The sequence below is a fragment of the Bubalus kerabau genome, chromosome 1 (genome assembly GCF_029407905.1).
Source record: "Bubalus kerabau isolate K-KA32 ecotype Philippines breed swamp buffalo chromosome 1, PCC_UOA_SB_1v2, whole genome shotgun sequence".
Lineage (NCBI taxonomy): Eukaryota > Metazoa > Chordata > Mammalia > Artiodactyla > Bovidae > Bubalus > Bubalus kerabau.
This window is the reverse complement of record NC_073624.1, coordinates 96,978,344-97,050,432: the sequence shown is the minus strand read 5'-3', so window position 1 is coordinate 97,050,432 and position 72,089 is coordinate 96,978,344. Positions and strand designations below refer to the sequence as shown.

General features: G+C 45.6%; 1 protein-coding gene across 1 annotated transcript; it reads left to right on the top strand.

The window, feature by feature from the left end:
- The first annotated feature begins 53,180 nt into the window (after positions 1-53,180).
- LOC129652583 (glycosylation-dependent cell adhesion molecule 1) lies at positions 53,181-55,855 on the top strand. Its single transcript, XM_055581369.1, has 4 exons — positions 53,181-53,244; positions 54,205-54,249; positions 55,015-55,236; positions 55,725-55,855. The coding sequence occupies exons 1-4, from the start codon at positions 53,181-53,183 to the stop codon at positions 55,853-55,855; spliced, it is 462 nt and encodes a 153-aa protein (XP_055437344.1).
- Positions 55,856-72,089: the final 16,234 nt, after the last annotated feature.

The window sequence follows — 72,089 nt, the reverse complement described above, 5'->3', positions numbered from 1 at the left end:
CTGCAGCAAAGCTGCGAGAAGAATTCAAGTCTTCCCAGCTGTTCAGCAGAGATGTTCCCTGGGAATGACATTCACAGACCAAAGGTGAACCAGACACACGGCAGGAGGCTTCCTGTAGACGTGATGTTGTATAACCAGGGGCCAGAATTGCACAGCCTACAAGCATCCACAGTGGCGAAAGTAAAAAACATTCTAAGGCTAAGGGAAGGGAGGTAGGACCAGGTGACTGCTTAATGAATATGGGAACCCAGGCTGGGGCCCTAGCAAAGCACCCCCCCATCCCCTCCCCCAACCCTCATGCCTGCGTGCTAAGTCACTTCAGTTGTGTCCGACTCTTTGTGACCCTATGAACTGTAGCCTACCAGGCTCCTCTGTCCATGGAATTCTCCAGGCAAGAGTACTAGAGTGAGTTGCCATTTCCATCTCCAGGGGATCTTTCCAACCCAGGAATCAAACCCACGTCTCTTTTGTCTCCTGCATTGGCAGACGGGTTCTTTACCACTAGCACCACTTGGGGAGCCCTAGAGGAGCCCCCATCCACACACAAAGCACGTCCCCAGTTCTCACAGAAACCATTCTGCCATGTGGGTCTCTTTCACCACTATTTCTAACCTTGATGCTCTACTTGATTGGGGCTAGTTTTCTTGGCATTCCCCATACCCCCAACTCTCCTTGATAACTCAGTCCTTAAAGGAGCCCTGGATATAAAAACTGTCCTCTTTTCCTAACTGTAAACTCAGAAATGCTAAGTAAGAGTTTTGTGCTGGAAGAAAGAGGGGAGAGAGCCAGGCCGGGCAGCCAGGATGTCCCTGTGAGATGCTCTGGAGAATGTCCCTGCCGCGCCATCACATTCTGGCCCCTGACATCCCCCAGGCACGTGTGTGTAAAAACACCTTTTGTGTAATTGGTTTAGCACAGCAGAACTAGTCTAGAATGTTCAGCATGATTTTACTTAAGGAAAATAAACAGAGAATTTAAAAATGAAACACCAGGATTCAAACAACCCAACTAACAGAATCCTGACTCTCCCAGGGAGCGCTCACTGCCAGGGTTCACAGCCATCCGCATCTATCCCCTGCCTCACAAGACCGCTGCTGGGGCTTCAGAAACAAGTGGCGGGAATCTGAGTTATGACCCTCCCTGGTCCCTGGCCTGTGTTCATTCTAGAAAACTTTCTTCCATGCCACTGCCCACGAATATATCAGTGATAGAGCCAAGAGCTGCCTCCGATAAAGTCTTGTGGCAAGAAAGCCAAAAATCTGGGGTGGGTGGTGGGAGGGGGTGAGATGGAGGAGAGGCAGAGAGTGTGCCAGGCAAGGACCTGAGGGTCGAGCATTGCCCAAAGAATTACCTCAGCCTTCAGGGGGACCTCCTCCTTCTCCCCAGACCGTCCTTACACAAATCAAATTACATTGTTCTTATAGAATAATTTATATCAAAAATAACTGGCTACAGGGAACTTCTCTAGTAGCCCAAGAGCTAAGACTCTGTGCTCGCAGTGTAGGGGCCTGCGTTTCATACCTGGTCAGGGAACTAGAGCCCACACACCACAGCTGAGAGTTGGGCCTGCTGCGGGCACAGCCAAATAAATAAAAGTGAAAGCGAAAGTTGCTCAGTCGGATCTGACTCTTTAGGACCCCATGGACCAGTCCTTGGAATTCTCCAGTCCAGAATACCGGAGTGTGTAGCCTTTCCCTTCTCCAGGGGATCTTCCCAAAACAGGGATCGAACCCAGGTCTCCCACATTGCAGGTGGATTCTTTACAAGCTGAGCCACAAGGGAAAATATTAAAAATAAAAAAAAAGAATAATTGACTACTGACCTCCCGCCCACCAAAATAATGGCCTTATTTATCCAGATGTACATCTTTTTGTGGATTAGAGAATATTGCAGCAAGCTTTGGGTAATATTAAAAGAAAGGAACTTTGGCTAGTATCAAAAGAAAACTAGAAGAGTCAGAGGCAAATCTGACCATTTAAAATAATATATTTTTATTTTGCCTGGTTTACAAAGAATTCCTCTAAAAGAGCTGGGTTCTCTGAGTAAGACATACAGTCAGTAGAGGAAAATGCAAAGTAACTGTTGGTCTGTTCCTTATTTCACTGGTAGGAAAACAGCAGTTAGTTCCCCACCTGAGTGTCATTGCGACAAGGATTAGTATATGGTCTGCAGTCATTGGTATTATAAAGCTAGAGATAAATTTCTTCTCACTAGTGAGTCAGCAATTCATAGAATAAAGGGTCAGGAGAGAGGGACGGTGCTTGACAGTGCTGTGGTTGTCGTGGTTTATCACAGGATACAAAGGTCGTTCTCTGACCGAGGTATGTGATGTGCACGTTTGGTCAAAGATGGCTCCCTTGACTGGTGCTAGTTTTGCATTCTCAGTGCAGAAAGGTGGGGTTCCCTTGGGTGTAAGAGAGAGAACTAAACCACTTACACTAGTCAGTGAGCAGAACAGTGCACGTGGCAGCTGTTCAGTAAACATTTATCAAGTGCGCAGGTGAAGAATAAAGTTCAGTAGATGGATAGAGGGTGCCAGGGAAAGAGCACGGTTGGGAGAAGTGAAGGTCCAAGGAAGGATCCGGAGATGGTGTAAAGCTTTCTTGGCACAGGGGTGATTAACATTCACTGTTAGTGTTTTTGTGCTAGAATTTAACCCCAAATTTTCAGCCAAGACAAAAACCTTATGTTGTTGGTGCTCAGAGAAATGTAGAGAAAGGGGTTGTGTTCCATATCTGGGGAGGATTCAGGTCTCAAAGAGGGCTTCTTCCCTACTGACTCAGACAGTCAAGAATCTGCCTGCAATGCAGGAGACCTCCTGGATTGGGACGATTCCCCCAGAGGAAGGCATGGCAACCCACTCCAGTATTCTTGCCTAGAGAACCCCATGCACAGAGGAGCCTGGCAGGCTACAGTCTATAACAGCACAGGATCGGATATGACTGAAGTGACTTAGCACACACGCAGGTCTCAAAGAAGAGCTTAAGGGGCTAAGACAAATGACACTGACCGTGCAGCAGGAAGAGGAAATCATAGGGATCAAAGGGCAGAAGCTCCTGGGAATCCTCACAGACATTAGTTGAATTTCTCCCGATGGAAAGGTGGGTCAAGTCTGTTTATTGTGTATTAAAAATAAGTATTAGAGAAAAGTAGAGCTGGAGTCTTCCTCCCCTGCCCCCATATTGAGAAAGCTGGACTATAAATGCATGAAACAGAGAACATAGCAAACAGCAGAAATCACACATCTGCAGTATACATCAAAGTCTGACCCCATGAACTGTAGCCCATGAAGGCTCCTCTGTCCGTGGGGTTATCCAGGCAAAAATACTGGAGTGGGTCGCCATTCCCTTCTCTCTGCTGGTCTGATGAATATGGATGGAATGAATTCTCCCTAAGACTCTTCTCAGCTAAGTGTCCGAGGAGGTTAAATGTTTCTCCTAACCCAACCGGCCTCTTCCTTGTCATTAACTCAGAACAGGAATAGGAAAGAGGTCAGAATTCTACCCAGGAGAGCACCAGGGGACCAGAGGGAGCCAGGACTTGTGGCCAACTGAGGACATTTCGGGACAGCAGCCCCCCAGAGTTCCTAGAATCTCCACAGGGAACAAGAACCTCCTATAAACCTCAGGCAACCCTTTACCCCAGCCTGCAGCCCACAACATCCCAGGCATTCACATGAGCTATAAGAACATAAAAATCCTGTTCATCCAAGTCATCTCCATGAGGAAATTGGCTCTCCATGCAGCCAGGCACCTCTGGGGATTAAGGAGGTGAGTCAGAATTACTAGAGCCTGGAGAAGACCCCCCCCCCCCGACCCTACTCAGCTGGCACTGGGTACTTTAAAACTGGTTCCAGTTGTCCAAAGGCAGAGAATGGCATGCAACCCAAATGACCCTCCTTTCCTCCTGTTTAAAACTCCACTCTGATGATTTACCTTGGATTTCTACCAACTGCCCCCCTCAGTTCATATGCCCCAGTTCTGCATCCAAGCCTTACACTAACAAGTCCTCAACACTGAGGCCCACCCTTCTATCTCCCCTCTTTGGCCTTCTTGTCCAGGAAATCTCCCCACATTAATTGCCTCCCTGTGAGTTCTGATGACTCCTCGGCTCTCCATCCTGTCAGGATAAAGGAATTTAGAATGTACTAAGTGTTCCAAAGACCTGGTTAAGCCAAGTCCCAATTTGATGGGAATAAAAAGAGGAGAACTTGTCTCAAGTAAATCAGAATTTCATCATCTTCAGACTTGTCAACTTGGGAAGCCATACTCATCCCAAGCAAACTTCCATTGTTCTAGAATTATCTCCCCTTTTGAACTGACTTTCAGAGTGAGTTCAGGAGCCAGACAAAAAGGGAGCTTTGTGATGAATTAACCAGACTTTCAACCCAAAGCTCCCTCCACCTTGTTCCTCACCATTGGCTCTTGATGATTAGTTGATCATTTCCAAATACTAACTCTCCTTTCAGAGGCACATGACATGCCACTCTGAAATTGTTCACAGCCTGGAACACTGACTCTGAGGACATTTTTCTGGCAAGCTTATGTAAATTTCAGCCAGTTTACCTTGGGTCCTCCTTGGTGCACTTGACAGAGGTGACGGGCCACCTTCTTCCAGCTCAGAGAAACTACTCAAGGCTAGAGTGCCGAGGGGTGCTTGAAGAAAGACCAGCCAAGTCAAGGTCGTCAGGGTGAGATGACCAGGGGAAGGCACCTTCAGTCTATGTCTTAGATGCAGGAAGCTCCCAACCTGTTTTTATTTATTTATTTGACTGCACTGGGTCTCAGTCGAGGCACATGGGGTCTTCGACCTTTGTTGTGGCGTGAAAGATGTAGGTCCCTGACCAGGTATCGAACACAGGCCTCCTGTATTGGGAGCGAGGAGTCTTAGCCACTGGACCACCAGGGAAGTCTCTCCCATCCTCTTAGAAGAAGGGACATATCCTCCCTCTGGATTCCGCATTCCCACCTCCTTATACTGAGGATAGCGGAGGAGATGACAGGACAGGAGGGGATCAGGTCAGCACTCTGACAATCACAAGGACGCTCAGCCAAGCATCCAGCAGTCACCCCCTCAAATAAGGAGAGAGCAAAGGCTGTCTTCAGCGCCATCCAGCCCCCGGCTCCACCCCCTGCCTCCACGCCTGCCCCATTTTGGGTAACAGCCTAGGCTTGGTCATGGGTCATCAAGGACCTATTTTAAATGTATGAAAAGCATCTTGTTTTAAGTTAAGGAAAAAGTCTTTACCATACAGACGTCTGGCCCCTCACCACCACTCCCGGGAGTCCCCACTCTTTAATTCCTAAGGCCCAGAAAGTGGAGGAGGCAGAGGGGCAGGACGGTGCAGAGGCTGTCGGCAGTGCTGACTCCAGACCCCGGGGGCTGGCTTCCTCCTGGAAGAGCCCTGTGCGAACAGCAAGAATTCTTCCTGTTGGTTGTGTGATGATCTGCCCAAGATGACTTTTGGATTAAGAAGGGAGTATCTTTTCCACATACCTCCCACTCAGACACACACACACTCACGTACCACATGCATACCTCACACTCCACATACTCCCACCACACACATCACAGACACACACACCACATACATACACATAGACAAACACAGCACACACGCACAGATGTACCACCCACACAGTACATATACACACAGACATACCATACACACCACACACATAGCACACACCACACACATACACCATATACATACCCACAGATACATACTCCACACACACATTATACACAGACACACAACACACACACATGACATATACACACAAACACACCACACACACCACACACATATGACACACCACATACACATACCATACACGTATTATACAAACACACACATCACACCACATACACACACCACATACACCACAGACACACACACCACATACATACACACAGACAAACACAGCACACGCACAGACGTACCACACACACAGTACATATACATACAGACATACTGCACACACCATGTACATAGCACACACCACACACATACACCATATACATACCCACAGATACATACACCACACACACATTATACACAGACACACAACACACACACATGACATATACACACAAACACACCACACACATACCACACACCACATACACATATCATACATGTATTATACATACACACACATCACACCACATACACACACCACATACATACACACAGGTAAACACAGCACACATACATTGCATACATGCAAGGATGTACCACATATACAAACACACCATACACACACACCATACACATACATACACACACACCACACCACATATACCACATACATATCCACAGATACACACATTATATACAGACACACAACACACACACATGACACATATACACACAGAAATACCACACACACCACGTACATAGCACACACCGCACACATACACCATATACATACCCACAGATACATACACCACACACACATTATACACAGACACACAACACACACACATGACATATACACACAAACATACCACACACATACCACACACCACATACACATACCATACACGTATTATACATACACATACATCACACCACATACATACACACAGGTAAACACAGCACACATACATTGCATACATGCAAGGACATACCACACACAGAAACACACCATACACACGCACCATACACATACACACACACACACCACACCACATATACCACATACATATCCACAGATACACATTATACACAGACACACAACACACACACACGACATATATACACAGACACACCAAACACACACACCACACATATTACATACATACCACACACCATACACATACACACACACCACACCTCATACACGCACACCACATACATACCCACAGCTAAACACAACACACACACATTATACACACAGGCACACAACACATACACACATTGCATGTATACACAGACACACCACATACACACACACAAACACAGGCCCCCTGCCCTCCTGCAGCTGGAACCTTCAGCCCAACCCAGGCCCTCCCCATCCCTGACCCCCTCCACACTGGGCTGCAGACCTCGGGAGCAAGTACTTCCTCTCCTCACTCTCGTGACCAAACTGCCTCTGAGCATTTCATCTAACGTTTCAGCTCTTCTCCGCGCAGCATCCCTGAACCACTGCAGATCTTCTCTCTTCCCTCTTCTTGGCACTCCCCACCTCAGGCAATACTACTAATAATAGCAAATTCCTCAGTGAAGTTTATTGCCAAGCCTGGGCTGTACCCTCAGTGAGGGAAGACACCCTGTCACACTGACCCTGTGCTTCCAGTGCCTGGTACCTGCAGAAGGACCAGAGCCCCAGGCACCTTCCTCTGAATCCTCCCTGCTCCCCGTCAGAGGCCTCCTCACCCACCTCCAACGTGAGAACTGACTCACCTTCTGACTCCCAACTTTATTCCCACCTCAAATACAAGAACTCCCCAACCCTTCCTACTGGAGATCCTGCTGGAGGCCCAGTTAGACACAGCACCCCATTCTCTCCCAAGCCAAGCACCCCCATATCTTCCCCTGTCCCGGGGAGTCCCACCACAGACTCCTGAGGAATTTGAAGCCCAGAGCCAGCTCTCTTCATCACAGAACCCCACAGAGCCTCCCCACACCTTTGAGAACATGCAGGCTCTCTTCCCAGACTTAAGAAAGCTTCTATGGCCTGAATCACCAGGTTTCTGCCAGCACCAGAGCACCTCTCAAGACAGAGAAAGGGGCTATCAGGCTAGGTTCCCTATAGAAACTCCACAGATAGTCCAGCGAAGCATACATCAAAACAAGCTGCTGAGTGTATTAGAGAAATTCCCAGTTTCCAACAGATTAATGTTGCTAAGTAATCTAAGCTTAGTCCACCAGTTCCGTATCTCTTCAGCCCACATTCTGAAGACATGTAGTTCCACTTGTTTATTCTTACCCCATCGAAATATGCAGCTTTCTTACTGTGGGTCAGGCGTCTTGGTTTGGACCAGGGATGCATGGACAGACTAAACACAGTCTTGAGCTACAGGGTTCGAAGTCTCATGTGGGAGACCCAGCTCTGCCCAGAAAGCCTTAGGTCAGCCTGATTGATGCAAAGATAGAAGGACAAGGAGCTCACGAGACAGCCCACACAGGACTCTGACCTAACTCAGTGGGGAGGGGAAGGAATACTGGAAGGCCAAGTAAGTATCTAAGATCTAAATCTTGGAGGATGGATAAAATGAAGCCATGCCATCCAAGTGTAGGAGGACATTAAAGACAGTACATGGAGGAAAATACATGAAGAGGCAGAGACAAGAATAACAAAACTTCTGGGAGAAATTGAAAGAAACTTGATGTTTGAGGGAGGGTTTGGTTGAGGGAGTGAGAGGGGGTTAAAACTGAAGCAACAGACCAGAGGCTGTTGATGAAAGGACATGTGTATCCTGCCAGAGTTTGTGTATGGAAAATAACCTTAACAGCAGGGAGATGGGGTTGAGCTGAGACTACCAGAGGGAAGATCGGTTATGAGGCTGCTTCTTTCGTGTTGACAGGAAATGTTGAGGCCCTACAAATGACAAAAAAGAAGCACATAACGAGGAAGACTTGATAGCCCTCCAGGTCCTTGTAACATAGGTGTTTAGGAGGGAAGGGAAAATGCGAAATTACTCTCAGATCTCGATTTAGATTACTGGTGAATGCTGATACTGTCAGAACAGAAAACAGTGGCGGAGGAGGCAGAGATAATGGGGGAAAGGAGAGGGAGGCCCATTGAGACCAGTTCTCAACTGGTAGGGTTCAGTAGACTTCAGTCCATGCTGGGATAGGCCATCGGTTGGTGGATGTTCATGAGCAGGAGAGGGGTCAGGGCCGGAATGAACATGTGGGAGTCCCAAGCATGACTCCAAGGATGAGTCACAGGAGAGAGTATGTAAGAGGGAAGAGAAAGGGGCTAAGAACAGAACAGTGGAGAACATTGAAGGGGCAGGGATAGGTGAGTCAAAGAGGGTGAAGGGTGGCCAAAAGTGAGAGGGAGCAGGGAAAGAAAAAGAGGGGGAAGACCTCCCAGCGTTTCCCAAGATGAGTGTGTAGCAGGGTCACAAACCCACAGGCTGGAAAGCAGAGTGTACTTGAGTGTATTTGTACACTCAAGAAAGAGAGAAAGAAAAGAAAGTGAATGTACTTAAAAGAGAGAGTGCACTTATACTCAGCAAGGACTGTTTCTATTCCAGGGATGGTGGTGGGAACATTGCAGTGCGGTAACAATGTAAAGTTAAATGAGGATGTCAAGGCAAAAAAAAAAGAAAATACAGCTTTTTCCAAAACCTTGATTGTTCAAGTGTTGGAAAGAAGCTAAAAAGGATTCATGTAAAGGAAACATTTTGCTTATTTTTAAGATGTCTTTGTGTTGAGGGGAGAAAGCCAAGACATGCTCACAACTAACCAAGCAGGAGAGAGGAGTGGAAGCTGGACAGAACAGGCGGCCAGGAGAGCACATCCAGAGCTCAGAGAGGAGCCTCCCCTGGTTTACACCCCTGAGCTTTTCCTATCTGAGCTTCTCAAGTGCCCTGGAGACAGAGCCAGAGAGCTTGTATGACTCGTGACACAACCCCAAATCACCCAGCTACTAAATGGCTGGGCAGAACTTCGCCCCTAAACCTGTGGACTAGGAGGGGCATGCTTTTTCTTCCTGGTCATGCGGTCTCCTGCTAATAGTACTGTCCCTTAGTAGCATTAAAACATATACACTACCACATGTAAAATAGATAGCCAGTGGGAGTTTGCTGTATGACACAGGGAGCTCGGCCCAGGGCTCTGTGACAACCTAGAGGAGTGGGATGGGGAGAGGTGGGAGGGAGATTAAAGAGGGAGAGGGCATATGTATACCTATGGCTGATTCGTGTTGATTTATGGCAGAAACCATTGCAATATTGTAAAGTGATTATCCTCCAATTAAAAATACAATAAAAAAATTTAAAAATAGTACTATCTCATCATCTGTCAGGGGCCCTTGCCACTGCACATCCCTCAAGACAAGGCCACAACCTACTACCCATCTTTGTCTGCCTGAACCCATCATAGTGCCCAGCACGGAGAAAGCAGCTCAAGAGATGAATCTCAGTCCGTTTTCATCACAGCCCCAGGGAATGAGTAAGAGCAGGAGCCACTCCAAGCAAAGACACCTTAGGGAAGTCAATGGCTTTGTCAGGACCAGAAACCAAAGTTTTCAGTTATCCTCTGCTCCCCAGCTTGGGCCTAGTACAGATGGAGGAAGGAGATGGCCAATCCTGACATACATATTCCACAATAAACCCATCAGGAAAGGACTATAATTCCCAATGGTCAAATGAAAAACAATTGAAGCGGGGCAAGTAAGTTGTCTCTCCCAAGACCAAGCAGCCAGTAAATTACAAAGCTGAGTCACAAACCCATCGCTCCAGGGCTGATTCTGTCATCCCAGCGCAGATCCAAATCCCCAAGCAGCAATGCTGAGGGAGACCGAGCACCTTTGGATTCTCCACCCTGAATTATCCCATCACTGGTCACCTCCTCATCTGAAGGGCAAGCCGAGACCTGACTACATCCTCTGGCTGATTTACTAGGAGAATTTTCTGGAGCTCAGAATCATTATCTGGGCCTAAAAACCTCTTAGTCAGAGTCTACAGAGGCTGGGAAACTCTGGTTACTGTGTGGAGATCCCCAGAAATGATCCTGGCATCTCTAGGCCTTACTGAGGAGGGTTCTCCAAATACCTTGATGGCAGCCGCCTGAGGTGGGCTTGGCCCACTGTGGGGAAGCCTCAGACACTCCACTCTCTCCTGCACATTGAGTCTGACCTCCTGACTCACACACTATATACCTATTAGCTTAAATGATGCCATCTTAGGCCCCTACCGTTACTCCAGTCCTTTCCCTGTCCTGACCTGGGACTGTGCTGTGTAGTGAATTGTTTCTGTCATCAAGGGCTTTGTAGTTAATAGGTAGTTTAATAGTCATTAGGACCAGGTGGCCTCTATGCTCTGTGGATGCCCAAACAGTTATGAAAACTTCCCTGACATAGGATTTCCCTGGTGGTTCAGCTGGTAAAGAATCCACCTGCATTGTGGGAGACCTGGGTTCAATCCCTGGATTGGGAAGATCCCCTGGCGAAGGGAAAGCTACCCACTACAGTATTCTGGCCTGGAGAATTCCATGGACTATACAGTCCATGGGGTCACAAAGAGTCGGACATGACTGAATGACTTTCACTTTCACTTTCACTTTCCCTGACATATGCCCAGCACCCATGAGACTGTCCACCCATTCATCAAAGTTGACTTGGGAATGCATGTCCTATTTCAAGCTCCTACCTCCAAATGCTAGGTTAACTATGAAATTGTCCCAATGGCCCCTCACTGGTGTGGAGAGCAGTCAAGAATGCTCCTGGACCATTGTCTATGCCACCCCACCTGGTGAGTTACTACATAATAAACAGATTCATTGATTGTATGGAACCATCTGCCTCATTTTTTTTTTTTGTCTCAGGATGCCTTCTTAGTTCAGTGGGCACCTTTCGTTCCCTCCATCTGCCAACACATGCCCACTTCCACATGGAGGAAGAGATTTCTGGGCATAGCCCTCCTGCCACAGCCCTTCCCAGAAACCTCTCACAGTCTCCCAAAGGACCCAGATGTCGCTGGAGATGGCAGCCCAAGTGTAGGTGGGACAGCGCGGGGAGGGGCAGGCAGAAGATACCTGGATGCCATTCAGAACAATGCCAGCTCAAGCTGCTGCCCCGGACCGGCCTATAGGGAAGGTGGGCACCAGCCAGCCCAGCCAGCCCTCTTTGACTTAACAGGTGACTCCGAGGTGGGAGAAAAGGAGGAGAGAACCACCACCAGAGGACTGGATCCCATGGGTCCCCATCATTAAAAGGGGCCCAGAGAGACAGTACAGACACTAGAGACCAGAATCTCCCAGAATTTTGTGCTAAACTTACTCTTGTACATGGAGCATGAGACTCACGGCTCCCCTCCTCCTGGCAGCTCTGGCTGCAGCGCTAGAATGTGCCCCGTGAGCATGGCCCTTCCCCCACGCCCATCCTTATGGCCTCTGGAAGGCAGTCTCCTGCCGGTGCACCCCTCTTCCCTTCTTGGTAGAGGCGCTTCCCTCGAGTTCCTCTCTGCAGCCCACTCCTGCCTCCCAGCTGGTACTCCCCACAAGGTCCCGTGCCCACCAATCAGAGGAAGCCAAGCACCCTCTGTCTCTGGTTTGCCCCCTCTCTCTACCACTCCGGCATTCTTTTTCAGCTCCAGTGATCCACACTATCTCCCATCTACCCAGACTCTTACACTTCTACTTGTCCCTTTTGCAGCCCACTCTTTGACGCCCCCCGCCCCCATCAACCCCTCCTGTCCAGTCTTGCAATGCTGGCCTGTTCATCTCTCCACATCAATGGATTTCCTCAGAGCAGCCTTACTGAAGCCCCAGAATGGTTTAGGTTTCTATTTTCCACTTTATTGCCTCCTTATTTTTCCTTTCTAGCACATGTAATGTAATGAAATGAAATATAATGAAATGGAATGAAGTCATTGTTTGTGTAACTATGTTAATTCCTCCAAATCCTTTATGGATTATCCCCCAAAACAAAGACTGTCTATCTTCCTTGAAGCCATAGCCTCAGCTCCTAACACAGTCTCTGGTGCATAATATGTGCTTCATTCTCTCAGTTGAAAGAATGAAGGAATGGAGGCCAGGGGCCTCATATCACATAATAATCAGAACTAGTCCTGACGCATTACTACAACCAGGTCCTGTCTCTTCCATTTTAACTGTGAAACTCTAACATTTAACAAGATTTGGAAGAGAATCCGAGAACGTATTCATGGGGTTGGTATGAGTAGTCTAGGTCTACTCATCCTCGGGAGGTCATCCTAGGGAGGATGACAGACAGCAGGGTTTGATTTTGATATCAGAACGTGTATCTGGTGGATCCTGGTGTGACAGAGATTTCTCTCCCATCTGTCCACACCCATGCTCCTGAGATTAGCGGTCCGGGGACTCCAGGCAGCGCCCGTGGGATCTGGTGCATGGGCTTGGCCCTACCTGTCACAGCCACTGTTCCCTCCTCTGCAGGCCACCCAGAAGCTGCCTGTGCCCCAGGATCGGTGGGCTATAAGTGCTTCCTCTCCCTCCTGTCCCAACCCTGGGAAGGTTAGTGACTGGGGGTGTGAGTGAAGGAAAGATGAGAAGCAGAAAAGGATGGAAGGGAAGGAAGACTAGGATTCCTACCTTTAGGAGCTGGCGAGAGGAAAGACTTTATGAAGAGTCATGCACTGGAGCAGAACAGAGAAAAAGGATGTTCTGGCCTGAAAGCAGAGCAAGGCAAAGGGAAAGGGAGGAAGCTTTGTATTAAATCATAGGAGATAGATGACAGTAGGTAGGATTAGAAATGTTCATCATGTCCCACTCTCCCTAACACTTTTGATTTAAAATCCCTTCATGGGATTCCCCATTTCCCACCACAAGACTCCCACTTCCTAGCCTGACATCCAAGGTACCCACAGTCTGGATCCAGGCTGCTTTTCACATCTAATTTCCCCAGACTCCACTTCTCACCTCCTCCACATCAGGCAAAATGAACTACTTCCCATGCCACGACTTTCCTTTTCCTGGTCACCTTTCCAACCCCTCACCTGTCCAGGCCTGACATGCTTGCATCTGAGCTGCTATCTGCAGCCCTCCCCCAAACCCCCCCATCCCCACCCTGGGAAAGTGGTGCCTTCCCTGCCCCCTTCCCTCAGCTTCCCTCCTTCCAGCTCCTAGTTCTGTCTACTTTCCTAGACTGTACGTTCCTGAGACAAAATCTAATTCTCATTCATTCCTAGTGCCTCGGCAATGTACATACAGTGGTGCTTAATCAGTTGTCGGAAAGAGGAAATGTATTTCCATCCACCTTCACCCACTATGAGCCCCAACCATATCACGCTCCTGCCCGCCTCCTCATACACAGCCTAGAACCACCCCAGCCCCACCCCAGGGAATACCAGATACCCTTCAGCTCCTCCCAAACACCTCTGGCACCTTTCACACCAGTGGGAGGACAGATGTTTTGATTTTCTGAATAAACAGACGGATGTGTTTATAGCTGCAGGATCCCCTTCAGGGCCTGAGAACAAGTTTTAAGACACCAAATCCATCAAGGAAGCACAGATCCATCATTCTGGATAAGTGTCTTTGTCAAGGCTTCAGTTTCAATGCATGAAACAGTCAAATTTCCAGGAGGAACATCTGCCTGAGGCTTACTCCCAGGCATAAACACAGGAACAGATACATCCGGACTCCTAAATGTAGGTATGGGTGCAAGGGGTGGTGTCCACACAGTAAAATTTGCCTGTGAGCCAGCCCACCAACCTTCTCATAAGAAAGAAGTTGGATTCCTCAGCAAAGGCAGTCCACCCTAAGGGTCTCCATGGTACGGGGGCCAAGGGAAGGAGGTTGTGTTATAAATAAAGCCACTCTTCTGCCCCAAATCAAGATCTGTCCTAGAAAATGGTCAGGGTGGAGCAGGCAAAGAGCTGACTCATTGGAAAAGACCCTGATGCTGGAAAAGATTGAGGGCAGGAGGAAAAGCTGGAGACAGAGGATGAGATGGTTGGATAGCATCACCAACTCGATGGACTTGAGTTTGAGTGAACTCCAGGAGATAGTGGAGGACAGGGAAGTCTGGCATACTGCAGTTCCTGGGGTTAAACAGAGTCAGACACAACTAAGCGACTGAACAACAACAACTTTGCCATGTAGTAATTTAGGGATTCATGCGGGCAACTGCTCTGCCATCCTCAATACCTGGCATCAAGGTCAGTCTGTCATCTGTTCCAACCATAGAAGTGGGGAAGCTACATGGCTTGGAGGCTTCCTATGGCTCGTTCTCTTGTACACCAAGTGATAAGTGTTGATGGAAGAACTCAGTCTCATGGCCACATCTAACTGCAAGGGCTGGGAAATGTCTGACATGACACACTCCAATTTATTCCAGCTCTCCCACTTCCTCCTGACTCCAAAACCCTGAGCCGAGGGGACAGTTATCATTGTACTTCTGCAGTTGTCCTTCTTACACCTGGCTTACCTGGCTCATTTATGTTACCTGCTTGAAATTTGCAACCCCTATCGCTGGTCTTCAGAGAAGGCAAGGGCAACCCACTCCGGTACTCTTGCCTGGAAAATCCCATGGACAGAGGAGCCTGATAGGCTTCAGTCCATGGGGTCGCTAAGAGTCGGACACGACTGAGTGACTTCACTTTCACTTTTCACTTTCATGCATTGGAGAAGGAAATGGCAACCCACTCCAGTGTCCTCGCCTGGAGAATCCCAGGGACGGGGGAGCCTGGTGGGCTGCCGTCTATGGAATCGCACAGAGTCGGACACGACTGAAGCGACTTAGCAGCAGCAGCATCACTGGTCTTTGATTCTGAGTCCTGTCTGAACATTGCTCAATGAAGTAGCCGGGCCACATGGGAGCCATGAAAATTCCTTCTGCTGAGATCAGAGGCAAGAGGACCAGCTTTTCTGTTTTCTTTGTGGACTTGTTCTGTGGCTCCCTGGAAACCAGGAACAGAAAAATAGAGTCTTTGAGTCTGGAGAAAGCTTTCTGAAATTGCACATAATATATCTTTTTCCCTCTGGGCCCTACCTAATGTCCACTGCCAAGTCACTTCAGTCGTGTCCGACCCTCTGCGACCCTGTAGACAGCAGCCCACCAGGCTTCCCTGTCCCTGGGATTCTCCAGGCAAGAACACTGGAGTGGGTTGCCATTTCCTTCTCCAATGCATGAAAGAGAAAAGTGAAATTAAATTCGCTCAGTCATGTCTGACTCTGTGCGACCCCATGGACTGCCGCCTACCAGGCTCCTCTGTCCATGGGATTTTCCAGGCAAGAGTACTGGAGTGGGGTGCCATTGCCTTCTCCGATAATGTCCACTCACCCCTCCAAAATCAAAATGTTGAAAGATACTGTAATGGTTCGTTTTATATGTCAACTTGGTTGGATCATGGTGCCCAGATATGGGCTCAAATATTAGGGTATTTTGATGATATTAACATTTAAAGCTGTGGGCTTTGAGTATAGCACAGTGTCCTCCATTATGGATGGGCTTCATCCAATCAGCTGAAGGCCAGAATAGAACAAAACTCCAACTTATCCTGAGCAAGATGGAACTCTGCCAGCAGATGGCCTTCAGACCTGAACTACAACATTAGCTGTTTCCGGGGTCTTCAACTTTTAGATTTAAACTATAGATTTTGGACTTGCCAGCCTCTATAATCTTGTGAGACAATTCCTTAAAATAAAGAAATAAATACACACAAACAATTGGTTCTGTTTTCCCTAGAGACTCCTTAACCTATATGCAGAGTACATCATGAGAAATGCTGGGCTGGAAGAATCACAAGCTGGAATCAAGATTGCTGGGAGAAATATCAATAACCTCAGATATGCAGATGACACCACCCTTATGGCAGAAAGTAAAGAGGAACTAAAAAGCCTCTTGATGAAAGTGAAAGAGGAGAGTGAAAAAGTTGGCTTAAAGCTCAACATTCAGAAAACGAAGATCATGGCATCTGGGCCCATCACTTCATGGCAAATAGATGGGGAAACAGTGGAAACAGTGACTGACTTTATTTTTCTGGGCTCCAAAATCACTGCAGGTGGTGACTGCAGCCTTGAAGTTAAAAGACGCTTACTCCTTGGAAGGAAAGTTATGACCAACCTAGATAGCATATTCAAAAGCAGAGACATTACTTTGCCAACAAAGGTCCGTCTGGTCAAGGCTATGGTTTTTCCAGTATTCATGTATGGATGTGAGAGTTGGACTGTGAAGAAAGCTGAGCACCGAAGAATTGATGCTTTTGAACTGTGGTGTTGGAAAGACTCTTGAGAGTCCCTTGGACTGCAAGGAGATCCAACCAGTCCATCCTAAAAGAAATCAGTCCTGGGTGTTCTTTGGAAGGACTGATGCTAAAGCTGAAACTCCAATACTTTGGCCACCTGATGCAAAGAGTTGACTCACTGGAAAAGACTCTGATGCTGGGAGGGATTGGGGGCAGGAGGAGAAGGGGACGACAGAGGATGAGATGGCTGGATGGCATCACTGACTCGATGGACGTGAGTTTGAGTGAACTCCGGGAGTTGGTGATGGACAGGGAGGCCTGGCGTGCTGCGATTCATGGGGTCGCAAAGAGTTGGACAGGACTGAGTGACTGAACTGAACCGATTTGTTAGGACTACAGAAACTGAAGCTGCCCTGGGGGTCCAGTGATTAAGAATCTGCCTGCCAAGGCACGGGCCAGGGATCAATCCCTGGTCCAGGAAGATCCCACATGCTGCAGAACAGCTAAGCCCGTGCACCACAGCTACTGAGCCAGCGTGCTGCAAATGCACTATTGAAGCCCGCGTGCCTCGAGCCCACGCTCTGCATCAAGAAAAGCCACTGCAATGAGAAGCCTGCGCACCGCAACTAGAGAGTAGCCCCCACATGCTGCGACTAGACAAAGCCCACAGACAGCAATGAAGACTCAGTGTAGCTATAAATAAATAAATAAATCTTTTAAAAACAGACTACAGCAACTTAATGTTACAGAGGTCTAACATTTCTTATAAACTGGAATTTAATATTGAAGCCGAGATTTGTGGTTGATAGCAGACTCTGGAATCAGAGAGCCCATATCTGAAACAAGTTCTGCTGCTGCTGCTGCTAAGTCGCTTCAGTCATGTCCGACTCTGTGCGACCCCATAGACGGCAGCCCACCAGGCTCCCCTAATTATGTGATCACAGGTCAGTTTCTCAACCTGCATTTGTCTTAGTTTCTCATCTGTGAAGTGAGAGTATTAATAGTACCTCTCTCTTTGGGTTGTTATGAGGATTAAATAACATTAAAATTTATAAAGCTCTGAGAACAGTGCTTGACACATATTAATGCCATGTATTTGTTAAAGTAGAATTGGAGTTATTAAAATTCCACTCCATTGCTTTGTCTGTCACCTCCCTGCATAGGCCTAGATGAATGACCAAGGGCATCAGGGGAATGCGGTAGAGCCCACCAGAGCTGGGCAGAGAAGACCAAACCAACCACAGCAGTCAGAGTAAGATGGCCTTGTAGATACAACTTACGTCTGTGACTTGCATGAGTCAGCTCTACGCCAGAGAACCTGGGTCACTTCCTCCCTTTGGAGCATCTGCTACCTCTCCAGCCCAGGCCACAGGTGGAGGGGAAAAGGAAAGAGACATTCAGCACAGGTCAGACAGGGAGGGGTGTTTCAGTCAGCATCCTGGTAGAAAGCAGATGGCACACGCAGAAGAGATTTTTTAAGAAACTCTTGAATGAAAAATTAATAATATTTTACAGAGGAGCAAGGTAAGAACATGCAGTAGCAGGAAGCCATTACCATCCGTCAAACAGAGGCAGCAGGGCAAGGAAATGGCCTTTCCTGAGATCAGTCAGGAGATGGAACCGGGGCCACCAGGCAGGAGCCAGAGTCTCAGAGGAACATGCCCATTGCCACACCAAGCTGTGTTCAAGACCTGTGGCCACATGACAAACTATTCCAAAACCTACTGACTTCAACTAACATCATTTCTCATCTCATGGTTGCTGTGGGCCAGGAGTCCGGGACAGCTGAGTTGGTCTTCCTCTCAGCATCTCTGACAAGGCTGACAGTGAAGGCATTGTCGAGGCTGCAGTCACCTCAAGCCTCAGCTGCAGTAGGATCCACTCCAAAGCTCAGTCATGTGGTCGTTGGCAAGATTCAGTTCCTCATATATAGTTGGACCGAGGGCCTTTACGCCTCCCTGATTGAGATGGACATCCCCACTAAGCAGCTCACATCGCAGCCACTGATTTCATCAGGGCAAGCAAGCTGAGAAGATCCAGAGAGAGAGTGTGGGTGTATAAACAGGACAAGAGTCACAGCCTGTTATAACCTAATCTCAGAAGTGATAGTCCATTCACTTTTGTCACTTTCTGGTTGTTAGAAGTGAATCACTAGGCCCAGTTCATGCTCAAGCAGAGAGAATCACACAAGGGCATGAGTACTGGAAAGTTGGGGCCACTGGGGATTATCTTAGAGGTATAAGCAGAGAGGGGGCAGAACAAATGCCTTGACCTCTCTCTTCCCATCAATGTCTCTCATTGGCCAAATAAAGCTAGAAGCTAGATGGTAAGGGAGCCCGGGTAATACACGCCACTAAGTTCATCTTTCCAGACAAAGCAGAGATGGACAGAGAACAGTTCTGAGGCAAGGAGAGGAGGGAAGGAAGACGGGCAGGGAATAACGAGGACATGAGAAAAGACACAGACTGGCAAACTGATAGCCACGTGGACGTCAGATGCCCTGGAAGACAAGACACCACAGAGAGCAGACCCTCACCCAGACACATGCGGTGTGTCTCTTTTCTTTAACATTCATATCCAAATCTTTCCCAAGTGCTACAAAGTGGGGTGACATTGAACATGGGCTCTTACATAAAATAATGAAAGTTTTCTGTAGAACAAACATGCCATCTCACTTCCATTCACTCCCGCTTATGTCAGTGCCTGCCTCTTTAATTCCTGAGGCTAGAAGGAGGACAGGGAGAGGAAAAAGGCTGAGCGGTGACATTTGCAGAGACCCTGCTCTGTGACAGCTCTAGTGTTGTTGCCAAAATTCTGATTTCCGCTTAGAAAAAACATGTGCAAATGTTATAGTTCGCTTCTGTTGGCTTTTTTAATGTGCTCATTGAGCTTGTTTGGGATCTAGAGGCAAAGCTTCTCTGGTAGTGTACACATGGACACACATACACACCAGGGCACTGATGCAGTCAACTCTTTCCTCTCCATCAGCCCTCCATCCCAGTTAAGACCACCACCGCTGTCAAGGCTCCCAGACCTGGACCCTCAGGCAGGCACGTAGTTATCAAGTCCTATCTCTGCATTAATTCAGTGCATCCTTCTTCACCTACTGGCCACCATTAGGTGCCAGATAAATGTTAAACATAAAATCACACAAGGAGTTAGTTGAGGAGCCCTTACTTGAACCCCCATTCCCACCCTCTACGTCTGGAGATCAGCTGCCTGTGTGTGACAGTCCTCTTAGCCGGAGGCAAGTTCAGTTCAGTCGCTCAGTCGTGTCCGACTCTTTGCGACCCCATGAATCACAGCACGCCAGGCCTCCCTGTCCATCACAAACTCCCAGAGTTCACTCCAATTCACGTCCATTGAGTCAGTGATGTCATTTAGCCATCTCATCCTCTGTCGTCCCCTTCTCCTCCTGCCCCCAATCCCTCCCAGCATCACAGTCTTTTCCAATGAGTCAACTCTTCGCATCAGGTGGCCAAAGTATTGGAGTTTCAGCTTTAGCATCAGTCCTTCCAAAGAACACCCAAGACTGATCTCCTTTAGAATGGACTGGTTGGATCTCCCTGCAGTCCAAGGGACTCTCAAGAGTCTTCTCCAACACCACACTTCAAAAGCATCAATTCTTCGGCACTCAGCTTTCTTCACAGTCCAACTCTCACATCCATACATGACTACTGGAAAAACCATAGCCTTGACTAGACGGACCTTTGTTGGCAAAGAAATGTCTCTGCTTTTGAATATGCTATCTAAGTTAGTCACAACTTTCCTTCCAAGGAGTAAGTGTCTTTTAATTTCATGGCTGCAGTCACCATCTGCAGTGATTTCAGAGCCCCCAAAAATAAAGTCAGCCACTGTTTCCACTGTTTCCCCATCTATTTCCCATGAAGTGATGGGACCAGATACCATAATCTTAGTTTTCTGAATGTTGAGCTTTAAGCCAACTTTTTCACTCTCCTCTTTCACTTTCAAGAGGCATTTTAGTTCCTCCTCACTTTCTTCCATAAGGCTGGTGTCATCTGCATATCTGAGGTTATTGATATTTCTCCCAGCAAACTTGATTCCAGCTTGTGCTTCCTCCAGCCCAGCATTTCTCATGATGTACTCTGCATAGAAGTTCAATAAGCAGGGTGACAATATACAGCCTTGACGTACTCCTTTTCCTATTTGGAACCAGTCTGTTGTTCCATGTCCAGTTTTAACTCTTGCTTCCTGACCGGAGGCAAAGGATGGATGAAATGGACTGAAAAGTCTCCCTCCTCATGCCTATCATGTCCCACTCCATTCATTTTCTTTTACTTTATCCCCTGAAGAGATTAATGCCCTGAGCCCATGCAGACAAACCACCCTCACATCAAAAGCTCCCTGACACTCCCTTTTCCCCCTGATCTTCAGAATGGTGAGGAGGAAAAACCTTCGAGGCCTCTGGGGCTGCTGAGAGGTAAGACCAACCTGATGTAGAACCACAGATTGACATCCAGTACCCTATTCTTCAGGCTTCCCTCGTGGCTCAGACAGTAAAGAATCCACCTGTGATGCAAGATATCCGGATTTGATCCCTGGATTGGGAAGATCCCATGGAGAAGGAAATGGCAACCCACTTCACTATTTTACTTGGAGAATCCCATGAGCAGAGGAACCTGACAGGCTATAGTCCATGGGGTCACAAAGAGTTGGATATGACTGAGCAACCAAGCACACACACGTCTCCATCCATCAGCCCCTCAACACTCCAGTTCTCCTTGGCCTTGACTGATTAAGCCTTAGCACCAGCCTAAGCCTTAGCACAAGCCTTGGCCTTGATTGATTAAGCTCTTAGCCCCAGTCTGAACCAAACCTACCCAGAAAGATGAGCCCTCTGGAAGGTTTGAGAATTCCACACATCCCCATAGAAATGTATTGTCTACAAATGCCTAGCCATACGTTGCTTCACTTAATCTCCATTACCATCCTCCATATAGGAGTCATGTAACTCCTAGATGACAAATGAAAATCTTACAGTTTTCAGTATCTGATAGTAGTGTACTGTCCTGTGTATGTGACAAAATTGAAAGTGTTAGTCGCTCACTCATGTCCAAGTCTGTGCAACCCCACGGACTATAGCCTGCCAGGTTCCTCTGTCCATGGAATTGTCCAGGCAAGAATACTGGAATTGGTTGCCATTTCCTTCTCCAGGGAATCTCCCTGACCTAGAGATCAAAACCCCATCTCTTGTGTTTCCTGCATTGCAAGCAAATTCTTTACTGTCTGAACCCTGTATGTGACAAAGCCAGAACTCAAAATTTAGGCCTTTTAAATCCCAGCTCAGGTAAGGAAGAAATCTCAGCTCTGAAAGAGAAGCTTCTTCAGAATTATCTGGATACCTGGATTGTTCACACCATGGATCAGCTCTCCATTTGAGGGGAGAACCTAGTCCCAATTTCAGTAAATGTGGGGAGCCTCTCAGAAACAGGGCATCCCACTGATTAGGCCTGAAGATGGAGGTTGATAGGGGCCCAGATGGAGCAGGGAGAGGGCCTCCTGAGGGAAGATAACTTCAAGAACTGGGGACTCCTTCAGAGAAGGCACATAACCCTGCAAATCTATCTCCTCAAGAGCGAAAAGGAACCATGAACTTAGCCCCCAAGTGTCCTGGGGGTGGCCTCCCAGGGAAAAAGCTCACTCTGGGGAAGTCTTCAAGCCCTGCTCTGAGTCCTCCAGGAATGGAGGCAGGAGGCAGATGGGATTTCAGAGCCACAGGATTCCCCCTGGAGAGACACCAGGACTCCAGTTCCACTAGTACCCTCAGCAGACACATTCCAGAATTGCCCCAAACCAAACTGGCTCGGGAGAAGGCGATGGCACCCCACTCCAGTACTCTTGCCTGGAAAATCCCATGGATGGAGGAGCCTGGTGTGCTGCAGTCCGTGGCGTCGCTAGGAGTTGGACACGACTGAGCAACTTCACTTTCACTTTTCACCTTCATGCATTGGAGAAGGAAATGGCAACCCACTCCAGTGTTCTTGCCTGGAGAATCCCAGGGATGGTGGAACCTCGTGGGCTGCCGTCTATGGGGTCGCACAGAGTCGGACATGACTGACGCGACTTAGCAGCAGCAGCAGCAGCAGCAAACTGGCTCTGCCTCCCATCCCTGCCTTTCCAGAGATGTAACCCCAAAGAGCGAGTGGGATGGAGAAGGAGGGTGGGAGGAAAGAGATGGCTGGAAGTCAAGAGGGAGAGGATCTCCTTGTAAGGATGCCAGGCAAGAGCCTTGTTGACTTAGCAGGTGACAGTCTGGGGAAGTGAGAGAGGAGGGTGTGGATGTCACACCCCTCTGAGCTTGATTCCCATTGGCTCTTGAGATCCTTAAAAGGGTCCTGCAGTCTCAGCAGCGGCATTCTCAGACCCTCAGAGGATTCTGTGGTTACAGTCTCTCCTCAACCCAAGGCATGAGACACATGACTCTCCTACTCCTGGCAGCTCTGGTCGGGACCCTGGTCTTTGCCCGTGAGTATGGCCCTTCCCTTGCACCCCACCAGAGCCCTCGCTGTGCAGGGCTACCCTCACTCCTGACTTCCTGCCTCTCTTTCTCTCCCCGTGCTGTCCCATCTGCCGGCCTCTACAAGTGACTCCCGCCCCCTGCTCTTCACACGCAGCCTCTTCACCCCACTGATTAGGGAGCCAGGAACAGCCCGGCCCTGCCTGCTCGCCTGGCCCATCACCTCACACACCATCCTCCACCCACTCTGCTCCACCACCCTGGCCCTCTTGCAAGGCCTCTGAGCCACTGCATATGCCTGGGCAGGTTGTCCCCTGCACAGGAGTGCTGGGCTGGGGGTGGTGGGGACTGAAATCTGGCCCACATTCCACTCCCCCAGCAGTGCGCCCTATTCTCGGTCATGCCTCCCAGGATGCCTTTCCCAACCCCACAAGTATTGTTCAGGCCAGGACGACCCTGCCATTCCTTGAACATCAGGACCTGCTTTCTTGCTCTTCCCTCTGCCTGGAATGCTTTTCCTCCCCTTGTCCCTTCCCCTAGCTGACTCTGAGTATCACCCGGCCAAAGCTTTTGTTATCTATCAAATCTCAGTTGAGGTATCAGTTCCTCAAAGGTGTCTTCCATGACCATGGAGAATAAATTAGACCCCATTTGCCCTTATTGCCCCCTGCTGTACCTGCCCTTCTAGCATCATCGCCCTGGGGATTAAGTAATTATATAATAGACTGCACTCTGTCAGGCAGGGTCTGTCTTCTTCAGCACTGAACCCCCTTCAATTAGCAGAGAGCTTTGCATAAATATGTTGAAAGACTAAAGGAATGGGGGGTCAAACCTTAGAAATCACCAGGCCATGCACTGTCCCTCTCCACTACAGAGGAGCCTGAGTCCCCCCAACCTTGGCCAGCTCCCCAACAGGGATCTCAGGGAAACTCATAGGCCAGGAGTAAGTCAGAGGGCAATTTTTTGTTGTTGCTGTTGTTAAATTCTGATAAAGCTTTACAGAAAAAAAGTCATCAGAATTTAAAAAAAAAAAACAATATTTTAAAGTAAAACAATAATGTAAAATAATACTAATAATTATAAAAATAATAAAATAGTACATATTTTGTTTATCTTAGAGAAATTGTACTGTTTACAATTATTTAGCAGCCTATTACATTCAGTTAAATGATGGAATGGTTGAACCACAGGACTAATTTTAAGTCCAGACTTTTTTTTCTTGGTTTTTCAGTTCTAGTAATTAGCAAATTCAGTTTCAAAATAACAAATTATCAGGAATAACTACATGGCCCTGCTGGATCATTCTTGAAAATTATGTAAAAAAATAGCCTCAGAAATGATGGACAGGTTAAAGAGTACAGAGCCTGCTTCAAGAAACTGCAGAAATGAATCATCAGAAAGAACACCTGGGTAGACCTAGCGGTGGAGCAGAAGGCTCAGTTCAACCTGTTCCTCGTGTCCACAGGCATCCTGAGAGCTGGTTGGGAAGGGACGGTGGGTGACTCTAGGGGCAGGTTCAGTGCTCACTGTCATCTCTTTCCTCCATCACAGAAAATGCTTCCTCTGCTCTTGCCGAGGGACCCTTGACCTGTGAGTCCTTCTCTCCCTTGGGTCCCTGCCTGGGGGGAAGGTTAGGAGTTGGGGATGTCGTTGGAAGCTGGGAGAGGAATCCAGGGGGAGGGGAGAAGGGTCTTGCTCTTGGTGTTGATGGGAGGAGTGTGAATTGAGGTGGGACAGGGGTAAGGACAAAACTAAGGCTAAGGATAACTAGGCAAGGAAAAGATTTTTTGTGAAAAAAAAAAATGAGGTGAAATAACAAGGGAAATATCCCCAAGGCAATGGCAACCCACTCCAGTACTCTTGCCTGGGAAATTCCATGCATAGAGGAGCCTGATAGGCTACAGTCCATGGGGTTGCGAAGAGTCGGACACGACTGAGCGACTTCACCTTCACTTTTCACTTTCATGCATTGGAGAAGGAAATGGCAACCTACTCCAGTGTTCTTGCCTGGAGAATCCCAGGGACGGAGAGCCTGGTGGGCTGCCGTCTATGGGGTCGCACAGAGTCAGACACGACTGAAGCGACTTAGCAGCAGCAGCAGCAGCATTAACATCTTCACCCACAAACACCTCCCCTCACTGCCAGCTGCTTAGAGGGGAGCCTTCTAATCAACCTCACTCATTTCCAGCCCCACGTTCCATTCTGCTCCTTCCTGTACCACCCACATCAGCTCAGCCGAACTTGTTTACATTCCCCACACCTGTCCCACCCATGCCCCCCACCCCCCTACCCCCACCAGCTCTTACTGATTCATTCCCTACCCTCCAAGGAAGAACTGATGCTTTTGAACTGTGGTGTTGGAGAAGACTCTTGAATTTTTTTTAATATTTCTTTATTTTATTTTTTGGCTGCATTGGTCTTAGTTGTAGCATGTGGGATCTTTTCATTGCATCGCGTGGGCTTAGTTGACCCTCGGCTTGTGGGACTTAGTTCCCCAACCAGGGATTGAGCCCATATTCCCTGCATTGCAAGATGAATTCTTAACCACTGGACCACCAGAGAAGTTTCTTCAACAGATAGATTTGAGAGGGGCACAAACATTCAGTCCATAACAGGTACATAGTGTGTAGAAATTTTATCTCCCTTAACAGGACAGGATTCATGCCATACCATTTCTGTATTCTGGCAGCCAGCACACATCAGGCATCCTGACTGCCCATTCCAAAGGGAAAAAAACACTTTTGATGTTGTTAAAATGAACAAATAGGTGTGTTTGTACCTAAGCTGATGAGGGGACCCCAGCTCCAACAGAATCTGCTTCACCCCAAAATACAGCCTCAGCAACCCAGAAGATTCTGACAGTACCTCTCAGCTCAGAATTCAACTCACTGCGTAAGTATCCGCAGAGGACTCTCCAGTAGCATGCTTGCATGACACCTCCACGCAGAGACAAGTCCAGGGAGAAGCAGCCATATGCATTCACCTGAACACAAAGGCACGAATGGGGCTCGCCCTGCACCCGCCCACACGCAGAGTTTCTACAATAGGCGATGGTGCTGCCCGCACCACACGTGGTTTCGTCCCTGACCCACCCACCCTCCCGTGAAAGAGAAGCTCGGTCCCTCGGCAAAACCTCTCCACTTTAGGAATTTGTCCAAGGCTAATGTCTGGTGGGGGGCAGGATTGGGGAAAAGGTGGGACTCCTCTTTAAATGATGTGACCTTTCTGCTGAGGTGATTCTTCTGCTCCAAAATTAGAACTTGGGTTAGATGAAGGTCTCTCGATAGGCCAAGAAATAAGAAAAAAAATACGAGGAAGAATTGAAGAAGGAAAGAAATTCATCGAAGGTGAGTGCATACCAACTCAAAGTCTTGTGAAACTGAGATGACTCACCACTTGCCAGGGGTGGGAGGTGGACCGGATATTGTCACCTGCCCCCCACACCTGAGTCCTGGCGCGGTCACCACGCCTCCACACTGAAGCTGCCCCCATGCTGGGCCTTCACATGCCTCCAGCCTCTCCGCCACATTCAAACTGCCTGATATCAGCTTCCCCCTGGGGTCTGACTGTCAGACTTCCCACTGCACCGCCTGCTACTCTTCCTCTTGCTCCTGCCCAGGTCGGGGCGGGGGGCAGGGATGGGCAGGTCCTTTGGCCTCTGCTGTCTCTAACCTCCATCCCTGATTCCTAGGTAAGGCCCTTCAGGGGCTCAGTGAGGCTGGGAAGCAGGAGATGGAGTGGAGGAGGGTGGAGAGGGTGGAGCTGGTGCCTGGGACCCCTCAAACCTCATTCTCATCTCCACTTTCTTCTAGAGGGAGCTGCAGCGGCACAGACCCTAGGGAAAAAATTGTTTCCAACAATATTGTTGCCTGGTTTTTGAGAAGCTAAAGAAATGGAGTCTCTGGACTTAACACCTTAAACATACTTGTAGCCCATAGCAATTAAAGTGAAAGCATCCAACTTGCCCTTGCCGGTGCTCTGTGGGGTGGGCCCTACGGGAGCAGGGGCAAAGCCCGGCGTGACCCAAGCTCCCAGTCCGTCAGAGCCTGCCTTGGCGACACAGCCTGTGCCAAGCCCTTTCATCCACCCTGAGCCACAGCCACACGCACTGGGCCTCGCGCAAGTCCAAATGCCACTCCAGTTCTGGTCTGCCTCCTCGCTCTTCACTCATGGCTCCCAGTGACATTTGAGCATTTCCAGAACCTAAGCCAACCTCCAGAGAAGCAGGATTTATCATCCTGAAAAATAATCAAAGCCCAAACCACTGCTATTACAGCTATGTTCTGGCGCTGTTATTAAAAAACGCATCTCCCCTGCAGAACATTCATACTTGGTACACTGGACCAAAGTGAATGGCAATGGCCCGTTAAATCAGACCAGTTAAATAATAAGCTGCTGCAGCAAAGTCTTGACCAAAAAGGCCAACTGAATCCATCACAATTACCCATGGGCTCATCCTGTATCTCCTCCTTCCCTGCATCGCAGTCCAAGGCTGCCCGTCACAGACGGACAGGAAAAGACATGCATGACCACAGAAAAAGAGAGAACCATCAGCTCTCCTCCCGCCTGCCCTCTCACAAAGCCCAGTCCGTAGCACGTCTGGGATCTAACACCCCCAGAGCCACTGATTCTAGGCTAACCTTCTCCACCCCTGTCAGGTTCCCTCCCCCTCTATCCTGGGCGTGAGGGGCATTCAACCCAGACCTTGTTGCTTTTGATTTTGTTTTGTTTTGGTTTTTTGCCACATCGAGCCTTCATTGCTGTGTGTTGGCTTTCTCTAGTTGCAGTGCTCAGGCTTAGTTGCTCCGAGGCATGTGGGATCTTCCCAGACCAGGGCTCAGATTCGTGTTCCCTGCATTGGCAGACAGATTCTTATCCGCTGTACCACCAGGGACGTTCTAGACACTGTTTTCAGTGAATCAAGCAATGTATTCTCCTGTTGAGCCCTCCTACCTCCACCGCAGATCCTCCTTTTCCAAGAACACTGCCAAGGAAACAGAGGGGGACCCTCAGGAACAGGCACCCTCGGAGCACCTGTTATGGTCAACGCTGGGTGCCCAAGGCACGTCACACTCGAGTAGCCTACCATCCTGTACGTGGGTTGAATTGTTCCCCAAAAGGCCTGTTGAAGTCCTAAGCCCTGGTCCCTCAGAAAGTGACCTTATTTGGAAACTGGATCCTTACAGATGTAGTTAGTTAAGGTCCTACTGGAGTAAGGTGAATCCCCAAACCAATATGACTATTGTCCTGATAAGAAGGGAGGAATTTGGACACGGAGACACACAGAGGAAAGACAATGTGAAGATGCACGGGATAGACAGTCGAGTGGAAACAGAGGCAGGGACTGAGCGATGCCCCAGAAGACAAGGGAGGCCGGGGATCACCAGCAGACACCAGAAGCTCTAAGAGGCCACAAGAAAGGAGTCTCCTGGGACTTCCCTGGTGGTCTGTGCTGCCAGTGAAGGAGACACAGATTCAGTCCCTCAACAGGAAACTAAGATCCCCTATGCCACGCGCCCGAAAAAGAAAAAAGAAGAAAGGAATCTCCTGTACAGGTTTTGGAGGGAACACGGCCCTGATAACACCTTGATTTCAGACCTTTAGCTCCCAGAACTGTGAGACAATAAACTTATGTTGTTTTAAGTCATCCAGTTTCAGTTCAGTTCAGTTCAGTTCAGGTCACTCAGTTGTGTCCGACTCTTTGCAACCCCATGAATCGCAACACGCCAGGCCTCCCTGTCCATCACAAACTCCCGGAGTTCACTCAGACTCACGTCCATCGAGTCAGTGATGCCTTCCAGCCATCTCATCCTCTGTCATCCCCTTCTCCTCCTGCCCCCAATCCCTCCCAGCATCAGAGTCTTTTCCAATGGGTCAACTCTTCGCATGAGGTGGCCAAAGTACTGGAGTTTCAGCTTTAGCATCATTCCTTCCAAAGAAATCCCAGGGCTGATCTCCTACAGAATGGACTGGTTGGATCTCCTTGCAGTCCAAGGGACTCTCAAGAGTCTTCTCCAACACCACACTTCAAAAGCACCAATTCTTCAGCGCTCAGCCTTCTTCATAGTCCAACTCTCACATCCATACATGACCACTGGAAAAATCATAGCCTTGACTAGATGAACCTTTGTTGGCAAAGTAATGTCTCTGCTTTTGAATATGCTATCTAGGTTGGTCATAACTTTTCTTTCAAGGAGTAAGCGTCTTTTAATTTCATGGCTACAGTCACCATCTGCAGTGATTTTGGAGCCCCCAAAAATAAAGTCTGACACTGTTTCCACTGTTTCCCCAACTATTTCCCATGAAGTGATGGGACCAGATGCTATGATCTTCGTTTTCTGAATGTTGAGTTTTAAGCCAACTTTTTCGCTCTCCTCTTTCACTTTCATCAAGAGGCTTTTGAGTTCCTCTTCACTTTCTGCCATAAGGGTGGTGTCATCTGCATATCTGAGGTGATTGATATTTCTCCCAGCAATCTTGATTCCAGCTTGTGCTTCTTCCAGCCCAGCATTTCTCATGATGTACTCTGCATAGAAGTTCAATAAGCAGGGTGACAATATACAGCCTTGACGTACTCCTTTTCCTATTTGGAACCAGTCTGTTGTTCCATGTCCAGTTCTAACTGTTGCTTCCTGACCTGCATACAGGTTTCTCAAGAGGCAGGACAGGTGGTCTGGTATTCCCATCTCTTTCAGAATTTTCCACGGTTTATTGTCATCAGTTTAAGTCATCCAGTTTATGGTATTTTATTATGGCCGCCCTAAGAAACTAACACACAACACCATTCTCAGATTCATCCACCCACCAGGCTACTCATCTCCCACCCAAACATTCCGATCCTGCGACCACCGTCGCTATTTCTCCCACCTCCCAGACCCTGATAGCCACAGTCTGCCTTGTTTTGTGCGGTTTCGTTTTAGATTCCCCACATGAGATCACACTGAATTTGTCTTTCTCTGTCAGATTTATTTCATAGCTTAATGCCCTCAAGAGCTATCCAAGCTGACACAAACGGCAGTATTCCTTTTTTTCTCATGGCTGAATAATATTCATATAATATAACAATATAATAGCCATATAATAAATAATGGGGTTTATATTAAATAATAATAAATTTGGCTTTATAATATATAAATTTTATAATATATAAAATTAAATATATAATTTATAAATATATATAATATTAAAAATATATAAAATATATAATTTATAAATTTGGCATTATAATAAATAATGGCTCAGTGGTAAAGAATCCACCTGCCAAGCAGGAGATACGGGTTCAATTCCTGGGTCAGGAAAGTCCCCTGAAGAAGGAAATGGCAACCCACTCCAGTATGCTTGTCTGGGAAACTCCATGGACAGAAGAGCCTGGCAGGCTACAGTCCATGGGGTCACAAAAAGTTGGACGTGATTTAGAGATTAACAGCAGAACAGCATAATAAGTAATATTTATATAACACATATTTATATATATGTCCTGAATTTTCACCACACAGATTTTTCACCTCCTAGGTTAAATTTATCCTTAAGTATTTTGTTCTGTTTGATTCTATTGTATATTGGATTGTTTTAATTTCTCTTTCTTACAATTTGTTAAAAGAATTTTTATATGAAGCTTTTAAAACCCCTTCACATATGTTAAAGCTGGCATCTAGAATTTTTTATTCAGAGTTTAAATACTTGCAAAAGATATATATTAACATCAACATGTAATCGAATGATTCACCCCCTTACTGCCATCAAATCTTTGTTCAAATGTCACTTTTCCAGAGGGGCATTTCCTGGCTAGTGCGTCTAAAATTGCAACTTGCCCCCACATAATCCCTACTTTATTTTTATCTTTAGCATTTCTTTTTTTTTTCAGGTTTTTGAGGTGTAGTTAAGATACAAAAAATTGCACATATTTCATATATACATTTTGGTGAGTTTGTACGTAGACACAAGACCCATGATACCACTACTGTAATTAATATAATTAACATATCCATCACCTCCAAAAGATTTCTTGTGTCTCCTTGCTGTGTGTGTGTGTTAAAGACACTTAGCATCTTAGCATGAGATCTACCCTCTTAACAAGTTTTTAAGTGCACGACACCATATTGTTAACTATTGGCATTAGCTTGTATGGCAGATCTCTCAAATTCCTCCTCTAGCATTTCTCACTATCCAACATACTGTATAATTTACTTATTTGTCTGTTTCCTTCACTGGAACTGAAGCATCCTGAGGGCAGGGATTTCTGTTATTTTCACTGTTGTATCCACAGGGCCTAAAACAATGCCTAGAATGTACAGGCACTCGATAAATGTTAGTTGAATGTTGAATGAATTCACCACTCCCGCCCACCTCTCCATTCTTATCCTGTGAAGTCAGTGTCTCCATCCTGTTGTTTTATGCTGGTCGGTCGCAAAGAGTTGGACACGACTGAGCAACTGAACTGAACTGAACTGAGTCTATCGATGGCGAATGCTGTGGCTGGATGAGCCCTTGCTGTCCTTCAGCAATAACTGTCTGGAAACCTTTGGGGGGAAATGTACTATCTTCAGAACTGAAAACTACATGCCCCAGCTGGGACCACACAACATATTCATGGCAGCAGGGTGGAAAAGTCAGGCCTAGGGTTTTGCTTTTATTGAAATTAGGGTGTAGGCCTAGGGTTTCAAGGGCTCACTCTTTATTGGTGAATTTAAAACAAAAGGGCAAGAATTTAAAGTATGGGAAGAAAGGGCTTTCCTGGTGGCTCAGTGGTGAAGAGTTTGCCTGCCAGTGCAGGAAACATGCATTTGATCCCTGATCCTTGAAGATCCCAGGATCTTGGTGGGATCTACTGGATCCCATGCACCACAACTACTGAGCCTGTGCTCTAGAGCCCAGGAGCCTCAACTACTGAAGCCTGAGTGCCCTAGAGCCCTCACTCTACAACAAGAGAAGCCACCGCAATGAGAAGCCCATGTGCCACAACTAGAGAGCAGGCCCCGCCCCCGCCACAACTAAAGAAAAGCCCGCACAGCCACAAAGACCCAGCGCAGTCAAAATGAATTTAAAAGTTTTTTTAACTAAAAAAATAAAGTATGGGTAAAGAAAAAGCAATGATCCTAAAGGCCATTTATCAAGACCAGCCAAGATCTCTAAAATAAAGGAGCCATTGGTGGTGGGTGGAGAGGTGGCCTGGTTCTTCACCTAGTCCTGTGGCTGGTAACTGTGTTTATTCAAAATAGTCATCTTTTCTTTTTTTTCAAGATAGCAATCTTTGAAGTGGATGCCTCTCTCAAGAGGACGTCCTGACAATCAAAGAGTAAGTTAGGCACTTGTGTTACTGAACTAGGAATCAGACTCCTTTGCCCAACGTGCAGCAAGCCAAATGCTGAGACACCAAGAGATTTGCAGCATAGAAAGGGTTCATTCACAAGACAGCCAAGTGAGGAGAACAGATCTCAGATCTGCCTCCCTGAAGACAGGGGGCGTGGAATATTTAGAGAAGCAGGGCTGTCTGAGGTGTGGGCAAAAGTATTAGGAGGTAGGAAAAAGATGAGGTAATCTGTGTTCTGTGCAGACATGTCTGAGTTACATGCTTCTTCATGGAATGCATGTTCAGAAAATATTTATGTTAGCATGATCTGAGGATGGAGTTTTGGGCCCTCTGACATCAAAAGGTCATTCATCGGACACTTACATGGACCTAGTTTGAGGGTCAGGGTCCCCATGACCTGGGTTCCCCTTAGCCAGCTCAAACTGGACAAGAGCTGACTCCCAGTTCCTGAAAAACAACTTAAGCAATCATTACTATAGCAACCCATCTGTCATAGGTATTATCTATAGGAGGAAGAAAGGAGCCTTCTGATGTATTATCTAGGCTACGTGAAACCAAGAGGGTATGCAATTTTCAAAATAATTAAATCAAACTTAGTCAGTGAAGGCAGGTTATAGGTTATAGGACATTACTGATTAAACAAGTTTAAGGGATCTTATCTGATGACTGCCCTCAGTTTCACTTGCATTACAAAAAAAAGAGAACACTGTCAGGACTCATGTTACACCTCTCTATTCTCAGAACATGTTTTTTGCCGTTGTACTACCTCTTCACCAGAGAGGTGAAGATGCAGGTTTATGTGAAAGTCATTTCAGTATCCCTAATATGCAACAGGTAACAGATGCTTCTTTCCGTATATTAAAAGAAGGGGATTCCTGCGGTTCAGGCTCATACCTGCACACAACACTTCTCCATTCCCCCACTGACAGTACCCACCCAGGCTCCTGTGATGCCTGCCATCCAGCACCCCAACGCAACCCAGATCCTCCCCCCTCAAAAGAGGGCAGACCAACCATCTCTCATCCAAACATCGGTGCCCTTACAGGCACAGAAATCATGGCAAAGCCTAAGGAAAGGGGAGCAGCTTCCCCAGACAGTTTCAGAGGAAATCCCAGCTGGTATAAAATCTTTTTCCTCCCCGAAGACAATGGCAGTAGCAGTCCAAAAGACCTAGACAGACTTTAGTCTTCCTTCCCTCTCTACAGGTCCCACATCTGTGGATTCAGTTTGAGGCAGGAGGTAGATGGGGCCCTTCCCCAGGTAAATGACTGGAGATTTATTTCATCCAGTGGATTGAAACTGCAAGACGAGAACAGCAGGACAATTAAGGGAGGAGGCTGGGCCCTGCCCAGACCACATGTTTCTGATTCTCAAAGTCTGGAGACCTCCCTGACCACACATGTGCAGAAAGACTCCTGGAGGTCAAAGGGGAAGTGATGCCAACGGACGTTCTAACCACAGGCCTCTTCAGTAGAATCCATCTAGGCTAAAAGATGCATGTGCACACATGGAAGAATCCTGAGATATACCAAATATGGACTGAGAACCAGGCAAATCAAAATGATTGGTCAAAGGAAAACCAGAAGAAATGCCCCATATAAGTGATTCAAACTGCCATGAGGGCACGACTCAGGGACTCTCCATGAGTCGTGCCCATGTGTCTATCCACATATACTATATTCTTTTTCTCACTTAATAAATACTTTACTTGCTTCGCTACTTTCCATCTTTGTGGAAACTCTTTTCTGCAAAGTCAAAGGGCCAGGGCCCTTGTCACTGACGCTGGTCTTATGGTTAGGATCTGGTATTTTCACCACAGTGACCCAGCCTCAATCTCTGGCTGGTAACCCAAGCCCTACTCCAAGTTGGTACAGGCCGAGGTTGCCCGAGATCATATTGACCACAAATTGAAAATATTCAGAAAAAAATTCCAGGAGGTTCCAAAAAGCAAAACTTGAATTTGCCCTGCCCTAGCAACTATTTATATAGCTTTTAATGTTACATATATAATCATCTACATAGCATTTACATTGTATATACAGCTATTTACATAACATTTACATTGTATGAGATATTACAAGTAATCTAGAGATGATTTAAAGTATATGAGAAGATTGCATAGGTTATATGCAGATACTAGGCAATTTCATCCAAGAGACTTGAGAATTCAAGTTGGTAGGGGGTAAGGGGGAGGCTGTCCTGGAACCAATCCCCTGAGGATACCTAGGGAGGGTTATCTAAGAAAAAAGAAGCAGACCACTCCTCCTTGTGGTATGGATCTGTACACTTGAGCATTACTTTGGGTGGGGGCAGGGTGCAGTGCATATTAAAAAGCAGAGACATTACTTTGCCAACAAACGACCTTCTAGTCAAAGCTATGGTTTTTCCAGTAGTCATATATGGATGTGAGAGTTGGATCATAAAGAAAGCTGAGCACCGAAGAATTGATGCTTTGGAACTGTGGTATTGGAGAAGACTCCTGAGTGCCCCTTGGACTGCAAGGAGATCCAACCAGTCAGTCCTAAAGGAAATCAGTCCTGAATATTCATTGAAAGGACTGATGCTGAAGCTGAAGCTCCAATTCTTTGGCCACCTGATGTGAAGAGCCAACTCATTTGAAAAGACCCTGACGCTGGGAAAGATTGAGGGCAGGAGGAAAAAGGGGCGACAGAGGGTGAGATAGTTGGATGGCATCACCGACTCGATGGACATGAGTTTGAGCAAGCTCAGGGAGCAGGTGATGGACAGGGAAGCCTGGCATGCTGCAGTCCATGGGATCGCAAAGAGTCAGACACGACTGAGTGGCTGGACTGGACTGAACTGAACTGAACTGAAGGGGCAGTGCATACATAGAGAGTCTGGAGACAAACCCCTCAAAGTAGATACAAACACATCTGTGTCCAAAAGGAAGGCTAAGCGCGACTTTCTACCTCCCTTCCCACCCTAAATTTCATGAAATGACCAAAAAATAATTATTTAATTAAAAATAGGCTTCTTTCAGGACTTCCCTGGTGGACTAGTGGCTAGAACTCCACACTCTCAATGCAGGAGGCCCAAGTTCAGTCCTTGGTCAGGCAGCTAGATTCTTATACCACAACTAAGAGTTCGTATGCCACAACTTAAATAAAAGATCCCACATGTGTCGCAGTGAAAAAGGAAAAAAGAAGAATGAGTTTTTCTCTTTCCTTTTCCTGAGAACAAAGAGAATAAAGACATCAGTGAGCAGACCTGAACACTCCTACTTTTTTTACTTTCACTGAAAGGCACTCAGTCGTGTGTGACTCTTGGCAACCCCATGGACCATCCAGTCCTTGAAATTCTCCAGGCTCATACAGCCCATGGAATTCTCCAGGCCAGAATACTGGAATGGGTAGCCTTTCCCTTCTCCAGGGGAACTTCCCAACCTAGGGATCAAACCAGGGTCTCCTGCATTGCAGGCAGATTCTTTACCAACTGAGCTATCAGGGAAGCCGTTTTTACTTTAACTGCTCCTAACCCCATATGTCTATAACTCAGTTTGCTTTTCTGCCCCCTAATTCTGTAGGAGTTCCACTTCACACCTATTTTCCTTTGACTCTATGCTAAATACATCCTGTGTCCGGTGTTTACTCTTACAACACCCTTCCCCTTGTAGTTACGTATCAGAGCCACCAAACTGCCAGACTCAGTTACTGGGTTATTGGCACCAGCGCATGACTGTCTTTGGGACAATGCAACAGGAAGAAATCAAGATCCTAAACACCTCCTCATCAACTCCTGACCACAAGCCTCATCTTACAGAAGCCCCTAGGCTCCTCATGGGAAAGGGGGCACAGTTCTTTAGGCATGAGCCCACTGTGTGCCCCTCTCCACTGGCTGAGAATTGAAACCACCGTTCTATTTCCTCCAAACTCTGTCTCCATATTTTTTATTTGGCTTCTGTGAGTAAAGGAAGTCAAGATTTTGGCCAACAACAATTTCCACCCTAAATTTCATGAAAATGATCACACACACAAAAAAAAGAAAATTAAAATAGGCTTATTTCAGGACTGCCCTGGTGGTCCAGTGGCTAAAACTCAGCACTCTCAACACAAGAGGCCCGAGTTCAGTCCCTGGTCGGGGAACTAGATCCACATACCACAATAAGTTTGCATGCCGCAACTAAAAAAAGGAAAAGATCCCACATGCTGCATCTAAGACCTGACACAGTCACATAAATAAATATGTTTTAACATATAGACTTATTTCTGGGTGTGCCATTGTTTACCCGGTGTTATGGAAGTTTGATGTTCAGACATGAACAGGGCAGCAGTGGGGGGGGGGGGGGGGGGGCGGGGCAGGGACCCACTCAGTAACACAAATCCAAATGTAAGGTGCAAGAGCAAAGATACATCTACCAGCCTCTTATCTCTGAAGTCAGTTGAAATGATTACAACAAGAAAAATAAAAGCAGATGTGTAAATCCCATTGTGGATGAAAATAGAAAGTACTAACCCCAAATAACTGGAGAAGGCAATGGCACCCCACTCCAGTACTCTTGCCTGGAGAATCCCATGGACGGAGGAGCCTGGTAGGCTGCAGTCCATGGGGTCCCTGAGAGTCAGACACGACTGAGCGACTTCACTTTCTTGCCTTGGAGAAGGAAATGGCAACCCACTCCAGTGTTCTTGCCTGGAGAATCCCAGGGATGACGGAGCCTGGTGGGCTGCCGTCTACAGGGTCGCACAGAGTCAGACACGACTGAAGCGACTTAGCAGCAGCAGCCCCAAATAACACTTTCTATGACAAACTTCTGCCAAGCCCAGTGAACCTGGAACCATATTGAGGGAAGACGCTGACAGTATCCCTTAATCACGGGCAGACCTGGCAGAGGACAGCTTCTCTGAAGTGCATGATATATTCAGAGGAGCATAATCAAGGGCACTTTATTTATAACTAGATCCACCTTGTGTATAATGACTGCTCCTGAATAAAAGAACTGAACGCCTAGAAAAGAAAAACATAATTGAAGACAGTGTTTCTTAAAAAATAAAGAAAATGTGAATCTTGCTGGAAGGAGGGGGAAACAGGGAGTTGTTTAAGGGTTACAGTTTTGCAAGATAAGAAGGTGCTGGAGATGGGCTATACAACATGAATATACTTCACACCATTGGACTATACACTTAAAAATTATTTAGATGGTGTCCACTGAAAAAAAAGTGCAACCTAAAATTAGAGCATTATGTTTTATTTAGTGTACTTGCTGAGTATCTAGGCCTGTAAGTCAGCCTCTCAGATAGCTCTGAGGGGCTGTTCCAAAGAGGTAAGGAATGAGCCAGGATACACAGGAATGTTTGCAAAAAAAAAAAAACAGAACAACAAAAAATTATTGTTAATTAGAGAAAACCAGACATCTCAAGTTAATGAATTTAGTACTTTTTTATGAATAGGAAGATGGAAGAGTCTGGACTCATTGAAATAATTTCTTTGATATGCACCTTAACTCTCTAGGACCAGTGTCCTGCTCTTGCTCATCCAGAATCCAGCCTGGGCGCTCTGTTGGGGATAGCTGCAAGGACTGAAGGCTTGGTGGCAGGCACCTATTTGTCTGCATCCAGGGTTCCCTTGAGGCTCACCATTGAGCCGAGGCTTCTGTAATGGCTGAAGGTTTGATGGCCGCAGCATCCTTTGCTGATTTGGCAGGTGGCATTCTTTGTCCCCTTGGTAAATTCTGTGTTACAGGTATTTTGCCATAATTTAAAATTTAAATTAAAAACTTGGACTTCGCTGGTGGTCCAGTGGTTAAGAATCCATCTGCCAATGCAGGGTACACGGATTGGATCCCTGGCTGGAGAAGATCCCGCATGCCTCAGAGCAAGTAAGCCTGGGCACCCCAACTATTGGGCCTGAGATCTACAGCCTGTGCTCTGCAACAAGAGAAGCCACCTAGTGAGAAGTCCGCGTACTTCGGCTAGAGAGTAGCCCCTGCTTACCGCAACTGAAGAAAGACCACACACAGCAATGAAGACCCAGCACAGCCAAAAATAAAATACTAAATAAATAACATCTAAAACTTGAAGTTATAGATTGAAAGGAAAAACTGATTCAAAATGATCAATGCTGAGACTGGCCTAGTAAAATTCCTTACCTTCAAAAATGAAGAATCACTGGGCATTCAACATACCCACTGAGGTAAGAAAACAGAAATACACACACACAAATATGGGCTTTCCTGGTGGCTTAGATGGTAAAGAATCTGCCTGCAATGTGGGAGACCTGGGTTTGATTCCTGGGTTGGGAAGATCCCCTGGAGAAGGAAATGGCAGCCCACTCCAGTATTCTTGCCTGGAAAAATGAGGAGCCTGACAGGCTACAGTCCATGGGGTCGCAAAGAGTCGGACATGACTGAGCAACTAACGCTTTCACTTTTCACACACACACACACAGTCTCCTTCCAGACTTCAACAACAAAAGACAGTGGAGAAATCCCTTCAAAGTCCTCCAGGAGAAGAAAAGTGAGATCTGAGCATTTTGTACTTCATCAAACCATTTTACCTGGCTAAAGGCCACAGACAAATATTCTAGCATGCAAGAATTCAGGGAATTTCAATCCTGTGAACGCCTTCCAAAAAAGCATCAGGCAATAAATTCTAGCCAACTGAGAGATTAAATGGAAAAAACTAGATAAAAGGATTGGTTGTGAGTGTTGAATCCACTGTAATGCAAGACAAAAGCTAAAACTGCTTCAGGAACCCACTCTAGTATTCTTGCCTAGAGAATCTCATGGACAGAGGAGCCTGGTGGGTTATAGTCCGTGGGGCCGCAAAGAGTTGGACATGACTTAGCAACTAAGCTACAAATGTTAAAAACCATGAGAATGTAATGAAAGATCAGAATAGGAATGATAGAGATAGAAGAGAGAGCAGAGTAAATATGAGTAGGCAGATATACAACTTCTATAGTTGGAGTATCAAAAATTATTTTTAAATCAAAGAATAAATACATAAAGGAAATTAGTAAGAAAATTAATAATAATAGTATGACTCATGAAAATCAGTTGGTGAAGAGGAAGAGAGAAAAGAGAAAATACACTTTTTTAAATAGTTGTTCTGTCGCTAAGTTGTGTCTGATTCTGCAACCCCATGGACTGCAGCACGCCACACTCCCCTGTCCTTCACCATCTCCCAGAGTTTGCTCAGATTCACATTCACTGAGTCAGTGATGTGACACCTTCTAACCTGGGGGGCTCATCTCCTGGTGTCATATCTTTTTGCCTTTTCGTACAGTTCATGGAGTTCTCACGGTAAGAATGCTGGAGTGCTTTTCCATTCCCTCCTCCAGTGGACACGTTTTGTCAGAACCCTTCACTATGACCCGTCCATCTTGAGTGGCCCTGCACAGCATGGCTCAGAGCTTTATTGCGTTACACAGGCCCCTGCACCACAACAAGGCTGTGATCCATGCAGGGGTTTTTTAAACTGATGTTTAGTTAATTTGCAATATTGTGTTAGTTGCAGGTGTACAGCAAAGTGATTCAATTATACATATATATTCAGATTATTTATTCTCCATTATCGATTATCACAAGATATTGAATATAATTCCCTGTGCCATAGAATAAATTCTTAATGCTTATCTATTTTATGTATAGTAGTGTATGTACTAGTGTATATCTGTTAATCCCATATCCTCGTTTACCCCTTCCCTCCTGCCCTTTTCCCTTGGTAACCATAAGTTTGTTTTCTATGTCTGTGAGCCTGTTTCTGTTTTGTATATGGATTCATTAGTATTATTTTTTTGGATTCCACATAAAAGTGATATCATATACAGTAAGTCCCCTACATGAAAACAAGTTCTGTTCCAATTTGTTCATAAATCCAATTAAGTTAGCCTAGGTACTCAACTTGGAGAAGGCAATGGCACCCCATCCAGGATTTTCCAGCCTGGAAAATCCCATGGATGGAGGAGCCTGGTGGGCTGCAGTCCATGGGGTCGCTAAGAGTCAGACACGACTGAGCGACTTCCCTTTCTCTTTTCACTTTCATGCATTGGAGAAGGAATTGGCAACCCACTCCAGTGTTCTTGCCTGGAGAATCCCAGGGATGGGGGAGCCTGGTGGGCTGCCATCTATGGGGTCACACAGAGTTGGACACGACTGAAGTGACTTAGCAGTAGCAGCAGATACTCAACTAACACAACTAGCTATATACTACTGTACTGTAATGGGTTTATAATACTTTTCACACAAATAATAAAAAACACAAAAAACATTTTTAATCTTACAGTACAGTACCTTGAAAAGTACAGTCGTACAGTACAATAGCTGGCATACAGAGACGGGCATCAACTGAACAGGTAAGAAGAGTTACTGATTGAAGGAGGGAGAGAAGGTGGGAGATGGTAGAGTGGAATGATCATCAGCCATAGGGGACAGAGGGCAATCTGCAATTTAACTCACGCTTTACGTGATTGGACATGTGATGCACATTCTAATCTTTGAAAGTTTGCAATTTGAAGGTTCATATGTACTTACTGTACTACTTTTTCTCTGACTTACTTGGTATGACATACTCTAGGTCCATCTATGTTGCTGCTATTTTATTCTTTTTATGACTAATATTCCATTCTATATACATATAAACCAGAAAGTATACTATATGAATGATTGCTAGTAGAGGGAGTCAACTCTAAATAATAAAGCACTGAGTATATTATTTGAAGCTATGGTTATAAAGATAATCAAAAGGACAATAAACAAACTATAAATCTTTTCTATTACCAGAAGAGATACACATAAAAGAGGAAAAAGAAGCACAAATAATATAGCAAAACATGATAATAAAAATTGTTAAAACAAGAAGACAGTATTAAGAAGATAAAACTAGTACCTAACACACCTTTCATATGAATAAATAAAATAACACAAATTTATGGACTGAAAGCAAAAGATTCTCAGATTGGATCACAAAGCAAAACCAAGCTATAAATGATGGATCAATAGATATACCAATGACAGAGTAATTGCTTCATATTGTCTTTCTTCCAACTTGCTTGCACTCCTGCCTTCCTTCCCAGTAATTCAGCACAAAAGCCCATAGATAGAACCCAGCAAGATAGACATCTGCATGGGCTGGGGATGGGGATTGCTGGAAAGCTGAACAAGATTTTGGAAGTGGAGTGAGATGAGCGTGTCTGCCCAAGGGACAAGTGTGGAGGAGGAAGTAGTGGCCCAGATGGGGTGTCAGAGCCCAAGGAGGGTAAGGAGGGACCTCCCTGCTGCAGGGCGACTGAGCCTGTATTCTGTGGAGCCAAACTGGAGTTGGAGGTAACACTGACAAATTATATATATATATATATATACACACACACACATAGGCTTCCCTGGTGGCTTAGTGGTAAAGAATCTGTCTGCCAATGTAGGAGACACAGATTTGATCCCTGAGTTGGAAAGATCCCCTGGAGAAGAGCATGGCAACCCACTCTAATATTCTTGCCTGGGAAATCCCATGGACAGAGGAGCCTGATGGGCTACAGTCCATGGGGTCACAAATAGTCAGATACAACCACCACCAACAACAGCAGCAAAATACATACACATATATGTGTGTGTGTGTGTGTACATGTGTGTATATACACATATACATCTAGCTGTAAAATATGTATTGTGTGTTATTTGTCTGCATGAACATACATCCATACATCCATAAGTACACAGATGCATACATACAAACATGCACACATCCTCTACCTTTAACCAATGGGAAGGCCTGGAAGCAGCAACATCCTAGGAACAATGAGAGTACCTACAGTCTGTATCTTTGTTTCTAAGTCATTAAGAGGACAAAAGTCCTTGAAGAAATGGCTGATACCAGGGCTGGGGTAGAGAGAGTACACGATGAGCCGAAATGCATTGCTGTGCCAGAAACTAAAAAAGCGCTCAAAGAATGATGGAGACGTGTCAGAAGAATACACAGGCTAACCAAAAGGGCGGCTTAATCCCCTTACTGTCAAACTGTCTCAGACTAACCAAGTTTAATGCAAAAGAAAAGCACTATAAAGGATTATAATTATAATAATCATCATAATAATAACAAATAATTATAGCAACAGGATTATCATTCATTGGCTAAATAGAAAATCATGACTCCATAGCGATATAAATAAATGAATAAATAAATGAGGAAGTAAGAAACTCAGCTATTTTCCTTCCAGCAGAATAGCAGCTAATGACCAGAGAAAGAATGATTGAACTAGAAAATCACTATTTGGCAACCGTTACAGGAATAAAGAACTCAGCCAAGAAACATCAATGAATGTGAAAACTAATTGGTAAAAGTTTGATGAGGAATATGATATTTACATAGCCTCGAAGTAACTTGTCACAAAATATTTATTCATTACAAAGAGGAAAAAGAGTAAATCCCCAACCGAGAAATCTGATGGACACCACATTAATCAGTGATCAAAGTTAACATCACAAAAGTGGGCCAACTTGAATTTTGTCCCACCTGATAGAATGTGAATATGAAGAGTATAGTGTCACTTCTTGATATTCCTGACAAAAAAAAAAAAAAGAAACTTAATCTGATTACAAGGAACATTCTGCACAACTGGTCTGTAATCCTCAAAAGTGAAAATGCCATAAAAATCAAGGAAAGACTGAGGAACTATGACAACTAAATGATCTGCAGAATCTTGGACTGGATCCCTTTGTCATAGAGGACATTACTGGGACAACCAGCAACATTTAAATAGGTCCTATGCTACTCACAGATACAGAGAACAAACTGGTAGTTACCAGTGGTGGGGGGAGCAATATTGGGGTTGGGTAGTGGGAGGTATAAACTATTGTGTGTAAGATAGCTGACATTTCATAATAACTGCAAATGGAAAGTAACCTTCAAGATTGTATGAAAGTGTTTAAAAATTAAAACAAATCAATGAAATAAAATAAATGAGACCTGTGGTTTAGATGGTAATAAGATATTAATAATACATCAAATGTTCATTTTCTAGGGACCCCTCCTAGGCTGTTGGTGGGAATGAAAATTGGTATCACCACTATGCAGAACAGTGTGGAGGTTCCTTAAAAAACTGAAAATAGAGCTACCATATGATCCAACAATCCCACTCCTGGGCATATATTCAGAGAAAAACATACTTTGAAAAGATACATGCATCCCGGTGTTCACTGTAGCACGATTTACAATCGCCAAGACAAGAAAGCAACCTAAATGTCCACTGACAGATGAATGGATAAAGATGTGGTATGTATATACAGTGGAATGCTACTAAGCCATAAAAAAGAACAAAACAATGCCAATTGCAGCAACATGGATGGACCTAGAGATTATCACACTAAGTGAAGTGTCGGACAAAAACAAATATCATATGTATCACTTGTACATGTAATCTTAAAAATTATCCAAATAAATTTACTTACAAAACAGAAATAGACTCACAGACTTAGAAAATAAACTTATGGTTACCAAAGAGGAAAGGTAGGAGAAGGCATAAATTAGGAAGTTGAAATTAACATATATGCACTGCTGCTGCTGCTGCTAAGTCACATCAGTCGTGTCTGACTCTGTGCGACCCCATAGACGGCAGCCCCCAGGCTCCCCCGTCCCTGGGACTCTCCAGGCAAGAACACTGGAGTGGGTTGCCATTTCCTTCTCCAATGCATGAAAGTGAAAAGTGAAAGTGAAGTTGCTCAGTCGTGTCTGACTCTTAGCGACCCCATGGACTGCAGTTTACCAGGCTCCTCCATCCATGGGATTTTCCAGGCAAGAGTACTGGAGTGGGGTGCCATTGCCTTCTCCAAACATATATGCACTACTTTATATAAAATGGGTAATCAATAAGAACCTACTGTATAGCACAGGATACTCTACTAAATACTTTGTAATAAGCTATAGGGGAAAAGAATCTGAAAAAGAATAGATATATATATCTGTATATCTAAATAAAGTTGCTGTACAACTGAAAATAATATGACATTGTAAATCAACTATACTGCAATATAAAATTTAAAAAAATTAATGTTAATTTTCTGATTTTAATGGTTGTATTGAGGTTATGATGAGGATGTCCTTGTTTGTCAAATTACACAAAATTCAATAGAAAAGAAAAGAAGTAACTCAGAAATTTGTTGTTCTTCAGTCACTCAGTCGTGTCCAACTCTTTGCAACCCCGGATTGCGGCACACCAGGCTTCTCTGTCCTTCACTAACTCCCAGAGCTTGCTCAAATTCACGTCCATTGAATTGGTGATGCCATCCAACCATCTCATCCTCTGTCGCCCTTTTCTCCTCCTGCCCTCAATCTTCCCTAGCATCAGGGTCTTTTCCAATGAATCGGCTCTTCACATCAGGTGGCCAAAGTATTGGAGCTTCAGCTTCAGCATCAGTCCTTTCAATGAATATTCAGGTCTGATTTCCTTTAGGACTGACTGGTTGGATCTCCTTGCAGTCCAAGGGGCGCTCAGGAGTCTTCTCCAATACCACAGTTCAAAAGCATCAATTCTTCGGTGCTCAGCCTTCTTAATAGTGCAACTCTCATATCTGTACGTGACTACTAGAAAAACCATAGCTTTGACTATATGGACATCTGTTGACAAAGTGATGTCTCTGCTTTTTAATATGCTATCTAGGTTTGTCATAGCTTTTCTTCCAAGGAGCAAGCATCTTTTAATTTCAGGGCTGCAGTCACTGTCTGCAGTGATTTTGGAACCCAAGAAAACAGTCTCTCACTGTTTCCACTGTTTTCCTATTTGCCATGAAGTGATGAGACTGGATGCCATGATCTTAGTTTTTTGATATTGAGTTTTAAGCCAGCTTTTTCACTCTCCTCTTTCACCTTCATCATGTGGCTCTTTAGTTTCTCCTCACTTTCTGCCATTAGGGTGGTGTCACCTGCATATCTAAGGTTATTGGTATTTCTCCTGGCAATCTTAATTCCAGCTTGTGATTCATTCAGCCTGGCATTTCACAAGATGTACGCTGTATATAGGTTAAATAAGCAGGGCGACAATATACAGGCTTGATGTATTCCTTTCCCAATTTTGAGCCAGTCCATTTTTCCATGTCCAATTCTAACTGTTGCTTCTTGACTTGCATACAGGTTTCTCAGGAGGCAGCTATGGTGGTCTGGTATTCCCATCTCTTTAAGAATTTTCCATTCATAGAAAAAAAAAAAGAATTTTCCACAGTTTGTAGTGCTCCACACAGTCAAAGGCTTTAGTGTAGTCAATGAAACATAAGTAGATGTTTTCCTGGAATTCCCTTGCTTTTTCTATGATCCAACAGATGTTGGCAATTTGATCTCTGGTTCCTCTGCCTTTTCTAAATCGAACTTGTACATTTGAGAGTTCTTGGCTCATGTACTGTTGAAGCCTAACTTGAAGGATTTTGAGCAATTTTGAAATATTGAAAGTCAAAGGATGGGCAAAAGCACATAAGAAAATTTTTCAAAGCAAAATATTGATCTTAATATCAGATAACATTTATATCAATACAAAGACATTAAATGAGAAAATTATTTATATGAATAAAGTTTATAATTCACAAAAAAAAAATCTCACAGACACAAATGTTTCTGCACCTTCTAAAAGAGCACCAAAACTTGAGGACAAGCAAAACTAGTGAGATTGGAAAGGCTCTAATTACCTGTCTCAGTCCTCAAAAGTCTAGTAGAGCAGGAAAATACGGCTATGGAGTATCTAAGTAACCTAAATAAGAAGATAGAGCTAATTTATTAGTCTTGGAAAGAGCATATTTCTTCATTTCAAAACCTCAAAAAAATGCATCAAAAAGTATATCATGATAAATAACCACAACAATAATTATGACTAGCATTTCTATAAACCTTAAAAATGTGTCTGGCCCTGTTCTAAGCACTTTACAGATTTCAATTTCTTTAGTCCTCATAACAATTCTATGATGAAACTCGAAGCAGAGACGTTAAATAAGGTCATGCAGCTAGTACATGGTGAACTGGGGTTTGAACTGAGTCAGTCTGGCTCCAAGTCCACATTCTTAGCCAACACCTTAATAAACTCTAAAATGTGGAAGCAATGCAAATGGACATTCTCTCATCATAAGACTGTAAAACTAGAAATTAAGAATAGAGCTAGATAATCCCCCTTAAAAAATTTTTATCCAAGTGGGAATTTATAACCTTCTTAAACAGCTATTGATTTAAAAGGGAAAATAAAAGCAGAACTACTTAGTATCTAAAATGCAACAGTAATAAAATACTACATAGCTGAGATATTGCTAAAACAATATTCTTAGGAAATTTCAAAACCTTAAATATTAACATTCATTAAAGAAAAGATCAAAATACATTACTTGAGCAACCAACTCAAAAAAATTAAAGAACAAACTGAATTTAACGACAGTATATAGAAGAAATTAGTAAAATCAGAAATTAATTAAATGGGACTTCTCTGGTGGTCCAGTGGCTAAGACTCTGCACTCCTAATGCAGGGGGCCCAGGTTCAACCTCTGGTCATGAAAATAGACCCACATCCTAATCCCACATGCTGCAACTAAAGATCCTACATGCCGCCACTAAGACCAACCAAACAACCAAATAAATAAATGAACAAAATAAATATTTATAAAGAAACAAAATCTTTTTTTAAAATTAATTAATTAAATGGAAAAAAGTTATAAAACCTAAACTTAAAAAAAATCCAAGAGCTGATTATTTAGGGGAAAATAGATATACCATTCAGAGAAGGCAATGGCACCCAACTCCAGTACTCTTGCCTGGAAAATCCCATGGACGGAGGAGCCTGGTAGGCTGCAGTCCATGGGGTCGCTAAGAGTCAGACACGACTGAGCGACTTCACTTTCACTTTTCACTTTCATGCATTGAAGAAGGAAATGGCAACCCACTCCAGTGTTCTTGCCTGGAGAATCCCAGGGACGGGGGAGCCTGGTGGGCTGCCGTCTATGGGGTCGCACAGAGTCGGACATGACTGAAGCGACTTAGCAGCAGCAGCTGCAGCAGAACATTGATTTAAAAACCCAAAAGAGTGCCCATGAAGGGAGTGGGGAGAAAAAGAAAATACAGACCAAATTCTCTTACTTTCAAACACTGAAAATCCTAAGTGAGGTATTACCAACAGAATCTAGCTGAAAGTAGAGTCCACTCTTGTTGTTTAGTCACTCAGTCGTGTCCGACTCTTTGTGACCCCATGGACTATAGCCCCCCAGGCTCCTCTGTCCATGGGATTTTCCAGGCAAGGATACTGGAGTGAGTTGCCATTGCCTTCTCTAAGGGATCTTCCCTACCCAGGGATGGAACCCACACCTCTTGTGTCTCCTGCATTGGCAGGTAGAATTTTTACCACTGAGACACCAGGGAAGCCCAAGTTGAATTCATACCAGGGGCAAAAAAAAAAAAAAATGTTTCAGGGACTTCCCTGGTGGTTCAGTAGCTAAGACCCTGCACTCTAAAAGCCAGGGGCCCAGGTTCAATCTGTGGTCAGGAAACTAGATACCACATACTGCAACTGAGACTGGCACAGCCAAATAAATAAAAATAATGAATATTAAAAAGAATGGTTTAATAATAGGAAATGTACGAATGTAATCATATAAACCAGAGATCAATAAAGGAAAGTGTATGGCTATATCCCAAGAATTCTACACTGGAATTTGACAAAAATTCAACATTCATGCTTTTTAATGATGATATTATCATTTAAATGATAATACCAGTAATAAAATCACGTTCAAAAATTTTGCCACAAAAATTTCTACTTAGAAAACAATCATGGAAGAACTATTCAAATAATTCAATCTAAGAAGATGAGTTAAGAGATATAGCAAATGAAAAACCATTAAATAATTGTTTAAAGGACTAAGGAAAATTCAAAAAGAGTCTCATAGAACTAAATTTATAATATCATAGAACTAAAATTCAAGACAATATCAACATGGTGAAGTGTGGGGAGAGAGAAAAGGGAGAGAGCAGCATGAAATATTTGTCTGATTAGACAGAAAAGATAGATTTTCAGCAGGCTTCCCCAGTGGCTCAGCAGTAAAGAATCCACCTGCAATGCAGGACCCCCAAGAGATGCAGGTTCAACCCCTGGGTCAGGAAGATCCCCTGGAGGAGGGCATGGCAACTCACTCCAGTATTCTTGCCTGGAGAATCCCATGGACAAAGGAGCCTGGCAGGCTACAGTCCATGGGGTCGCAGAGACTCAGACAGGACTTAGCACGCATGCACACATAGATCTTGAGCACCTCATTCTTCTTGTCACTGTTTCAGCAACTTCCCCACTTTCTTTCTCCCCTGGTGTTGAAGGTAGAGCTCAAAGTTGGGACAGAAAAGTGGAGGAAGTGAGTGCTGAATTGGACGTAGTATTGAACCACTAATGCCCCAGGCCAGAAAAGTGAAGTCGCTCAGTTGTCTCTGACTCTTTTCAACCCCATGGACTGTAGCCTGCCAGGCTCTTCCATCGATGGGATGTTCCAGGCAAGGATACTGGAGTGGGTTGCCATTTTCTTCTCCAGGGGATCTTCCTGGCCCAGGGATCGAACCCAGTCTCCCGCACTGCAAGCAGACTCTTTACCATCTGAGGCCAGAAACCACCACCCTAATAACAGACACACACACACACACACACGTACTCAAAAGAATAGGCTCTCTGCCTCCCAAAATTCTTATCAAAACAAAAGCTTGAGATTTGCTTACAAGCCATCATCCTGTCTGCCAAAGAGCATGACAGGAGATGTGATCCTCAACATCTCCAAGTCAGAATGGCCCTAGACACTGGCTTTAAAAATGTGAATTCCTGGCTGCATCCCAGACTTATTACATGCAAATGAAGGGGAAGTTTCCCAGTGGACCCTGTGTGCACTGAAGTTCAAGGCTAACCAGCCTAATGCTGCTATCCTTCTAGAAATGGCAATCTCCAATAAGCCACTACCCCTGACCCAAGAGGGTGTCAGAGCCTGAAAAACAGGAACCCTAGAGATCCTTGGAGATCCCTCAGGACACTTCCTCTCCCTGCTGGAGAGGAGAACGAGGCCTAGAGAGGGGGAGTGGCTGGCCAAGGGCCATACAATGAAGTCACGGCAGATTGACCCGTGGACTTGGGTGTCCCGACTAAGAGCTAATTTTCAAAAACAAAATAGGCTTTTCCAAGTTTATAAGATTCACTCCAGTTACATCAGCTGACACTGGCAGGAAAGATGATCAGGAAAGCATCTCAGCAGGCCCTGTAGAGTGCTGTGCTGGGACCAACTGGGGTGGGCTGTGAGCCCCTCCAGCTGCTCCGGCGATACTCGGAGTGCCGAGACATCAGCCCCAGGATGCGTATGTCAACCTCCCTCTGTCTCATTGGCATCTCTCTGCCTCCCTCTTCCTCCTCTGCAACTACCACTTTTACAGAGTTTTCATTCTATCCACCTCACATTCAGAATTCACTAAGAAGGATCTCGTTGACTTGGCTAGAGACCATCCTGTATGGAGCACCAGAAGTGGACACGTCTCTCACCCAGGTATCCTCAGAAGCCGTTGGTCTTCCTTATGTCCAGGCAGGTGTTAGCTCTCTCTGGATAAGACCCAGGCTTCCTCACCAAATATGAGTGGCCAGAGGAACAGGGTCATCTGATGCAGTCGGGAACTTGTGCGTTAAGAACCACTGTGACCTCTTTTCTCAGAAGGAAGCTGCAGGCCTGGCACCTGGACTTCACTTCGGTCCATTGTTCCCCTGCCTGTGAGCCCTTAGGCACACAGGACAAAGCTCCAGCTAGAAGGGACAGGTGGCAGAGGGTGGAGGCTTCTCTGGAGCCTTGGGGTAGGATTGCCAAGCTTGGCCAACAAATTACACAACACCCAGTTAAATGTGAATTGAAGAAAAATGATAAGCAACTTTTTAGTATGAGCTGGTCCTCCCATGCAATATTTGAATATATACTTACACTAAAAAAATTATTCACTGCCTATCTGAAATTTAACTGAGCAACTTGCATTTTATCTGGCAATCCTATCTAGGAGAGCAGGAATCCCAGAAGTTTTGCTCACTGTTGAAGCTCAAGTACCTATCACATACAATTCTTGTTGGAATATTCAATTATTGAAGAAGACCTCTCAGAGGTCCCTCCCTCCCCACTAACAGCAAACATATCCTCCAGGGGCCAACTTTGAACAGACAAATTGACTCATTCAATTTATCAAACTGGAGCACTTAGCAAGTGTCAGGATCAGTGCTAAATAAATTGAGATACAGAAATAAACTATGTCTCCTGTCCTCAAAATGATAATTGACCAGTGGGAGCAATCGATCAAAGCAGAGAATTACAATCAAGTGTGATAAATGCTAGACAACAAAAGCCATTGAGCCAGGGCCGGGCAATTTTGCTCACCACCGTATTGCCAAAACTTTTAACACAACAGCCACTCAAGAAATAGTACTGGAATGGAATCACAAAAAGACAAAGATGTGAACTTTATCATGGGGACCACAGAGGCGTGGCGATTAACCGAGGGAATCGTCATGGTGAGAAGGTGGGGTTCACTCGAGGGAGGAGGTATCATTAATGTGGATTATGGTATAGGAACACAGCTGGCAGAGAAAGAAGGAAGAGCATTCCTGACAGAGGGACAGCTTGAACAAGAACACTCCAGTGAGCGAGGAATAATTCAAAGGGCCAAGAGATAAAGTCAGAAAGGTGGAGCACCTTGAACACATGCCCAGCGCGTTTGGACTTTACCCTATGGATGGTGGATGGTCATTAGACACTTTTGAGTAGGGAAGAGGGCTTAATCAATCCTCCAGCATTAGCACCAGAGTGGAGACAGACTGGACGCCAGAAGGGCAGTGAGGAACAGTGAGAATTAGCCTAAGCTGGAGATGATGGAGGCCCGAACCTGCCAATGATGAAGTGTGTTAGGAAACAAGCCCACAGGGCTACAAACGTGTGCTGGAGAACACGGTGAACACCCTCCTCTGTCCCTGGCCTGTTCCCAAGTGCCCTCTAAGAGGGGAGGTGGCCCATCAGCAGGGGAAACTGGGGAGGAACGGGAGGTGGGAGGCAGCCCAAGACAAACTGCCTTCACTTCACAGCCTCGCTTAAGGAGAGAGCAGCGCCCAAGCCATTGCAGGGGGACTGCTAGCCCCCTGGGCTCTTCCCTCCTGCAGCCACAGAGACGAGAAGGCCCTGGCTGACACAGCTCACAGCTCTCTGTGGTCCACAGGTTCACCTTACACTCTGTGGGACCCCCACATGCCCAGCAAGCCATGCTTCCTGCTGAGGACAGGAAGTTCAGTCACAGGGACAGCAGCCCTCAGCTTCCTGGACATGATCCAAAAACAGGCTCCAGAGGGATCATCAAATCCTCCAGCCAGAGGAGGGCACAGGAGGTCAACCGGTTCAGTCCCAGGCCCAGGAACAGGCCTCAGGCCCTAGGCGCATCCCCCACCACCTCTCCAGATGCTTCTCTGGGCGTCCTGCTATTCTATCTTGTCTGCTTCTAGAACTACCAGCCCCTGTATGTATAAGACATAGGGTCTAGAGTGAGACGAACATAGGTTCAAATTCACCCAGATGTGTGACCTTGTGTAAGTTGCCTCACCTCCATGAATGTGTTTTTTTGTTTGATAAATAGCATATATTTTAACAACCATCATGATTTAAATAAAAGATCCCATATACACACACTCAAGACAATGTCTGCATATAGCTGGAATCCCTATAAAAGCCTGGCCCTGGGACTTCCCTGGAGGTCCAGAGGTTAAAAATTTGCCTTCCAATGCGAGGGATGTAGGTCCAATGCCTGGTGGGGGAACTAAGATCCCATATGCCATGGGGCAAATTAGACCTGTGCACCGCAACCGGAGAGCCCATGTGCCACAGCTGTAGAGTCCACATACCACAACTGGAGAATCCACACGGCGCAACAGAAGATCCCGCATGCAACTAAGATCCTGCAACTAAGACCCAGTGCAGCAAAAAAAAAAAAAAATCCTGGCCCTTCCTTTCCTGAATGCCTGGGGAGTGTTCATTTGTAGCCCCAGAGGATAGCCTAACCCTTTCTTTATTCATTCACTCTGCTCGTCTAATCTGTCCCTACTCTCCTGGGGAGATAGATATTAATTTAATGATCGCTTAAACAAAAATAAAATTCTACCAGTAATAAGTACCGTGAAGGAGGGAAACTCACACCCTGGTAGTTACTGTGAACATGTTTTTTTGTTTGATAAATAGCATGTATTTTAACAACCATCATGATTTAAATAAAAGATCCCATATACACAAAATCAAGACAAGGTCTGGCATATAGGGAGCCTGGGGCTGGCTCCCTTGGCACATTCCAGGCCAGGGGGAGTGCTGGCACCTTGCTTTCCTGTTAACTGGTTTCCCAGAAGTTCCAGTTCCCCAAAACAAATGTATTCAGAATAGGGAAATGGGGAGGGGAAACCTGGTTTGTTCCCAGGTCCAATGCTGAACCAGGTTCCCAGAGCCAATCCCTGACCTCAAATAAATAAGGCCCCTGCCAGGCAGCAGCCTCCTCAGCAGCACCAAGCAGCCTGCCCAGGGAAAACGGATGCTGCTACAGCCCCACCATGAAATTCCTCTGCGTCCTGCTTCTGGCCAACTTGGCCGCCACCTCTCTCGCCATCCTTAACGGTGAGTCTGGCTTCCGTCAACCTCCCCCTGGCCCCTGGGGTCATTGAGCCATGGCTGGAGAGACCTCAGTGCTCCAAAGGCCTTTCCTTAATCCTTGTGATGTGTTGTGTGAAGAGGTCAGGAGATGCGATCAGAACCAAACATTCACACCTGGATAAACTTAGGGACAGAGGCAGGGGGCTAGGACACATGACCCCAGGAATCCCGCACCCTAGAAAACCTGCGGCTGGGGCCAGAGGGCCAAACGGAACCCAAATCAGGGCAGACTACGGGTCAACAGAGATTCAGATTAGATTCCAGGTTCAGATGATGCTGGAAACCCCCGGTAGAGTCACTACCCCACCATGGAGCTTTCTACTTTCCTCTGTACAGTGAGGCCAACATACGTTCAACAGCTATTTATTGAGCACCTAATGTATGCCAGACACATAGTTCTGGATGCTTGGAATACACTCTCAAAATACAGAGATCTCAGTCATCATTGAGATTACACCCTAGCGGAATAAACCAACAGTAAGCACATTTACGGAGAAGGCGATGGCACCCCACTCCAGTAGTCTTGCCTGGAAAATCCCATGGACAGAGGAGCCTGGTAGGCTGCAGTCCATGGGGTCGCTAAGAGTCAGACACAACTGAGCGACTTCACTTTCACTTTCCACTTTCATGCATTGGAGAAGGAAATGGCAACCCACTCCAGTGTTCTTGCCTGGAGAATCCCAGGGACGGGGGAGCCTGGTGGGCTGCTGTCTATGGGGTCACACAGAGTCGGACACGACTGAAGTGACTTAGCAGCAGCAGCAGCAAGCACATTAAATAAAGGCCAGTGTGTTAGAAGTGCGAAGGAAAACATAAAATATGGTAAGGGAGAGAAGAATGCTGGGGCAAAAGGGGCTGCATAAGAGCATCTCACATGTTAAATGTCTTCAGACCTTCAGAAAATTTAACCGTCTTATTTTTCAGAGCCAGAAGATGAAACCCACCTGGAGGCTCAGCCCACTGATGCCTGTAAGTCTCACACTGGCATCCTTTAAAGTAAGTCAGTGGTGGTAAAAGATTGTTCAGTGAGTGACGAACAACGACAAATTCTCCATCTGAGAAAGAGGTGGAGCAAAGAGAACCCTTTCTGATGTTGGATCTTAATCCTTCCTACAGCACTAACTGGCCAAGCTCTAGGGGCCAGAAGCTCTTTGAACAGCACTTCATGCTGGTTATTCATTGGAGATGGGTATGGGGACTACATCTCACACCTGAATGCTAGCAGGTGAGGAATTTCAGCTCACCCTGAGGTGAGGATGCTTCTGGGGCTCCTCGGTCCCAAGCTCCCTATCCCACAAAAATCTTGAACATTGCAGGATTCTGCTTTGTGGATTATCCATAAATATGGTTTAGTCTCAGGCTAACTTCCTACACACACACACACACACACACACACAATTTAAGCGGCAAAAGCCAGAGAAGGCAGACTCAAGCAATACCCAAAATTCAGGGAAAAAAACTGAACCCCCTCCTATGTGCTAGACAATGGGACAGGTATTTACATAATTATCCTCTTTTCATTAGGAAGGTAAATTTGCTAAAAGTGCAGTTCCTAGTCAAAGGCATCCAAAACCAGGTACTTGTGGATTTGGATGCTGGCATGGGACACCAACCCTGCTCTATGATAACTGGGCAATGACTCAACCCTGGTGGCCACCAGTGTTAAGGGAGATAACAGAGCACTCCTCATGTGCTCTTTCTCTGCCCTCACCTCCTCCATCATCTTGTTCCCAGCTGCTCAGTTCATCAGAAACCTCCAGATCTCCAATGAGGACCTTTCTAAGGAGCCTTCCATCTCCAGAGAAGATTTGATTTCCAAAGACCAAATTGTGATCAGATCTTCCAGGCAACCACAGAATCAGAATCCCAAGCTGCCTCTGTCCATAGTCAAGGAAAAACATCTGAGAAATGCTGCCCTTGGATCAGAAGAGACTACAGAACACACTCCCAGTGATGGTAGGAGATGGGGAACGTGGGAAGGGGCTGGGCAAACAGTAAGCAGCAAAAGGGGGTGGAAGTGGTTAGGTTAGAAAGAGAAAGGAAGCTGTAGCAAAAAGGAATGAGAGAGGAATTGAGAGAGTAGCATTGAAATATATACGGTACCATACATAAAGTGGACAACTAATGGGAAGTTGCTGTACGACACAGGGAGCTCAACCTAGTGCTCTGCGACAGCCTAGAGGGGTGGGATGCAGTGGGAGGTGGGAGGGAGGGAACATATGTGTACCTATGGCTGATTCATGTCGATGTATAGCAGAAGCCAATACAACCTCGTAAAGCAATTATCCCCCAATTAAAAATAAATGAAAAAAATTTTTTTAAGAAATGAGAGTTAAAAGCAAGTCAAAGAACCCATTAGTTGCCTTTGTTGCTGGAGTGTGGGGGAGCAGTGAGGGTGAAGGGCAATAGCTCTACCCTGACTTTTCTCTCCCGTTATTCCCCAGCATCCACCACAGAAGGAAAACTGATGGAGCTCGGTCATAAAATCATGACGAATCTGGAAAACACAGTGAAAGAAACCATAAAATATCTGAAAAGCCTATTCTCTCATGCCTCTGAAGTCGTGAAGCCGTAGTAAGGGGGATGCCCACAGCCCAGGTGGGCCGCCGCAAGTGCCTGCAGCACCCGCACCTCTTGCCCCATCACCATCTTCTCTTAGCTCCTCAAGTCCTTTATTAAAGCATTGCATCCCAAGCCTGGCTCTGTGTTGGCTTTGTAGCATCAGGAAAGAAGGCCCAAGGCCCCCACTCTACCAGGATTCTTCCTTTAGTCTACCCATTCCTTTGATTGTAAACTCCTCCTCCTCCACCGGCTTCCCCAGTGGCTCAGTCAGTAAAGAATCTGTCTGCAATGCAGGAGACCTACGTTCAGTCCCTGGGTGGGGAAGATTTCCTGGAGGTGGGCATGGCAACCCACTCCAGTATTCTTGCCAGGAGAATTCCATAGACAGAGGAGCCTGGCAGGCTATAGTCCATGGGGTTGCAAAGAGTTGGACACAATTGAGCAACTAACACACACTTACTTACTTCCTCCTCAGTTTACAAATGTGTTCAAGTCTCCACATCCCAAAATATTCTTTGTGAAGTCTTGGCCCTTCTCTCCAGCTGCCCCTCCACCTCACACATCACTACCCCCAGACCCCCTCACCCACCATGCCCACCTCACTGGCCTGCAGTCTGCCTTGCCCACCCACCAGCCTGCAGCAACTGCTCTCCCAAAGCCCACTGAGCCCAGTGAACCCTGTGCCTGTTTCACAGTCCTGATGCTCTTCACTCTGTCTGTAGAACTGGACAGAACATTCTAGAATGTTCTTCTCAGGGAGATGCTGCACTGTCCTGGTTCTCCGAGCTCCAGGTTCAGGTCCCTGCACATTCTCTGACTGCATGCTGTGCTCCCAGGCCCCATCCAGGAAGTGCCTTCTCATTCCTTCTTCACTTTTCGTCCTCATCTATACCCTCATCTGCCAAGACTTCTGCTTCAACTCAGGGTGGGCGACTCCATCTATACACACAACAAACATCCACCAAGTGCTTCCTACGTGCCAGATTCACCTACAAATGTGTGCCAATCTCCCTCAACTGCAGCCAGATTTCACTGTCAAGGCATATGGAACTCATTGTGGGGGAAAGAGCATGGGAAAATAAAGTAATAAATCTCTTTTTTCTTGCAACTGGAGAGAAGACTCTTCAGGACAGATAGGATGAGAGGAAGGGAGACGTGAGATAATAGAAAATGTGTATATTGGTCTCTGCCCCTGGTTCTTGGCACAGAGCTCCTGAAACCCTCATAACTTCCTAGGTGATGAGCACATTTAGGAGCATCCCTTATTCTAACATTTGGTCTTTGGCCCCATCTATGACACAGGGCCCCTAAAACCCTTGTAAATTCCTAAGTGATAAGGGCACTAGGAACATCTTTCTTTGTATTGAGGCAGCTCTGGGTGAGCTCCTGGATGGCAAACCATGGTTAGAAGCTGGGAATTTTCAGCCCCTCCCCCCACTTGTCCAGAGTGAGGGCAGGGCCTGGAAATGGAGTTAATAATTGATCATGCCTATGTGAGGAAGCCTCCATAAAATCCCGATAGTGCTGGATTCAGAGAATTTCCAGGTTGGGAACACATCCACGGACCAGAAGGGTGTGCAGCCCAACTCCACAGGGACGGAAGCTCCTGCCATAAGGACCCTCCCAGACCTCGCCCTGTGTATCTCTCCACCTGGCTGTTCATCAGTATCTTGTATTACATCTTTTAATAAGCTGATAAATGTGTTTTCCTGAGCTCAGACATCAGGGCCATTATGTGTTCAGAATCTAGTGCATGGCTATTTGTAGGGGTTTTTTCAGGGCTAGGGTGGAGGCCAAGAAACTCTTAGTGAGAGTTCAGGGTGCAAGAGAAAGATATTGTGGAAATGCCTCATGAGTGCACAGAGGCTCTCTAGTGCTGCTACACCTGCTGCTTGGGGAAGAGCCTGTCTGGTCGGTGCTCCTCTTGAATGTGCTCTTCAGTGGGCAGCTCATGGCAGAACAGGGGCAGAAAGCTAGCTTACTCAGTCAGGGCAGAATACAGTTGGAACACAAGAGGTGATGGCCAGGCATCTCCACGAGTTTCCTCCTGACAGGTGGGGGCACTGAGCTCAGCCAATCAAGTTGCCAATGCTTGCACCGCACATAGGAGAAACTCAGTGGTATCTGAGAGAGTAGCACCTCACCAGGATGCTCTCAGTCCATACCATCTCTTTCCCAACATGTGAATTTAAACTCCAACTGAGAGAAACCTCCAACTGTTACGGAGTCCAAGCTCCCTCTGCTAGCCACATGATAGGCCAATGAATCGGAGACAAGGTGTTGAGTCAGCTCACCAAGAAGACGGCAGACTAATGTTTCAAAATAACCACTTTATCAGGGTCTGGATGCCAGGTTCTTTTGCAGATCAGAGATGGGGGGAGGTGAGGAAACAAACCATGCTGCTGTTGCTGCTGCTGCTAAGTCGCGTCAGTCGTGTCCAACTCTGTGTGACCCCATAGACGGCAGCCCAACAGGCTCCCCTGTCCCTGGGATTCTCCAGGCAAGAACACTGGAGTGGGTTGCCATTTCCTTCTCCAATGCATGAAAGTGAAAAGTGAAAGTGAAGTCGCTCAGTCGTGACTCTTAGCAATCCCATGGACTGTAGCCTACCAGGTTCCTCCGTCCATGGGATTCTCTAGGCAAGAGTACTGGAGTGGGTTGCCATTGCCTTCTCCAAATAAAGGCCATTAATCTTGTAAATATCTCCTAGAATGGCAAGGGGAGGGTGAGGGGAGGGGAGAGGGATGAGTTAGTTTCTTCCTTCCTGCCATCTACAGGTAGACAGGGTTCTGAACAAAGGCACTTTAGTTTAACAGCCAGGCAGAGTGGCCGGATTCTGAGGCAGACCATTACGTATGATTATAATAACAAAAGCAATGGAAAGCAAGTTAAAGAAACAGTTCCATCCTGGAGTCAGAATTGGCTTTTCTCTGCAACACAATGGAGGATTGATTTGGGTGTTAATTTTGCCATAGCGGGATGAGGCCATGCCTACTATGCCTTCTCTCAAAGAGGGGCACTTAAGATATTTTGTCATCCTGCAATACATAGAACTTTAAAATAATTCTGCCGGTAGTCCCAATTTAACTCCGAGGTGACCACATCTATTTCCTGATTAATTCCCCTTTGTGTATGTTTCATCTTCTCAGTGACTATGTGTCCTGACGCTGCAAATTCCTGGGTGTGGGCATGGGCAATACACGCACCACTCAAATAACCGTGTCCGTTTAAAAGTTACCTACCTAATGACACCCACACTGCTCCCACCAAACCACCTGGTCCTTTCCTCCCTCTTGCTGGGCAACTGTCTACACTAGTTTCCTGGGTCCATGCTCCCTCTAGCGGCCTCACTCCACTTTGCATTGTCAAATCTGCCCATTCGTCCTCCTTGATCTAGAAATGAATATTGTGCTCCTTTCTAGTTCTGCCCTTAAAATCATTGAGGTGTGAAAATACTTCCTTTTTCTCTTCATGCATCCCAAGCATACTCTCTAAAAACTCAACATTTTTCTCAAGAAAATCTTCTCTTTTCCCCTAGTTTGAGCAATAGAACTTCCTTCTTTTTCTCCTTCCCCTTACTTGCTGACTTTTCTCACTACGAGACCAAGACTTGTATCTCACATGGACCCCATGCCTGCTTGATTTCCTGAATAAGTCTGATTTCTAGAGACAGAATGTTCCAGGTACAAGATTTGTTCATTTCTCTGTTATCTTTCAGTTTGTGATAATTCCAAATTGAGGTTTTTTTCCACTTTCACACACATTAGCATTTTCTTCATAAGAGGGTTCCTGGTCTTTTTATCAGTATGAGATCCACCACACCTCTGTGGTTAATCCCACAGCAAGTTGAACAATGTCTGAATACACAGGGCCAACTTAATAAAGGTACAACTCCAAGCCAACTTGAAACTGTGTAGCAGGAAATAATTCTAGGAACCTGGGGACAGGCCATAAGCAAAACCCCTTCATGCTTCCTTCTGTGACCCTAAGTGAAATTCATAACAGCATAGATAATCAGGATCTGGGACACTCAATTGAGCATCACTTACTCATGCTCCTACTAAAGATAAGCACAAATAATCTGAAGTAAAATTAAGTTTTGTGCTCTGTACCCACATGGAACTGTGATCATTTCTTTCCAGCTTCAACTGTACCTATAAAGCTACAGGCCAGAGGTTACTTCAGAGCCTTTTGCCTTTTTAAATCCACTGTACTGGATCCTCATAGGCTTCCCCAGTGGCTCAGTTGTAAAGAATCTGCTTGCAATGAAGGAGACTGAAGAGATGGGAGTTTGATCCCTGAGTCGGGAAGATCCCCTGGAGGAGGCCATGGCAACCCACTCCAGTATTCTTGCCTGGAGAATCCCATGGACAGAGGAGCCTGGCGGGCTACAGAGTCCATAGCGTCACCAAGAGTCAGACACGACTGACATGACTGAACACACAAACACGCAGGTACTGGGTCCCCAAAGGCCAGTCCTTGATTTTACCATCAGGGCCATAGGAAGGCCCATCATGTTGTCATCCCTCCCCACTCTGAATCTGGTCAGTGGAGAAAGCACCCAGAGAACAGAGGGCAGAAGTGAGGCAAAGTATCAGTTTATTAATGACCATACCACAACCCACAGCACTCTGACCTCTCTGGCCAGCTGAGCTCGAGAATACAATTGAGACACAAGACTGAAGGGGGCCTCCTCTCCTTCCTGCCTGCCTAAGCCACTGCCCAGAGAGGGAAACAGCAGACATTCACAGGGGAGAGGCGGGGCGAGGAAGCCTATCCAAGTGTTTATGTTTGCATTAGGAGAGGGCAGCAGAGAAAGAGACAGTGCTATTCAGGAACGTTCCTGTTTACGCATCAACTCCACTCCTGGGTGAAACATGGTCCGAGAAATGTTCTGCCTTACCAGCTGCCATGGAGTCTCATCCCACAGCCACTGAGAGAAAAATTTTTTCATCTTTTATTAGTTTTCTCTTTTTTGTTGAAGCATAGTTGATTTACAATATTCTGTTAGTTTCTGGTGTGCAGCTAAGTGATTCAGGTTTATATATAGAGATATGTATGTACATCAGTTCAGTTCAGTTGCTCAGTCATGTCGGACTCTTTGCAACCCCATGAATCGCGGCACACCAGGCCTTCCTGTCCATCACCAACTCTCGGAGTTTACCCAAACTCATGTCCATTGAGTTGATGATGCCATCCAGCCATCTCATCCTCTGTCGTCCCCTTCTCCTCCTGCCCCCAATCCCTCCCAGCATCAGGGTCTTTTCCAATGAGTCAACTCTTTGCATCAGGTGGCCAAAGTATTGGAGTTTCAGCTTCAGCATCTGTCCTTCCAATGAACACTCAGGACTGATCTCCTTTAGAATGGACTGGTTGGATCTCCTTGCAGTCCAAGGGACTCTCAAGAGTCTTCTCCAACACCACAGTTCAAAAGCATCAGTTCTTCAGCACTCAGCTTTCTTCACACTCCAACTCTCACATCCATACATGACCACTGTAAAAACCATAGCCTTGATTAGATGGAGGTACATATATACATATATATACAGCAGCTGCTCTTTGCTGGAGCAGCCATGAAGAGATACTCCATGTCCAAGGTAAGAGAAACCCAAGTAAGACAGTAGGCGCTGAGAGAGGGCATCAGAGGGCAGAAAGACTGAAACCACAATCTCAGAAAATTAGCCAATCTGATCACATGGACCACAGCCTTGTCTAACTCAATGAAACTAGGCTATGCCATATAGGGCCACAAAGATGGACAGGTCATGGTGAAGAGGTCTGACAGAATGTGGTCCACTAGAGAAGGGAATGGCAAACCACTTCAGTATTCTTGCCTTGAGAACCCCATAAACAGTATGAAAAGGCAAAAAGATAAGACACTGAAAGATGAACTCCCCAGGTCAGTAGGTGCCCAATATGCTACTGGAGATCAGTGGAGAAATAACTCCAGGAAGAATGAAGGGATGGAGCCAAAGCAAAAACAATACCCAGTTGTCAGTGTGACTGGTGATAGAAGCAAGGTCCGATGCTGTAAAGAGCAATATTGCATAGGAACCTGGAATATTAGGTCCATGAATCAAGGCAAACTGGACTTGGTCAAACAGGAGACGGCAAGAATGAACGTCAACATTCTAGGAATCAGCGAACTAAAATGGACTGGAATGGGTGAATTTAACTCAGATGACCATTATATCTACTACTGCGGGCAGGAATCCCTTAGAAGAAGTGGAGTAGCCATCATGGTCAACAAAAGAGTCCGAAATGCAGTACTTGGATGCAATCTCAAAAACAACAGAATGATCTCTGTTCATTTCCAAGGCAAACCATTCAGTATCACGGTAATCCAAGTCTATGCCCTGACCAGTAACACTGAAGAAGCTGAAGTTGAACGGTTCTATGAAGACCTACAAGACCTTTTAGAACTAACACCAAAAAAAGATGTCCTTTTCATTACAAGGGGACTGGAATGCAAAAGTAGGAAATCAGGAAACACCTGGAGTAACAGGCAAATTTGGCCTTGGAGTACAGAATGAAGCAGGGCAAAGGTTAATAGAATTTTGCCAAGAGAACGCACTGGTCATAGCAAACACCCTCTTCCAACAACACAAGAGAAGACTCTACACATGAACATCACCAGATGGCCAACACCGAAATCAGATTGATTATATTCTTTGCAGCCAAAAATGGAGAAGCTCTATACAGTCAGCAAAAACAAGACCGGGAGCTGACTGTGGCTCAGATCATGAACTCCTTATTGCCAAATTCAGATATTTAAGTGAAGAAAGTGGGAGAACCACTAAACCATTCATGTATGACCTAAATCAAATCCCTTATGATTATACAATGGAAGTGAGAGAGAGTTTTAAGGGACTAGATCTGATAAACAGAGTGCCTGATAAACTATGGACTGAGGTTCGTGACATTGTACAGGAGACAGGGATCAAGACCATCCCCATGGAAAAGAAATGCAAAAAAGCAAAATGGCTGTCTGGGGAGGCCTTACATATAGCTGTGAAAAGAAGAGAAGCAAAAAGCAAAGGAGAAAAGGAAAGATATACCCATTTGAATGCATAGTTCCAAAGAATAGCAAGGAGAGATAGGAAAGCCTTCCTCAGTGATCACTGCTAAGAAATAGAGGAAAACAATAGAATGGGAAAGACTAGAGATCTCTTCAAGAAAATTAGAGATGCCAAGGGAACATTTCATCCAAAGATGAGCTCAATAAAGGACAGAAATGGTATGGACCTGACAGATATAGAAGATATTAAGAAGAGGTGGCAAGAATACACAGAAGAACTGTACAAAAAAGGTCTTCATGACCCAGTTAATCATGATGGTGTGATCACTCACCTAGAGCCAGACATCCTGGAATATGAAGTCAAGCGGGCCTTAGGACGCATCACTATGAACAAAGCTAGTGGAGGTGATGGAATCCCAGTTGAGCTATTTCAAATCCTAAAATATGATGCTGTGAAAGTGCTGCAGTCAATATGCCAGCAAATTTGGAAAACTCAGCAGTGGCCACAGGACTGGAAAAGGTCCGTTTTCATTCCAATCCCAAAGAAAGGCAATGCCAAAGAATGCTCAACCTACCACACAATTGCACTCATCTCACATGCTAGCAAAGTAATGCTCAAAATTCTCCAAGCCAGGCTTCAGCAATACGTGAACCGGGAACTTCCAGATGTTCAAGCTGGTTTTAGAAAAGGCATGGGAACCAGAGATCAAATTGCCAACATCCACTGCATCATTGAAAAAGCAAGAGAGTTCCAGAAAAACATCTATTTCTGCTTTATTGACTATGCCAAAGCCTTTGACTGTGTGAATCACAATAAACTGTGGAAAATTCTTCAAGAGATGGGAATACCAGACCACCTGACCTGCCTCTTGAGAAACCTGTATGCAGGTCAGAAAACAACAGTTAGAACTGGACATGGAACAACAGACTGGTTCCAAATAGGAAAAGGAGTACGTCAAGGCTGCATATTGTCACCCTGCTTATTTAACTTATATGCAGAGTACATCATGAGAAACGCTGGGCTGGAGGAAGCACTAGCTGGAATCAAGATTGCCAGGAGAAATATCAGTAACCTCAGATATGTAGATGACACCACCCTTATGGCAGAAAGTGAAGAACTAAAGAGCCTCTTGATGAAAGTGAAAGAGGAGAGTGAAAAAGTTGGCTTAAAGCTCAACATTCAGAAAACGAAGATCATGGCATCCAGTCCCATCACTTCATGGCAAATAGATTGGGTAACAGTGGAAACAGTGACAGACTTTATTTTGGGGAGCTCCAAAATCACTGCAGATGGTGATTGCAGCCATGAAATTAAAAGACGCTTACTCCTTGGAAGGAAAGTTATGACCAACCTAGACAGCATATTCAAAAGCAGAGACATTACTTTGTCAGCTAAAGTCCGTCTAGTCAAGGCTATGGTTTTTCCAGTAGTCACGTATGGATGTGAGAGTTGGACTATAAAGAAAGCTGAGTGCTGAAGAATTGATGCTTTTGAACTGTGGTGTTAGAGAAGACTCTTGAGAGTCCCTTGGACTGCAAGGAGATCCAACCAGTCCATCCTAAAGGAGATCAGTCCTGGGTGTTTGTTGGAAGGACTGATGTTGAAGCTGAAACTCCAATACTTTGGCTACCTGATGCGATGAGCTGACTCATTTGAGAGAATAGCATTGAAATGTGCGTATTATCATATGTGAAACAGATTGCCAGTCCAGGTTCGATGCATGAGACAGGGTGCTCAGGGCTGGTGCACTGGGATGACTCAGAGGGATGGGATGGGGAGGGAGGTGGGAAGGCGGTTCAGGATGGGGAACACATGTACACCCATGGCTGATTCATGTCAATGTATGACAAAACCACTACAATATTGTAAAGTAATTAGCCTCCAATTAAAATAAATAAATTTTTAAAAAAGAAAAGAAAAGACCTTGATGCTGGGAAAGATGGAGGGCAGGAGGAGAAATGGACGACAGAGGATGAGATGGTTGGATGGCATCACTGACTCAATGGACATGAGTTTGGGTGGACTCCGGGAGTTGGTGATGGACAGGGAGGCCTGGAGTGCTGCAGTTCATGGGGTCATAAAGAGTCAGACACGACTGAGTGACTGAACTGAACTGAACTGACTGATAAACATACATATATATCTGTTCTTTTTCATATTCCTTTCCATAACAGTTTATCAAAGGATGTTGATATAGTCCCCTGTGCTTATACAGTAGGACTCTGCTGTGTATGTATTTTATATATAGCATGCATCTGCTAATCCCAAACTCCTAATTTATCCGTCCCCTACCCACTTTCCTCTTAGTAATCATAAGTTTGTTTTTTATGTCTGTGAATCTGTTTCTGTTTTGTAAATAAGTTCATTCATATCCTAATTTAGATTCCACATATAAGTGATACCATACGGTATTTGTCGTCCTCTTTCTGACTTATTTCACTAGGTCCATCCATGCTGCTGAAATGGCATTATTTCATTCTTTGTTTATGGCTGGATAATATTCATTGTGTGTATGTACCACATCTTCTTTATCCATTCATCTGTTGGTAGACAGTTAGATTGCTTCCATGTCTTGGCTATTGTGAATAGTACTGTTAGAACACTGGGGTGCATATATTTTTTCAAATTAGAGTTTCCTCTGGATGTATGCCTAAGAGTGGGATTGCTGGATGGTATGGTAGCTCTATTTTTAGTTTTTCAAGGAATCTCCATGCAACTTTCCATAGCGGTTGCACCAATTTACATTCCTACCAACAGTGTAGGAGGGTTCCCTTTTTTTCACACCTTCTCCAGCATTTGTTATTTGCAGATGATGGCCATTCTGACTGGTGTGAGGTGATACTTCATTGTAGTTTTGATTTGCATTTCTCGAATAATTAGTGATGTTGAGCATCTTCTCATGTGCCTATTGGCCTTCTGTATGTCTTCTTTGGAGAAATCTCTATTTAGATCTTCTGCTCATTTTTTGGTTGGGTTGTTGAACTTTTTTGTTATTGAGTTGTAGGAATTGTTTTTATATTTTGGAAGTTAAGCCTTTGTCGGCCAATCACTTGCAGATGTTTTCTCCATTATGCACATTATGTTTTCATATTTTTTATGGTTTCTTTTGCTGTGGAAAAATTTATAAGTTTGATTAGGTGCCATTTGGTCTTAGGGTGTTTATTTTTGGTTTTATTTTGGTTTTGGTTTTTCTTCTATGGCTTTGGGAGACTGATCTGAGAAAACACTGGTACAATTTATGTCAGAGAAAGTTTTGCTGAGTTCTCTTCTAGGTGTTTTATGGGGTAATCTTATATATTTAGATCTTTAAGTCACTTTGAGTTCATTTTTGTGTATGGTGTGAGGGAGCTGTATTTGTTTTCTAATTACAAATGACCACAAATGTACTGGCTTAAAACAACACAAATTTATCATCTTGTGGTTCTGGAGTTCAGAGGTGCAAGATGGGTCTCACTCAGGCTACAACCAAGATGTCAGCAGAGCCACATTCCTTTTTGAAGGCTCCAGGGGAGAATGCACATTTATGTCCTTTCCAGCTTCTGGAGGTCACCCACATTCCCCGGGTCATGGCCCCATTCTCTCACTTTCAAACCCAGCAACGTTCAGCCAAGTTCTCATTTTGCTATCAATCTGTTTCTCTGTTCTGAATCCCTCTTCCGCACTTAAGGTGCCTTATGATTTCACTGGATCCACTCAGATAATCTAGGATAATTTCACTGTTTTAAAGCCAGTTGATCAGCAACCTTAATTCCATCTAAATCCTTATTTCCCCTTTGCCACATAATCTCATATATTCACAGGCTCTGAGAAATCTCCAGTTCAAGAATCTCAGCCTCCATCTACAACCTCCTGACAATCCATCTCCTTTACTCTAGAAGCCCACATGTATTCACCTTGTCCAGACCTCCAATCTACTAATTCTGCCATGATTTCCATGTAGCTAATGACTACATTTCCCAGACTTCCTTGCAGCTAGATGTGACCCTATGACTAGACTGTGGCCAGTAGGGTATAAGCAAATATGACAAAGGCAATTATGGGTGAGGTCCTTGACAAAGGAGTGTGTCCTCCCCTTCTCTCTTCTCCCCTTCCCAATGACTGGAATGAGATGAGGGGTGGGAGTTGGAGCAGCCATCATAAACCACTAAATAGAAACCACAATTAAAAAAAAAAAAAAAGTAGCAAAGACTTCCCTGGTGGTCCAGCAGTTAAGACTCAGGACTCCCAATGCAGGGGACTCAGGTTTGATCACTGGTCAGGGAACTAGATCCCACATGCCACAACTAAAGATCCTGCATGTGGCAACTAAGACCTCACACAGACAAATTGAAAAAAAGAAAAGTTACAAGACAGAAAGAGCCTGAATCTTGACTACTACAGAGCCACCACACTACCCCTGTTTACCTTTTGTTAAAGCTGCAGTATTATGACCTCATTGCCACATCTGAACTAGTATCTTAATATACTTGTCCACTTCATCTTGCTAGCTCACTAAATATAACCTCCATATAATCAATTATTCAAGCCAAAAACCTGAGTCAGTTTTGATTCGTGCTTTTTCTTCATTTCACATCAATAAGGCTTTGAATTCTATCTCCAGGATATATCTTGACTTCCTCCCTCTCTCACCTTCTCCTTAGTTCCACCACCGTGATTCATCACTTAGATGTCAGCAACAGCCTCCTGACTAAACCTCTCTACCTCCACTCTTACCCCTTCCAAGCCACCCTCCCTTCAGCATTTAGACAAGTGATATTTTCAAGATATATATCTAATCAGGCCAGCCAGTCTGCTGCTTAAACACTTAAGTGTTCTCCAGTTGCACTTTCATGTAGAATCCAAACCCTTTCCCTGGGCCAAATGCTCCCAGCTATATCCCCCCCAACCTCATCCCGCCCCACTTTCCTAATCCACACTGCACAGCCATGCTGGCCTCCTTCATGGGACACAGTGTTTTGCCCAGCTCAGAGCTTTCACCCTCATGGCCGCTCCCTCTGCTTAGAACCCCATTCTTCTTGCTCTTTGCTTAGCTGACTCTTGCTCATCCTACAAGTCTCAGCTCAAACATCTCTTCTCAGGGAGAGCTTTCTCAGCTACCAGACTCGGCGCTCAGCCCCATCTCCCTTTCCACCCTTTACTTCTGTCACCCCACCCTGTTTATTCCCTCATTGCATTTACTGTTCTCCGACATTATTTATATACTTGTTTACTTGTGTATATGGTTTCCACCTCAGAAAAATGCAAGCTCCATGAAGTCTGAGAACTTGTCAACCCTTAGCATTCACCATTTTCTCCCTGGTGCCTTGAACAATAATAACTAGACAAACAGTTGGAGTCCAACGAATGAATTGACTTCTTGAGTGAACTGAATGAATGAATGACTGGATGAATGAGTAGTGAATTTAGCCACTCCTTTCCTAGGAAAGAACAAGTAACAAACCAAAAGAAGCTAGATGTGGTCACTCAAAATCCCATCCCCTGGGGAAGAAGGGAGCAAAGTTCTCTAATGGAAAGAGGCACAGGGACAGGACTGCAGATAAGGGTCTCCATCCCTGAGAGTGGTTGGGAAGAAAAGATCCTGGGAAGGGCTGAGAAGCCTTTGCTCAGAGATCCAGTGCTCACTTTCCCAGCCTCTATAGGATTAAGGCAGATACGAGACCACCTTCCCAGAGAACAAGGTGCAGCGTCAAATGTACAGGCTCTGCAGCGCGGAAGCCTGAGGTTGTGTCTTAAGAAGGGCTTCTCAACACATGTACAGATAGTTGTTGTTGTTGTTTAGGCTCTAAGTCTTGTCCAACTCTTTGCGACCCCTTGAACTATAGCCCATGGGGCTCCTCTGTCCATGGGATTTCCCAGGCAAGAATACTGGAGTGGGTTACCATTTCCTACTCCAGGGTATCTTCCCTACCCAGGGATCAAACCTGCATCTTCTGCATTGGCAGGGGAATTCTTTACCATGGAGCCGCCAGGGAAGCCTCTGTACAGGTAGGGGAACCCCAGAATTGGGACTTTCTTTTACTGGGGGTGAGGGAAGAGTCTTTAAAAAGAATATCCCCCACTAGACTTCCTACATAGAATATGCAGTTCCATCACAGGAAGACAGGAGTGGGGACAGAACAACCTCCACAGAGCCTCCTGACTGTACTCCCTCACCCAGTGAGACAGGAAAGCTAAGGCTTCTTTCTGGGTGTCTGGCCCAGGACCAGGACAGACACTGGTTCTCTCCACTGTTGGCTTCATCTCCCCTGTCCCAGAGGCCCTTCTCCTCCAAGGGGAATCATGGAAGCTTCCATTCATAGACTCCAATGCACAGTTTCAGAATAACCTAGGATCCCAAAGAAGAGTCCTTAAAGGTCCAGCTCTGCCCAGACAGCCTGTGGGTACTTCCAGAGACTGAGATCTCCTTACACACATGCAGCTTCTTCCAGGTTTGGGCAGCTCTGCTTATTAGAGGTTCTTTCTCCCAGCCAGCTGAAATCTTTCTTTCACACCAGCATCACTAGATCAGGCTGGTTGTTCCCACGTGACAATCTTTGAAACATCTGAAGGCAAGTATCATTCTAATAATAAATGCTGCCATTTAATGATGTTTACCAGGCACTGTGCTAAACATTTTATGTATATTATCTCATTCAATCCTTGCTGCATCCCTATCTTGGAGGAATTATTGGTCCCATTCTGGACATTAGGGAAAAAGCTTGAGAAGTAATCAGCCCAGGGTCACCCGGGTATTGAAAGAATTGGGATCTGTTCCAAGGCCGATCTGACTCCATGCCCCCATTTCTCCTGTTATGCAAAGTCATCCATCCCTAACAGAGTCGTCTTTAGTCCTGGCTAGATGACAACAAATCCTTCAAGCGTTTCTTCTCTGAGAAGCTCAGGGAACCCATCTCCCCATTTGCTCAGAGAACTTCCAGGTTCAATAAAATCCTTGCAATAACTAGCCCCAGACCCTCTTCTGGAGACTGGAGAGTGGAAAGGGAAGCTCTGCTTCTGTGACAGCAGAAAATGGGAGTCTTCCCAAGAGTCCCCCACTGGGCCCCAGTGCCCCCTCAGTCCTCAAACAGCCCTGATGACCCACCAGTTCCCACTACCCCCACTTCCCTTATCACCTATCAACTCCCGTGTCTCCCAGGATTTGTCAGTCTGGCTCCTCCTTATCTCATGACTCTTCTACCCCAAAGGTCCACTCATCTTTAAACAAACCCAACTCCAATTTCCCCTCCTCCGTGAAGCCTTCTCCAGCTCTTTCCCCTTCCTCAGTGCTCCCAAAGCCCTCACTTTTCCTGTTTCCAGCTTCACTGAGATATAACTGACATATAACACTGTATACACTTAAGGTATACAATGTAATGACTTGATATATATATATATATATATTATGAAATAAGTACCACAATTAGTTAGCACATCCATCATCTCACATTGCTACAATTGTATGTGTGTGTGCACGATAAGAACATCTGAGATCAATTCTCTTAGCAACTTGCAAACAGACAACACAGTATTGCGAACTGCAGTCACCATGCCGTATGTTACATCCCAGAACTTTTTTATCTCACAGCTGGGAGAAGGCACCTTTGGATCCCCTTCATCCATTTTCGCCTCCCCCACCCCTGGCAACAGTTAGCCTACTCTCTGTTTCTATGGATTTGATACAAAGCCCCTGTTTCTGCCTCTACAGCAGCAGTTGCTCTTCTGCATTGCATCACGTCTCCTGCAGCTCTGGCTAGGCTTCTCTGGGGCAGAAAGTGTGGCTTTAATGACTAGGCCCGATACAGAGTAGGTGTTTGCTAACTGGATGCCACTGTCAAATGCAGACTGACATCTTTGATCCTTCAACTGGAAGAACAGTGGTTAGACTGCAGAAAGTCAGAAAGCAGGGCCAACACTGAAGAAGCAGTTGAGATACCAGAAGAGTGAGCCCCTCCACGTGGCCCAGCACCTGGGCACCACCTGGTCTCCAGGAATTGAATGAAAGAATCCAGCCTCAGTGAGTCCCAGGAAGGAAACAGGGTTTGAAGCAAGATCTGCTTCCCCCTGGTGACCATTCCACCTCAGGGCTACGTGCTTGATATTCTCTCCTTCCTGACACAGAGAAGATGCTGGTATGAATTTAAAACCTAATGGCCCTTTCTCCAGGCACAATCTTAACTGTCCCAAATGATTTTGTAACAGAATATTAAAATCAGAATTTCAACTGGGCACCAAGATACAATAGATGACATTTCAAATCATCATATGAAGAATTTCAAAAGAAATGTTTAAGAACTAGTTTCTGACCCCCAGATCAAGGATACAAAAAGAATCAAGGATACAAAAAGGCATCATTTTAGGGAGAGGTGGTATTAGCGAGACAGTAACAAGGAAGTGTGTGTATGCTTAGTCGCTCAATCGTGTCTGACTCTTTGCAACCCCATGGATTGTAGCCCACCAGGCTCCTTCATCCATAGGGATTCTCCAGACAAGAACACTGGAGTGGGTTGCCATGCCCTCCTCCAGGGAATCTTCCCAACTCAGGGATCAAACCCAGGTCTCCTGGGTTGCAAGCTGATTCTTTACCATCTGAGCCACCAGAGAAGCCCAAGTCGTTAAGTCGTGTCTGACTCTTTGGGACACCATGGAATAGTCCATGGAATTCTCCAGGCCAGAATACTGGAGTGGGTAGCCTTTCCCTTCTCCAGGGGATCTTCCCAACCCAGGGATCAAACTCAGGTCTCCCGCATTGCAGGCGGATTCTTTACCAGCTGAGCTACCAGGAAGGGATGGGGTTAAACCAGAGTATGTCGTATCTTACAGAAGTAGAATACCAGGCAAGAAGAGAAATTGTAACATGCACTGGACAAACTTAAGAACAGAGCATACATTCTAGAACCCTTCTGTGTTCTCTTTACTGATGCTTAGGAGAAAGGTGAACTATGACCTCCCAGGTCTTCGGGTGGAAAGAGTAAGTCTCAGGAATTAATGATTTTAAAAAGAAAAAGAATGCAGAAACAAACAACTATTTTCAGGAAAAGAAGTAACCATAGGAAAGATAATAAATCAGCCTAAAAACATGCAGTTCAGAGACTCCCTTGGTGGTCCAGTGGTTAAGAATCTACCTTCCAATGTAAAAGACATGGGTTCGATCCCCAGCTAAGATCTCACATGCCGCTGGGCAGTTACTGAGCCCGGCACCACAACTAGAGAAGCCACAGCAGAGAATTCTGCACACCGCAATGAAGAACC

Bases quoted from the DNA above. Each gene is read 5' to 3' on its own strand.
- LOC129652583 (XM_055581369.1), top strand. From the start codon at position 53,181: ATGAAATTCCTCTGCGTCCTGCTTCTGGCCAACTTGGCCGCCACCTCT. The intron at 54,250-55,014 runs GTAAGTCTCACA...TCTTGTTCCCAG, and splicing joins GGCTCAGCCCACTGATGCCT to CTGCTCAGTTCATCAGAAAC. The intron at 55,237-55,724 runs GTAGGAGATGGG...GTTATTCCCCAG, and splicing joins AGAACACACTCCCAGTGATG to CATCCACCACAGAAGGAAAA.